Raw genomic sequence first — 72089 nt, forward strand, 5'->3', positions numbered from 1 at the left:
ACTGTGCAATCTTAGTTATCTACACAGACAGACTATTAAGAATAATCTAGTAATACCACAGGGAGTCATAGTAGAGGCAGGATAACAATTTAGATACAGTCTACAAGAAGATCAAAGACGATTTAGAAAAAATCTAATGAGGAACGCTAGGAAAAAATAGGTACTCTATATTAAAATTAAAACCTACCGGGGCCAGCAAAGGAGCCCTCGCCTGACCGATCCTGGCCTTGAACAGCAGCAGCAGCCGATAACCCCTCCTCCTCTGTCCTCTTGCCCCTGGGGGGAGCTGATGTATAACATGAAAGAAAGAAAGACCCGGAAACATGGATGATTGTTGTCAACCAAATCAAACATTTCAAAAGAACAATGACAAAATATTTTGGCGAAATAGCAAATAGACAACTATTCCACGGGATATATTGACCTATCTCATGTGGTCTACTACGATATTAGTATTGCTTGATTTGCGGACCGTCGACTTGGAAAGTTATGTAACTCACTAAACAAACTACTAAAAAGGTTCGCCTAGGACTGGCAGGCAGCAGTCCGCAGCACGCGAAGTGACAGACAAACTCCATCGTGATTGCAGATCAGCGACAACACTAAAAAGTTTCCTACTACATTAACCAGTCATTAAAATACTCAAACTATCAATCCACCACCACTATTTCTTCTTATTGCCAGGTGTACAAAGGAAGGACTGGACTTGAGTCTGTAGGGGCAGATTTACAAGCCCCTTGTGGCTCTTTTGCTCCATTGTTGCGTGACTTTTGTGACGCAGCGGCAGAACAAAAGAGGCACCATGGTGCGGCGTATATTAACAACGTGACGCATACGGGAGATGCATCATGTTGTAAAGCCCTGCGTCATCAGGGGGCCTTCCGGCGCAAAGGAGGGCGTTCCTGCGCAGGAACGCATCCTAAAAGTGGCTGAGGGAAATCTACAAGATTTCAATCAGTCACTTGTAGGACAATGATGCGTGACTCAAACCCTGCGCCTGCTTGAAGCAGACGTACGGCTTCACGCAGCATTGGGGAGATAGGGCACCCCAGAGCATTGCTGGAGCTGCGCCATCGTTGCGACGCAACTCCAGCAATGCGCCGCCTTTACGGCACAGATGCGTAACGCTTCGGTGACGTTTTGGGCCCATGGTGCGCCGCATTGTAAATACGGCGCACCATGGTGGTGGTGGCGTGGCGCACAATTACTGGCGCATCCCTGCTTCTTTGCAGGGATGCGCCGGTAATTGAAAATCTGACCCTTAGTGTCTAGCATTACGCAGTTCTTTACACTACACTCATACATAATTTCTCAGGCCAATGAAATGAACACAAAATAGAAAACAAATAAGCATAGTAGCAACGCTACTGAGAAGGAGAGCAGTGCACCTGAAATGCACAGTAGATTTTGAAATATAATTCACCTACAATGTAATCGGCAGCATTATTGCTCTTGGTAAAAAACAAAAATTTGCAATATAATAACACACTGAGCGGGAGAAAACAGAGTAGTGATGAAATAGCTAGAAATAGCTACTACTACTCACCAAGCCCGGGGATCTCGATGCCGAGCACGTCCAGCAAGTCGCGTTCCCGGTCCAGGAGATCCGTCCAACGGTGGGTGGCCTGGTTGTAGGTGCGCCGGACTCCAGAGTGTTGAAACATGGCCCGGCACACCTTCTCCCACCGCTTCCGGCGCTCCCGGAGCCCGGAGCCGCAAGCAATCTTGCCGCCTTCCATGATGGTCCTGGGGAGGCGGCGCTGGACATAAAAGACTAGTGCAGCCACCTCCTCCGCACTAAAAATCTCCCGAGCTATAACTTGCTCCCCCCTCAAATGCCCGCACGGGAGCCGGGCACGGGGTGCGGGACCCTTCCCCTTCTCGGGCTGCTTCCCGGCTCCCTTTACCATGGTCTGGGCAGAAAGGAAGGTAAGAAGAAATAGAATAGGGAAGAAGAAAAGAAAAGAGTTCAAAAAAGTAGTTTAAAATAACCAAAAGTAGCAAAAAACACAAAAATATAGAGCTAGAAAAATAGAGGGATAGATAATAAGTAAAATAGATCAAAAAAAACTTCAAGCAAGCAAAGGATGGCAGAGATTGACAGAGGATACAGAAAGCATGCCCAGAACCATAGCAATGAATGAAAAACAAGATGGCCGCGTCCGTTCACGACCGCGTGGGTAAGTTTGCGCGAGATTTCCCCCTCGATCACACGCGAACATGTACTAGCGAGCCGCACACTTTGCGAGATTACACATAGCGCCCGGAAACGGAATTACGTCACGCAAACAAGATGGCCGCGCCCATGTACAACCGCTAGGGTAACTTCGCAAACGTTGCGCTACAAGCGGCTTGCGAAAATGCAAAAAATCACGCAAACTAACACGCCGCAAAAAAAACAAATGTATTCGCACGAATTCGCGGCTTCCGAAATCGATCTCGCCCGAATTCGCGCCCCGCGAATCGCGCGAAATTGCAGAAAAACGATTTTTGTAAAACTGAAAGCACTCAGCAGGTGCAAAAGTTCAATCTTATCATTAGTAACCATTCCCTCTAGTGCTTCCTGAGGGGCCCCTCCAGAGTTCAGTTGCCTACTTGCAACTATTCTATGACCCTACTCTGACCCTCACAGCAGGCTCAGAGAATAGCTACAAGTATGCCACAAAGGTCCTGCTAAAAAAAATTACACTGCAACAGAAAGCAATTACAGATAAGGAAGCAGGTGCCAGACTGGAAGTTCAAATTCAGTGACACATTAATCAATCAGCCCCTAATTCATTCATGTCAGTTGAGGCAGGGCAAGTGTGCTTTTCCCCCCATAATCTACAGTGATGAAACAGAGGGTGGCATGGGTGAGCCAGAGGGTGGCAGTGGTGAAACAGAGGGTGGCAGTGGTGAAAAAGAGGGTGCTGTGATGAACCAGACGTAGAAACAACATAGTCGCGACCGTTGCTACTCGACAAGTAAGTTCGCGTTTGCGAACTGGTAAAAAACCCTCGCGAAACGGCAGAAACACTTGCGAATACAAAAAAAAAATCCGCGAGAGTTTGCGAATTTTGCGGATTGCGAATCCATAAATACACAATTTCGCGGATTGCGAATCCGCAAAATTCGCCCATACTTACTGCTTTGTTTTGTGTATTGTGCTGAAATTCCGTTATGAGAGAGCCTTCTTTCATTAGACTAGTTTCCTGCATAGGTGTGCTTGTTTTCTTTTCTGCCTTTTCGCAAGGTTGAGTTTCTGTGGCGTTACGTCCTAACTGTTGGCTTATCTTGTTTTTGTTACTCTTAAGTAATGTCTTTGCCTCCGGGCTTTCTGCTGTTCTGATGTCTTTGGTCAAAACGACTTTTGTAACCTCGCCATACGATTGAGTTTGCAGATTGACGACATTTCTCGTTTTAGGCTTTGTGGTGGTTGCCTAAGCCCTCAGTTAGATTTTCATTTAGAGGATTTGGATCCGGGGTTTCCGGGCTGATGTTTTTTGGAATAAAAATGGGATAGTACCTCAGATCCTTATTGGTGCTTATTGTACCCTTATCCCTAAAGACTCAGGTCAGTAGTGTGTTAGATGACCTACATCTGGCCGCACCACCAGAGTTTGAGGACAAGCACTACTTCCCTGACTTGTAGGTTTTTCTAGTTTCGATGATGATAACTTTGAAATGGCCTAAAGGTAATCAACAACACCAGTCCTACACATGTCTGTGTATTGGTGGCGGTGAGTGTGGTGTGATAGTGTTGCATTGAAACCTAATTAGGAACACGCTATGTTGCTGTGTGTGTGTGCGTGCTCAGTGCTGTCTGGCTCAAATTCAAAGTTAAGTGGAGGGTGGGTGGAAGGCCTGTTGTTGGGGACAACTTCCGGAAACAGACATTTATTCATGCTTCCTCAGAAAGTTTTCATGTTGCACTCCTTATGCAGTTTAAGTTTTCTACTTGATTTTTCAATATCTTTTTTGTTTTTTCATCTACATGCCCTTTACCTTGCGCCATACTGGAAAACAACTCACTCTAACCTTACTGAACTGCATCTGCCAGGAAGTCAAGATCAAAAGGCAGCCCTAGAGGAATGCAGAGATGTAATTCCCAATCTGGCAATACAGTATATTTTTTTCTCTTTAATCATTACAACTGTGTATGTTGTTTATGTTTGTTTACTTGATTCCTACAGATATTCTAATGTTATTTGCTATCTTCCCAAGCCCGTTACAACAGAACATAATGTAACTTGGGTCTCTATGGGGCAGACGAACAATTTGATTTACCTGTACTAGTCTAGTACTCATCATCAGGCATACATTTCCTCTTCCTCATATGACAGATGTATGATGGTCGGCTGCCAAGATGAATGTTTTGTTCTTGTGTAGTAGTGTTTGTCTTTGTCAAACCTTTCCCTCTAATCCCCCTTCCCATTCATTCATCAAATCCCTAACCCTTTCCCCCCAAGCTGTGTGATTTATTGAGGTGTGACTAAATTATATAATTTACACCATTGATTGAGCACACACTTGGTGGGTGGATGTGGTAAAGGCAACACCAACTCAAGCCAGGTCGAGGATCTCTGCTCTAAGTATAGCCCATACTGGCAATATTATATATATTAGATTGTCCATCCGTAGTATTCGATATTCAAATTTTTCAGAAGAACATTATCCATCATAATTGCTAGCCTCATCATCCTTCCTGCACTAAAGCTTACACTAGCCCACTCCTCTTCATAGCACAAGTCGAGTTCAGATTGTAAATTGTACTAGCCAATCCTTCTGATTGTTTTTTATTTTACTTTAGCATTGCCTATCATGTTTTCTCATTTGGCAGTCTTTTTCTTGTTTACTACTACTAGTCGTACTCTAGTCCCCCTCAGGTGACTGTCTCATTTTGTTTTTGCAAAGCTTGCTTATAAAATGACTTTGACTCAGTAATATTTCAATTTGATTAATCCTTGGTGATGCATATTCCTCATCCTACAGTTTGAGTTTGACTAGGAGAGAGTGGAACCGTGCTGCAGAATTTGGAGCTAGTTTTCTACTAGTCCGCTAGCATGCTGCTACGACTACCACCACCATGGCACCTGGGGATACCATCACCATGCAGCCATCACTTCTCCTAATCACAGGTAAGAGAAGAACTGTGGGGAATGCATTAAAGATGCAATAATCGATATACTAAGGAAATACATTTACATACCCACACCCCTTCTGAGTCCATAGTGGCTAATATATAGTTGCAGACTGCATGGACTGGGAGGAGAGACTGAGAGTAGTAGGACAAGTGATGGTACTGCATCTATCTGTTGGTGTGTTACACTGTCAGCAGATTTCAAATCTGGATGCGGCACTGCGGCAACGGAATCAGTGTTAAATGAAAGAGTAACCTCCCAAAAAAGATTTACATCATATGTAAAACTATACATGTATTCCCCATACAAATATAAACAAAAAGGAAACCCACAACACCTGACCCACCGCTCTCCCTAACCCCAACCAATGTCCAGTAGAGCAAGTCCAAAATTAAAATTATCCATATCAATCAAACATACATTAAAAAATAACATACCCCCAAGTTTTCTCCAACTCCCATATTCCCACCCTCTCCCAACAATTTCAACCCCCCAAGCAAACAGGTTCTAAAAGGGGCAAAAGAGGTCTAGTGGTGGGCAAGGAACTGGATCTTCCTCTCCAGCTGGTCAAAACGCTTTTCCATCCTGGCTTCCAAGCACACCATCCTAAGGAGCAGGCAATGCTGAAATGAATGTCTAAGTGAAATGGAGGGGGCAGGAGTGGTTTTATGTCGGTGGGTGGCTCCCAGACCACAGCACCACTGGGTGGGCCTGGCTCAGGCCTGAGGCATTGGAGGCCACAGCTGCTGCCTCCTTCTACTTCTCCAAGGCCACCAGCCACCTATATTCTGCCCTGATGGCCTCCAGCTTCTATTGCCGGGTCTTGTCTGCTACCTCCTGCCTGGTAGGTTGGAAAGGACTAGCTATAGCAAGAAAAAAAAAGACAATTGTAACCAATAATCTTCGCAAAACAGTAACACCTAAAATTATATAGTGGCACAGTAGCACTAGCAGTACATACCATTTGTGGTATCCTCAACTCCTCTGCCCCAAAGATTTGGATGTGATTAGAGTTTCAGGTCTTAGGCACTATGGAATAGACAACTATTCTTCTTTTCTCTCTTTTTTAGCCAAATTAATCTTGTAGAAATGCCAGCACAACTTGTGCCCTAGACAGACCTACTTGTGTTGCAGAAATGCGTTACCTTCCTACTGTCTGCAGGTTGTGCAGCTGTACTACACAATTATATTTTTCTATTATGGCCATGCTCTGTTAAATCATGGCAATTAATCAATTTCGCTTTCACCTTGACGACAACAAGGCAGATGATATGAAAAGTTACTAATATGAATGATGATATACAGCACAACATCACATGAGGTACTACTATTGTAACCTTTCAGCCGATAGGCCACCCATGGCTGACACTGTCGAAATGCCATGGGTATGGAGTGGGCCTTGGAGAGAGGGATTGATAATGGGTGGGCACATAATAAATATGTTGTGCTTGAAAACTACTGTGAGTCAAGGGAGTAGTCGGAAATAAAATCTTAACCCTTTGAATCAAAAACCTTGATAAAAAAAAATACTTGTTCATTCTTTTTCACACTGATTTTTTCATTTATCATTGCATTGTTCTTCTGGCACTATTTTTGTTCTTCACCCTTGGCTTTGCTACTCAGGCATGGTTTAAGTTTCTTTTACATTCTCGTCATCCAGTCTTCACCTATGATTGAATACCATCCATCCAAACATGAGTATCATTCTCAACAAACCTTTCACCAACCTACATTTGTCATTTAACCACACATGCTTCTTTGCTTGCCTTTGACCCATCAAACCCCACAGAGGATTCCTTTCACCCGTACACTTTCTCACACCCAGGCAAGCATCCTTTCAACCATCTTTCAACCACCTATGCATCCTATCAACCACCTATATATGCATCCCTTCACCCATGCATCCTTCACTGCCAGTCATATTACATTTCACCCATCCTTCCATCCTTCTTTTCCTTTTCTGTCAACCCATCAAGGTCTGACTCTTCTCCATAAAACTTTCTCTGCTGAGTTGAAGATAGAAGAGACCATTAGTTACTCAACTACCACTAAATATGCTAATGCTAATTAAAAGATGTCTTCAATTGTTCACAACTTGGTTTCAACAGTACAGTGCACAGTGTACGCCCTTGCAGCGAGTGTATAAATTGGTAATAAGCAAGCAATATGATTTACCACTTTCTGCCTTCAGCTGCCGCATCTGCTCCCTGCTGGCTGGCGTCGCCGGTCCCCTGGATCCTGCACTGTTGGTCGGTACGGCTAGAAAACATTGCACATTATTTAGATGCCATATAGCCTCACCCTATTTCTTTTTTTCCGTAGTAAGATTGAAAAAACATACACCACACTGTGGGCCCGATTCACAGAATAAACTTAAGACTAAATCCTAAACTTACTAATATTTGGTATTCACAGAATGCACTTACTACTTTCGGGATTCACAGAGTGAACTTACTACTTTCGGGATTCACAGAATAAACTTACTACTTTCGGTATTCACAGAATAGATTTAAGACTACTAACTCTAAGTCCGAAATCGGGGAGTAAATTCCGGCCCGGAGGCGGAGCTTACGGGCCGGAGGCGGAGCTTGCGGCCCAGAGTTGGAGATTTCAGCATGGCAAAAATCCCCACCTCCGAGCCGTAAGCTCCGCCTCCGGCCCGTAAGCTCCGCCTCCGGCCCAAAAGCTCCGCCTCCGGCCCGTAAGCTCCGCCTCCGGGCCGGAATTTACTCCCCGATTTCGGACTTGGAGTTAGTAGTCTTAAATCTATTCTGTGAATACCGAAAGTAGTAAGTTTATTCTGTGAATCCCGAAAGTAGTAAGTTCACTCTGTGAATCCCGAAAGTAGTAAGTGCATTCTGTGAATACTAAATAGTAGTAAGTTTAGGATTTAGTCTTAAGTTCATTCTGTGAATCGGGCCCACACTCTTGTTAATTTATGACTGAGATGCTTTTTGGGAATTAATAATTGTTTCATTATACCTCATGAACTGTATATAATGAAGCCCAACACTTTGTACACAGAGAGACTTTGAGCAGACACACACTGTCAAGGCTCTAACGGCCGCAGTGTTTAATTAAACCAACGTGTCCCTGTTTTGCCAAATGCCTCTTGTCTTTTCATTTCAGACAGTATGTTCTATCAAAAATAATAAAATATCTGGTTGGGCATTTTGTTGGTGTCAATTTTTGAAAAGCCCCTCGAGAAGACAACCTGTAAATGACTGAACTCACTGGCTAGAGCATTGGTGAATCTGAGTTTTCGAAAAGAAATAAGAGTGGCCAGCTTGGAAGACAATTGAACTAAACATAAGGTCTTCACTGTTGGAAAATGTATTGGTGCTGTCGTCCTCCTCCTCATACTTCCCTCCAGCTATGGCACACGGTAATCAGTTCACCATCATCTGCTGCCAATGATACTAGGGCTAGGTGAGAAGAATACACAACTTTGGGGTGTTCAACGTTACCTTCATTTACTGATTTAACATGAGAAAGTAAAAGAGAGCTAACTCATCTCAACAAACATGCATTGAATACCTTAATTGGGCTTGCAATCTGCAAGGCAGAGTAGAAGTATTAGTAGTACTAGTTCAATGTGTGTACCATTTCACAACTCTTTAAAAATAACTGCGTCAAACTAATTTTACTATATTTTGTATTTTTATACCAGTTCAAGGGTTCTGTTATTTGCGTTCACATGTCCAGCATTGGTTGTTACCAAAGTGGTTACATTTGAACAAAAACATTAGTGAATATTACATTTTTATAGATTGAGCACATTTAATGGTGGCTATTTCAAACGTGTGAACCTTTAAAGTTTTTTTTTCTTAATTGTTGGATATCTGTTTTTACATATCTTTGCCTCTCAGCAGCTCTGAAACAAAGCCTTGAAATGAAAAGATAGCTAGTCACTGAAAGAATCACTTGATCACTCTTCATACTAACTATCCACGCCAGATTGTGACAGGGTCACTGAGCTGGCACCCATCTACACTGTCATCACTCTAAATGAGAGTTAAAGAACCTCACAACAGATGATTTATATTATCCCGCTGCTTTTTAACATCTCTGTTTTACGCAGTTTGTTTTTACTTTTCCTATCTTTTGCCAATTTCTAGTTATAAGCTGTTGATTTCATTTGCTTTGCAAGAAATTATTTTATTTTTTAAGTTTATAAAATATGATTTATAGAAACCAATCTCTTTTCGCTCATACCTATTCTGCTTTGCTGGAATTTAGTATAGAGCTAGAAAAGTCAAGGTATCAAAAGAGCTGTCTAGTAAGTTCAAATTAATTAGATACAATATGCTGTGCAGCAGCACCAAATTGGAGCTATCATTGATTAATGAACATGTGCACAGAATGCTCAGTTACAGAGAAGCTGCTGTCATGACCCCTTCGGACATTTTGGCAGCCTTTAATTCTCTAGAGCAATCATGTGTCTTAATAGACAGCTTTAGATAAAGGATCGAGGGCACCACATTCAATTACTTCTGATCTTTCCTTCTAGACAGAAGACAGTAGGTGACTGCTGGGGACATTGTTCATCTTGCGCCAGTAACTTTATTGTCTGCCAGAATGATGTACTCAATCTCTTTTACAATGTGTGCCTTCCTGAGACAAGTTGTGAGGTCTTGCAAAAAATGATTGCTTGTTCTAGCAGCCTCAGGGAGTTGTCAAGCAATCTACTGAAAGGTATCTGATGTATTTTATGCAGGACAACTCTCTCAGCTCTTGCGCAAATACTGCGAGATATGAAGAAGACAAATAGGTATAAATAAAAGTCATATGCTAATTCTTGAAGCTAAAAATCATAATTTTGAAAATAAATGTTGTCCACATGTTTTCAACAATTGATGGAAATCTCTGAACAACATTCAATCCAATAGAAAACATCAGCTGCCATCCTAGTTGGCATACAGTCATAGATTCATAAGTCGATGTAGTTTGGGGAGGGGGTAATTTCCATCCATGCACATCAGTGCAGACCAGAGACCAAGAGACCGATCAGATGGCTGTGCCACCATTACAAATTTGCATGCCACTGCACTTTAAATAAAGTAGGTGAACTAATGTTAGGAGTGAATGGATATCCAACAATTATCAGATGCCATATGACTGTCCCATTCCAAATCTTGTTTTAAAACTACACACAGACACTTCTCAAGGAATTCTTTAGAGATTCCAATGTATAATTTAAAAATCTCATTCTATATTTATTCAAAATGTGTTTTATTGAGTTTTCCATGAAATATTGAAATAACATGAAAACGAAATTAAAAGGGTTCACATTGCAGTCAAAACAGGTGGAACAGAAAATCCAAAGTAAGGACAGCTGTGCAAAGAAATCTTTAGCATGGGAATCAACAACATTATACTGAAGCAGGAGTTAAGCTAAAAACATGTTGTGCATTGATGTAGACTGCCTGAGAGACTAAGAAGAGGAAGTTGAGATGTTGTCCTCTGGAGAGATTTCCCTACCCCCAAGCAAAGGGATGAGGGTGTTTGTGAGGCTGCCTCGGGCTTATGAGGAAAGCAAGTAAACCCAAGGGGAAGGGGGCCGGGAGGGAAGAGGAGAGGACAACAACCCTCTACTTCTGGGGGGTAGGAGTAGAAAGAGGGTGGGAAACACAATATTGAAATCAATAGGAGGTGCATAAGGTGGAGAGGGGAGATGGAGGAGCAAGTCATAGAATGAAAGTGTGGAGGAGGCAGCAATGTAAATGAGGAAAAGGGGGTATCAAAAATAGGGTTCCGGCCTAGAAGAGGAAGTGCCCCCCCCCACCACCTAAATCGATGGGTAAGGCTATAATATGCCCTCCTTCCGCTCATTCACCTAAACAAGTTAGTGGAAAGTACAAAGTTTGGGCAGGTAGAAATATAGATGTTCAAAACTAGAGATGTACTCAATAAGGGGCTACCAAAGGCATGTAAATTTCTTGTCAGAGTTAGCCAAATTTGGGAGTCAGTAATTCCAGTGCTACGGTGTGCTAAAGCTTAATGTACTAGGAGGCTATTGGAGGAGTGTTAGGGGACTTCCAGGCCAGCGCAATAAGTTGTTTGGTTGATTCCGTGATATGATGCGTCAGAGATTAAGCTGAGTGGGTCATAGCTTTAAGTGTTGGGGGCCGGAGCCATAAGATGAAGACACTATAGTTGACTGGGATTGGATAGCCCACAGTGTTTTTGATGCGACTAGGATTGCGAGAAAGCGCAAGGGGACCCACCATATGTGTTGAAAGTCTCCCTTGTGGCCAACACACTGCCAGCAGGTTGGCGAAGTGTTCGCGTATATAGCGTGTAGGCGAGTCGGGGTATAGTACCACTGGACCATAACCTTATAGGCCGTTTCTTGCTGGGGAATGCTCCTATAAATCTTTGTGATATCATACCATGAGGTTTCCCTCTGTTTACTCATAATGTTTTAGTTACTGTCTGGTTCCCACGTCCGTTGGTAAAAATGGCTGATTAAGAGGTAGAATTGTTGTAGTTCTGCATAGGTCTCAGATATAGGTCCACAGGTGTCCTCGAAATTGCAAACAATGGATTCAAAAGGAGTGAGGTGGAACGCAGCAGCTAAAGCATTGGAAGAGTTTAGGGCCCAGTGGCTCAACTGAAAGTATTGATGTCTGGCAGAATCAGGGAGTGGAGCCTCGGTCTTGCATTGCTCTAAAGATTTTATGGATTCGCCTTGGAAGAGATCTTGCAGTATTCTGCTTTCACCCTTAACCCATGCTGGAAAGGAATCTCGGGGGACTGGGAGTCTAAAATCTGGATTGTGAGCGACGGAGTATTTGGAGAGGGAAACAGGTGAGGTTCCTATGAAGTGCAAGTCTGGACCACACCTCCAAGACAATTCACATTGGGGTAGCAATGTATGCACTCTGAGGATGCAAGTGTTTTTAAAGGTAGGCCAAGTCCAAAAGTGGCCTACAAGCCACTGATCTGTCCATATGCACCCAATGCTTTTTGATCTCCCTAATTACTCATTCTAAAATAGAGCAGAGGTGGACAACCCAGTTATAGCCTTGAAGCTGCCCTGTGCCTGGGGAGTAATATGAAGGGCACTGGAGATGCAAGGTTGTTTCCCCTTCCAAATAAAGGCATGCAAGTTCCTTTGTAGTCTTTTAATATCGTCTGCAGGGACCGGAGACCAGCGATTCTGGCGGTGACCTTGTGACGTGATCCATCCGTCCCGCGAGTGCCCCTACAACATGCGACCCAGGACGGGAGACTGAAACGGCCACAGACGACTGCAGGGAGCGAGGTGAGAGCCGAGGATGAGCTCCGTAGTGCCTGCCTTCAAGATGGCCGCTCCCAGCCCCGAAGATCTATAGCACCCCTTTTAAGCATGCAGCCCGGATCTTGGGGGGCACGACCTTGGATTCCTCAGACCCTAAGTCTTGGCAATTTACTCTGGCTTTGAATTGTGCACAATTTACAAGACTCGCTCAGGAATCCCAAATGCCTGACCTTATGATGGCCTCCCCCTGGGACTGATCTTGGAAGGATGACCCATGGCGCCTTATCTCGAACTGTAGCGCTGATCCAAGGATGCCTACCCCTGACTCTGAGTACCCCAACGCGCCGAGGAATCTCTCTCCATCTCCCTGCACCAGAGTCTTATGGCCACACGCTGCTGCGCCGCAAAGTCGCATGGGGATTCGGGACAATGGTGAGGTTTCCCGGTTTAGCAGATTTCTTGATGGTTTGAATGAGAAGAATGTGGATAAGAGGGAAGGAAGTCTGCAGATATGCCAACTGCCTGAGAATTACAATGAGCATATAAATAAGTCTTCCCACCATTTTGGATTAACTAATATAGGACGAATCACTCAACCCACATAAGATGGCGCCCCCCAGATATCCGAATTGAGAAAAACAATACTAGAAACAAAAAGAAGACTGCTCCATATACCAATGCAAAGACACCCTAGAAAACGGGCAGACATCTTCAAATGGCACATTAATCATTACCAACCATTCTAATTCGGAAACTGACACCTGTAAACTTTGGGAACAAGCTAGTTAACAAGAAAAACTCCAAATTCCCCACAACTCTAAATTAGCACTAATCACAATTATTAGCAAAATTGTACTTGTTCCCCGACATTATTTGGATTTTACTTGTCCCCGGACATCGGATGGTCGGGAGCGTCTGACGCTGTGGCCGCCGTTCCTATCGGTCATAGCAACACATGATTTCTGGCGTATTTATCATCCGGCTTTTTAACCTCAAGATGGCGCCTGCGAAGAAATGGACCTGCTTTTTGAATGCCATGCAGCAGATCCATGGGAACTTTTACCGAACTACCTACCCCCTACCTTCCCTGCTCTACCCCTCTTATCTTTCCTGCTACTGACCTTTGCCCTCACCTGTCCTTGCGCTAGTCCCCACCCTGTTTACCTGTGATTTTCCCACATCATTTGAGAGCTAGCTATTTTGTCTGATGCCCGATGGAGCTACCTGGTTAACTATAGGGGAGACAGGTCGGGAATTCCCTCCTTGGATGTCACCTACCCAGTCTGTCTTTAGCCAGACTTCCTTTCGTCTCTCCTGTCGCCTCTTCCCGCATCCTCCCTCTTTTTATGTCTCTCCTTCTCTCCTCTCTCAATGTATTGAGACTGAACTATTTTGTCTGATTCCCGATTGGAGCTACCTGGTTTAGCTATAGGGGAGATGGGCAGTGGATTCCCTCCTTGGTCGTCACCTACCCAGTCGGCCTTTAGACAGATTTTATTTTGTCTCACCTTATTGTCTCTTCCCCTATCCTCCCTTTCTCACCTTCCCTGTTCCCCTCCCCTCTATGCTCCATTTATTTTGCCCTCCATGTTATTTAATTGTTTCCCATTGAGACCTAGCTATTTGGCCAAAGCCCGGTGGAGATACCTGATAGCTATAGAGTAGATGGGTTTTGGGACTTCCCCCTCAACCGTCACCTACCCAGCCGGACTTTGGGCAGACTTTCCTTCGTCTTCCTGCCGTATCTCCCTCCCACCCTGTTTTTCTGTGAACCTCTTCCCTCGACACTAGAAACCAAACTACTTTGTCTGATGCCCGATAGAGCTACCTGGTTTAGCTATAGGGGAGATGGGCCGTGGATTCCCTCCTTGGTAATCACCTACCCAGCCGGTCTTTAGACAGACTTCTTTTCGTCTCTCCGTATTGTCTCTTCCCTTATCCTCCCTTTCTCACCTCCCCTGCCCCCTCCACTACTTTTCTCTCACCTTTCTCTCCTCTCCTAATTGTACTGCCTATTTTTTGGGATTTATTGTGTAATTGTTGAACTTTTGCTGTTACATTTTTGATTCTCATGTAAAGCGCTCTGATACCTCCGGGTCTAGCCAGCGCTATATACAACTCTTTAAATAAATAAATAAGTAAATAAATAAATAAAAATAAAAATATTCATCTTAACCACATTAAGGCAACCTAACTTGGAAATATGGAGAGAGCACCACCATTGGATGTCTTTAAGGATTGCTCTGCTGCAGAAGGGCAAGTTGACCTTCATCCACCTGTTAAGGGTGCTAGTAAATATATGGCCTAGTATAGGATGGAGTGTGTGGCCCACTGGAATTGAGCGAGGGTCTAGGGCTGTGGGAGGTGGTCCCACATGACAGTGAGATAGAGCACCTAGGATTTAGACATGTTGATTTTATAACCCAATATTGATTCAAAGGCCTGTATTGTCCATTCCACTGCAAGAAGAGAAGACTCAGGCTTAGACAAAGCAATGAGTAAGTCATCTGCCAATAATAGGACTTTATGGTCTTGCTCACAGAACAGGATGCCTGCAATATTGCTGTTTTGTTGAAGACTGATGGCTAATGGCTCAATGGGCAAGGCAAAGTGAAAGCGGTACAGGGAACAATCCTGATGAGTGCCTCGGGCAACAGGGAAGGGCCGTGTCAACTAGCCCTTGAGCCTAATGGCCGCTGTTGATCCTGTATAAGAGGCCATTATCTTATTAACCATCTGTTTATGCAAGACCGCTCTTAGGAACTTCAAGCGCAACCTTTCTAAAGCCTTCTTAGTGTCTAGGGCAAACATGAACCAGGAAAATCGTGCCTGTGTGCCTTCTCGACCAAGATTGCTAGCAGGTGAATACTGTGCTGGCCCTGCCTATGTTTGATGAAGCCAACCCAGTCTGGGTCTAACAGTGTCAGAGAGCAACAATGCGGAGCTTACCTTATAGCCTGCTCTGTCTGATTCCGCAGGGACAATATGAGCCCAACTCCGCGCACCCCACCTTACTACCTGTGTGTAGGTATCCACAAAGGAGCTTGATAAGGGCCAAATACTTTAGGTAATTTAGGTAATTGACGATCTTTAAGACAAGAACAAAGGGGGGTTCAATGTGAATGACCTATTCAAACCGTTCATTCTCTAGCTACATGATGCATTGGGTCGTCTTGTGCTCTTTCCACCCCACCTACCTACAAGTCAATTACTGGGCTTGGGACATCCTAGGGATGATGTGGTTTTTGTCTTGTGGCATGTCCTTTTGTCTAGATACTGCCCTGGTGGTTGTGGAGAAATGACGTTGGTGACACTTGCGATCTAATGACAATACCAACACATAACATGCCAGCCACTGCACCCACAATCAACTCCTCCTCTACGTACCACCCTTATGTGTTTTCAATGGGCTGGCAGTCAATGTACATCAATTTCCAAAGATGCCGTAATCTATGGCCCTTGTAGGAAGCACGACATTCACAACATGACACTCTGATGGCCTGTTTTAGCAGCACAGAATCCCAATCCTCACAACTTGAAGATACGCTAATTGCTGCCAGGGAAGAAGGAAGAAGAATAAACACAAGTGTTAAGCATAGTTGAAACCGAATTTAGAGCCTGATTACAATGGCAGAAGGACCGCCACTGACAGACTGTCCATGGCGGGTCCTCTGCCATCATACAGTGCTTTTCCGCCTGCCATATTATGATGGCAGGGGAAGCATTGGGGAAGTGTGGCAGTCATAAAGACCGACCGCCACAGTTCAGACAGGCGGCCCTTTTCCCACCGATTGTCAGAACACTCACATTGCCCAGCATTGCTGCACCACGATTATGATATCCCTTTCCGCTGGTCGTTTTACAGTTTTCAACCTGTCACAAAAAGGCAGGTGGAAATGGATTTGGCGGCCAGGAGGGCACCCATTAATCCCTGGGCCTGGGATAGGGGTATTCGAGGCACCTAAGGTACTCAATTACATATACCCTGCACCATATGGCAGGTACTGCATGGTGCCTGTCACATAGTGCAGGGATAAATGCCTTTTTTATGCATTGAGTTGGGGCTGCTGACTGCATCCCCGCCACAATGCAAAGTATTGATGATGCAACCACCGTGGTGGCGGTAGCATCATCATTTGGACTGTGGGGAAGCCGTCTCATAGGCAACTGGTCCCAAATCTGAACCAATGGCGGACAAACTTCGTAATGAGCCCCTTAGTTTTGGCATACACCAAGACTTTGGACCGGAGTTAGTGCCAGGAATATTGCCAAGCATTAGTGCCAGGAAGTAGTGCCGAAGTATCGGGAAACAGGATAGAAAATGTCATGCACATTAAGTTATTTAGTGCAGCCAACAACGTTCTTGCAACCAGAAAAGTCACTAGTACCACTAGACTCTCATGGTAGTCCTTGCTTGCGTTGGGTACCTTTTTGTCTGTGCACCGTGCTGACCTCTGAATTGGATGTTACTTACAGTTGTGCTTTATCTTCCCAAATCTTCAGGAGGCTGAGCGGAAGCGCAAGGAGTCCTGCAGAGGCTCCATATCCATTCAGGGACCCAGAGGCGGAGCTATAGAGATGGGGACAAACACACAGATCAATGCCTTGATCTAATCTGAAGGCAAAGCAACTTCTGGAAGGTGGGCTCAGCTTAAATACAAAGACCGCGACAATCATGGCTGTCAAGGTTTGTGAAGCTTGAGTGAGAGCCAGTGCCCTGAGACCCTCACAAGTGACTAACCGTGCTTAACAAACTCCAGATTAATTGACTGATTGATTTAGTCCAGGGAGTTCCTGCAAAAGGTTGACAATGAGGACGTCATTGTCCTTGCTGCACAGGTTGTAAACAGATCATTTAAGTGATCACTCTGTTATGCCAGCAGTGAGAACATAATGCTGGATCAGTGAAAACATTTTAGATGACACAGAACAAAACAAAACACAGCAAGCATTTAACACCACCAGTGGTGGTGGTGCACAGGTGAGCGGCTGGGCTTTTAAGTAGTCAACAGTCTCTGGGCAAGTTGTGGGTTTGGCGGGACTATGACAATAAGGCTGGGTAGGAGTGCCTTGAGGTAGTTGGTTAGCATTTTTGTGTCGATTTGTGCATCTGTGTTGAGGAGGGCTAGTGGATGAAAGGAGGAACAACGAGTATGGTCTCTACCAGGTTTTGGGATGAGAACAATCTCGGTGGCAGGCATTGTAACCGGTGGTTTGGGAGAAAGAGTTGTAGAGCTTGAGAAGATGGTCTGGCAGCTGAAGGAAAAACATTGTGTAAAAAGCAATTTTTTTGAGAGTTCTCTGGAGTTTGCCAAATGAGAAGGGTTCCTTCAAGTCACAAATGACCTCGGGGACAAAAGGGGCCACGGTAATCTGCAAATTATGATTAAATGGCAGTTTGATCCCCTATCTCCGTATACAGGTTTTGGTAGAATGTTCATAGGTTCCCCAGTTTATCAAGTTCCTTCACAGCCCAGTTTTCCACTTGAATCCTAGAGATGTGAGATCAGGCCTGTTGTTGATGCAATTTGTGTGCTAAAAGAGTGCCCACCTTATCGCCCCTTTGTAAAATCTTTGTTCAAGTACAAGAAGCAACCTTTCTGTTGGTGGGTAGGATCTAGAGTTGACCCCAGAGGGTGGATAGTTGCCGCTAGTGCATTAAGTGGGGAGTTGCTTGTCGGTATGTTTGAGAGAGTTGATCTCCTACATGAGTTTGGCCACTATTAAGTAAGCCTCAGCGGAGCTGCCAGAGCAGCATTACGCCGAGGTCCACGGAGTTGAGGACCAAATCTGTGGAATTTCTGCTCCACTTCGCCACCTGCCTCCACCCCACCCCCAGGAAGAATTACAATAATTATACTTTAAGGGTAAAAGAAATCAACACTTAACTTAACTGCGGTGTCCCCGGGCTGCCGTCCTCCTCTTCCTTGGTTTCACGATGATCTGCGCACGCACCCCTGCATGCACATTTCTTGCCAGGAATGCAACAGTTAAGATAAGTGTTTCTTTTTTTAACCTTTAGAGTATATTTAATGTAATTCTCCTGGGGGGTGGAGGCGGGCTCTGGGTACCTCTGCTCCGCTGGTGAGTGTGCTGAGTTGTGCCTACTCCGCGATCTCTGTGGAACGCGAAGTAGGCACAACTCTGCCCACGGTTACTATTGAGTAGGCTTCACTGGCTCTGGCTATGGAGGATATGACTCCGCGAATTATGGCTTTGAAGACATCCCATAGTGTGTGAAGGGGAATTTCAGGGAGTGTATTGAGTGTAAAATATTCATAATTGGCCTCCTTAAAAGGATCCCGAAGAAGATGGGGAGGGAGGCACCAATGTATAGGAGTACGAGGGTTGTCAGAGCATCATGCTCAAGTAAGTCCAACATGCGCATGGTCTGATATTGAAATGTCAGCTATTCGGGTGGATTCCAAGCCTTTTAGGAGGAAGAGGGAAATGAAGATATAATCTATGCAAGAATAAGAGAGGTGTGCATGGGAGTAAAAGGAATAATCTCTCAACTATGGGTGGAGGTATCGCCAATCGTCAACAATCCCACTTCATATAATTCCCCTTTGAGAAATCATAACATGGCTTCTGCGCTTTGAAAATATGCTGTGTTACTATCAAGGTTAGAATCTCACACCAGATTAAAGACGCTGCCCACCTCAAGACTCCGTCCCGCATAATCCAACTGACTCTTGGGTACTTGTCGGAGGAAGGTATCTTGTGCCTGGTTAAGGGCATATCTATTGAGGAATGTCAAGGTGTCTCCGTTCCTCTCAGCCTTTGATGCTAGGTATCACCCCCCTAGGTCCCTGGAGCGTATTACTACCCTGTAGTAGAAGACCCATTTAAAGAGGATAGCAACTCTCAATATTTTTGTGGTTGTGTAAGCCCAGTGTTGACAGGGGGATTTAAGGTGAAGCATGCAGCGGCAGTCTTCCCTGAGGAGATGAGTCTCCTGCAAAGAGATTACGTCAGGATCCTGCTGCATCAGGTATCTCAATTCATAGCGACACTTATTAGGTGGAGGGGTGGGTGCAAACTCTGCACCACCAGCAGAGTTTTTGGAGCTATACCACTCTGTGCTCTGTTCTCTGCTTGGAGTGTGGAGTTCAGCAAAAACTCAGCCATCCACAGCATAGCAGAGTTTCCTTACACAGCCATCCAACCCCTAGCTCCCCGCGTCCAGCCTGAAATTGCAGTAGTTTTGCCATTATGGCTAGAATGCCAGGGTCGTCCCTTCTGGGGTTACAGGGCAGCCCTTCTGACTCTATTGAGTAGCATCAGACAGTCATTGGGACATTGCTTTTCCGGGGGCGTGGCCACGGATTGTGCGCAATCCCTATGATTCCATTAAAGAACTAACCTTACTGTAATGCTGATGGATGACATAAGTGATGATCGCTGGGCCTGCACTCCAGACAGCCACTGCCAGAATGTGAGGAGGAAGGGCGACATGAGCGACCACCGCCAACCACTGAGCCCATGTGTGCATCGAAACCGCACTGTCAAAATTCCATCATTCACTACTGCCTTTCCTCTTGTTGTATTCACACTCCTACACCAATTGGTAAGGAGCCTGGGGTGCTCTTGGCAGAGGACGGGGGAGTGAGAGTGGTGTAGGTGCAAGCTCTTGTTGTTTGAATAGGGGAGGCTAATTAAAGTGACGTGAGCGGGAGTGGAGGTAGTACTTTTGAGAGACCGCAAGGAGACCCACAAGGAGGTTTGGTCAGACAGACTCAGACCCAGTTTGCCACAGTGAGTGAGTTATGGCGGCAGCAGCAAGAGCAAGAGTTTTTATGCAACTCTAAGAAATTCCACATGGTGTAACTCCACGAGCCCCACCCACCCTTAATTAGGAGAGTTAAGCCCACATACATTTAGAGATAGAGGTTAAACTGCCACAATTGTACCCATAAATGTGTGTGGGTGTAGAGCGATGCTGTGTCAGGGTGAACACCCCCCTGAGTTCTGGTTCTGTAGCCGGTGAATCTAAGTCCCACTTTGGGTTGTCTCCTAGGGCACAGAAGATTGTTAGGAGACTTGCTAGGGAGGTGTTGGTTGTCGTAAGCGTGCAGCTGTGAGAGACTTACTGATTTATTATTAGCAGAGACTTATTAATAACGAGACCATCAATCTACCATGGAAGAACAGGGCCCCTCCTTTTCAAAAGAAGAGGTGGTTGCTTTGCTTGGTGACAACATGCCTTATTTCTCGACCCTTTTCTAGCGCATACCATATCCCAGACAGGTGACTGGGTGGATCAAGGTGAACCAAGAATATAACCGCACTAGAGCCATTTCATATGGCATCATGATCTAAGCATATTTTAATAATAATACAGTACTAAAGGGGCCATTAGTTATCAATGCCCCAGAAGATTCTATGACAATGCATTATTTCGGAAGGTATGGGCGCAGACAAATTGGCTGCCTACCATATAGTATCAAGGCGTAGCCTCCCACTCAGGACTGGCTCGTTTTAATCGACGCACGTCTTTGCCTTAATCGTTATCGTTATGAATATTAATCACATTTTTTGGAGAGAACTACTGTTCCTCAAAATTAACATCTTATTCCCCTCAACTTATTGGTTCACCAACGAGGCGGAACGGGGATTCGAACCGCATTACCTGTAGGGTGACCAAAGGGGCTTTGTCCCTTTAAGGCTTCTCCGCCTCGCCCTTTGTGACGCCCCGTGTCACGCCCCCCTTTTCATGTCCGGGCACGCCAGTCACGTGGCCGGAACAACTATGTTATTTAAAAGAGCTCACATGGGTTTCTCTACTACCTCCGGGCAGACGGCAGTCCTGTAGCATAGGTTTTGGACGGGGAGTCGCGAGTGGAAAAGTAAGTTTTTAAACTGCTTGTCTACCGTGCAGCTGCTTTCTGCCTCAAAGACTGTCGAACTACGGAGGGTTTGGTAACATCTTGTTTTCCTCCTTACACGCTAGATTTTACACCGCGTGAACAATTCCCGTGCTGTCTTGACCCATGAAGAGAATTTCCCTCCTTCTAGCTGTAAGTGCTTTGAGCTCCTTGCTGACACGCTATTGAACCTTGCAGATTAATGCATGTTGTCGCTCTGGTTTCCACATTGTGAGGCCCCCCCTTTTGCCGTTTTATGAGTCTCCAAAATAACATATTTTGTCTGCTTTAATTATTTATTATATACCCGGCTTAAGTATAAACTATGGAGGGGTAAGAAATCCTTAGCCTTTCTAAAACTTTAGCCCAAAATACGCTGATTTAAATAAATCTACTGCGTTTCAGGAACCTCCCTCTTTGGTTCCACTATTCTAATATGAATAATTTTTGTTTAGAAGTCTGTAACTAGACATCCCTCTATATCGAATTCATGATCATGAGGGTACTTTATCCTACCACTCTAATAGGGTGTTAAGGAAACAGAGGTGATGTGATAATTCTCACGTTACCTTGCTACATGTTGTAAAAATGGATAACATGTTGATTTGTGTGTCTATGTGTTAGTGTGTCCCTCTCCTCTCTCTACAGGTAACTCGGGCTGCTGTGAATCACAGTGTGCCGACACGGGCAATATCCGTGAGTAATTACATCATACTCTTTCAATTTTTTACATCAAGTGCCTCACGGGAGGGTGTACCTTAGTGTGTACATACCACCGGAGTGCTATTGGTCTATGGTCCTGACGAATGCTGTGCGATCCTGCATTTTTACAGCAGAAACATGTTGACCTTATATCTCACTCAAGGACACAGGTCTCCAAATTCAGAACCTATTTTGTCCGCCTTTTTAATCTGGATACAGGTTGGCCCACATTGAAGATTTTGTTTGGGTTTCAACCTAGTAATTTTTAAATTCTGCACTCACTTATTTTGCAACAATTTCTTTTGAGTTAAACCACTGTCACACTCAACACCAACCCGCTCCGCTGTAAATCAGGCGTTGTAGCACGCTGGGGGGGCATTCGGCCACCCCAGCGGGGACCCTATGATGAAGCATGTCACCAACTAGTGGTGAGTGAGGGTCCTTTTAACAAAGAGGTTTACTTGTCCTTTCCAGTTATGTGTAGTTATACTACTTTTCTGGGTTGCGACCTCCTGATTGTTAGGATTGGATTTTTCCAACCTTACAGTTACGCCAACCGGGTAGGGACCATTGCATAATCTAACACACCTTGTTTTGTCTTATTTTGTTTTCATTAAGTCACTCCTTCGTTGTTTAAAATTTAAAAAAAGTAAAAACAAAAGAGCCAACAGGGCCCAACAATGGGAACCTCTCCATTGAGAAATGGGTAGAAAGAGCCATCCCAATTTCGCTCGAGGTGTAACCCTGAACAAAGAAAAATCCAGCAGGGAAGCAGTCTGGTCGCTCGACGAATAAAACATGAGTTAGAAGGTTCCTGTTTCATATTGTGGAGATGGGCAAGTATTTTTTCTTTGGTGGAGTGGGAAGCTGCAGCTGTAGTGCCACGGTTCAGGGATTTCCCTTGGATAGTCTTTCAAGTGGACCGCCAATTGCCAGAATCAGTGAATTGACAGGGAGGAAGGTCCTCATCAGGAGCATCTTCCGGTTCGTTGTGCTCTCCCCCAAGCAACTGCACTTTTAAGGCTCTGCCCTTAGCAATGCTTGAGCTTCTTGCCAGGTAGGTGTGTGAGGCAGTCCTCCAGCCACAGGCTCCTACCTGCCCCTCATCCATGGTGGTCTAGTGGAAGAGTAACCTGCTCTACTGCTATTTTGCTCTGTTCTATGCCTTTTCCATAATTTTTTCCATCTTTTGTCTCTGTTTATTTTCTATTTTTTCTCTCTATTTGCCTCTTGTTTCTATTTCCCTTTATTGCATCTTTCTCCCCTGCGTCTCTTTCCCTCTCTGCTCCCTTTTCCTGTGCTCCCTGCCACTTCTGCCTCTGTGGCCCCTCCCCCCAGCATGTTGCTCCTGCCTCCTGCCTCCCAGCTGATAGCCCTCCTCTGGACCCCTGCTTAATGGCAGACTTGCCAACGGCACACCAAAGGCAAGGCCATCTGCGCCCGTTCGTCACTCGCCCACGACCAGCACCAGGGACCCAAGTTCCCCAACCACCTCCCTTTACAACCCCAGCACTCTCTTCACACTCAACCCCGAACACAAGAATAACTGCCAGCTCTTGACGCTGAGCAACACCCAAGGCCAGATCTCCTGCCGATACTGCTGCCGCGCCTTTACCAACCTCCGGACACCAGCAGGAACCCTCAACCCACCAGCCGTAACCCCACACAAACCACTGAGCTGCATCCTCCTCAATGTATGCTCCCTGCACAGACACCGTAGAAATCTGGGAACTCTTCAGCACTCACAAGCCTGACTTTGCCTTCCTGGCAGAGACCTGGACCAACACCAGACATCGCAACCACCATCCCGACCGATTCAAAATCCTGAGAAAAGACAACCCCAACTGCCCAGGAGGATGCCTCACCCCCCCATGGAACACGTTCACTCCTAGAACCAGCCCATCCGTGGAACACTCCCCTACAGACCTCCTGGACCCCGCACCCCCTTCACCAATGTCACTGCCAGCCGTGCACATCACACCCCACACCATCTCCACTACAGACTACATACTACTCAGAGACCTGTACTTCCACCTGGACAACCACAGCGACCCCACCACCACCACCTTCCTGGAAAACCTCTCCAACATAGGACTGAAGCAACTCTCCACCCTCACTCACACAGCAGGAAACACACTCAAACCCATCTTTGCCAGAGGTTACAACATTCACAACCACACAATGGAACTGCTATGTACCGACCACCACTGCATTCATTTTTCATTTATTAAACCCACCGCAAACAAGCACACACACCGCCTTCCACACAGAAGCTGAAACAAAGTCTCCAAAGAACACCTCATGTCCACCCTCATCTGCACTCCACCCCTAATTATGACAGACGATAACACAGCAGCAATCAACCTCCACCAATGGATCGCAAACTGAGCCAACACTCTAGCTCCCCTCCAGAACAGCACGAGATGACACAACAAGTTAGCCAACTGGTTCACCACGTATATCAGAGAATCCAAGCAGTCCTACTAATGACTGGAGAAGATGTGGAGAAACAGCAAAAGCCCGGAAGCATGCTCCGTTTACAAAACAGCCATAACGGTACACCACTAACTAATCAGATCAATAAAGGAAATCTTTATCCAAGACAGAATCCTCTTCAACTTCCACAACTCCAAGAAACTCTTCGTGATCAAATAGAATTTCGCCAAACAAACAACTGAAGTATCTCCCTCCCAGGACCTCTGCAACAAACTCAGTGCCTTCTTTCACCGCAAGGTCAAGATGCTCTACGACAGCTTCAGCTACCAAAGTCACTGCACCACCTCAACTCCCAACTGCAAACGTGCCACCCAACAGACCCTTCTCACCTGGAGCCCTCGCATAAAAGAAGATACCTTAAAGACAATGAAGAGCATCAACTCCGGAGCACCTTCTGACCCTGCCTGCCGCAAATTTTCCAAAGAGCCGCCATTGCAACCAAGCTAAGCAGAACCATCAACTGCTCCCTCAAGACAGCCACATTCCCTGACAACTGGAAGCATGCTGTAGTAAACCCATTCCTAAAGAAGCCCTCAGCAGACCCGACGGACCTCAATAACTTCAGGCCCATCTCACTGCTTCCTTTTGTGGCCAAAGTCCTCAAAAAAACCATCAACACAGAGCTAACACACTTCATAGAAACCAACAACATCCTAGACACCTCTCAATCTGGATTCCAGAGCACCCACAGCACAGAAACAGCCCTAATCGCTGCCACCAAAGACATCCAAACCCTCCTCGATCAAAGACGTATGGCATCCTTCATCCTTCTGGACCTATCAGCAGCCTTTGACAACGTCTCCCACCACACATAAGCCACCTTGCTCCACGATGCCGGCAACCAAGGAAAGGCCTTAGACTGCATACGATCTTTTATCTCAGATAGAATACAGAGAATAAGACTCCCACCCTTCCTCTCAGACCTGACAGAAATCAGATGTGGAGTACCACAAGTATCCTCCCTCAGCCTCACACTGTTCAACATCTACATGACACCCCTCGCAACCATTGTCAGAAACCATGGGCTCAACATTGTCTCCTATGCTAATGACACCAAGCTCATCCTCTCCCTCACCAAGGAACCCAACATCACCAGGCAGAACTTCCAAGAAGGGATGAAAGCCATTGCAACCTGGATGAGGAACAGTTGCCTGAAGCTTAACTCGGAGAAAACAGAAGTCCTCTTCCTCCAATAACGTCCTCCAATAACTCACTGGGGCTAGTGATCTTCCATGGGGGGCGCTATGCCCAAGTCTGCTGCTGCTCCCAAGGCTGCCAACACTGCAGGAGAGGCCCTTGCCTGGGTCAGCCAATAAGCAATTTCACATCAAAGGAACAAAATGGCACCTCCTCTCTGGAGTGGGCGGGCACAGAGAATCAGGTGAGCTTCTTTCAGTGTTGGTGGCATCACTGGGTTCGTCTTGGGATCTGCAGAAGTGGCCTTTAAAGGCGGTCAGGACCCACATGAACCCAGAGCTCAGACAAGTTGGTCTCACTTCATTACCGGTCAGCATGCATGCTGTATTTAGAAGTGATATCTCAAGGAATTAGAACAAAAAAACTGAATTAATTATTCCTTCCACAAAGATATGGAAATAATGAATACTACTGATGTAATTATTTTCCCACATAGATCTGTTACATTATAAAAGGGAAAACTGAAATGCTTTTTCAGTCCTAGGACATCAATGATCCTCTATGTTCATTCTTGGAAAATATTCACTTGTGGGATCTTTGTAAAACAATTATGAAAATTGGGGCATTCGCATAGTGTCTGCATTCACAGGTTTATATTTAGGATTCTCCAATCGTCAATTCTCATCCACTCAAAATCAAGACCTAAATGACAATACTGCATGTTAAAAAGGTTTTTATTGTTTTGGAAGTGATTCTTTTAGAATGGAAACTGTTTCCAATGTCTCAGGTATGTCAACCAAAGAGTTATGCCAAGTCATTTTCAAGTCAATTTTAAATCAGTATCATGAACATGGATATATCCCGATTTACTTGGTGTACTTAACTCAGGGTTCTAGGTAACGTATGAAATCTGATACCGACTAGGGATGTGCAAAGATGGTAAAACTTACTTTCACACAATTTTGAAAGTCCTATTTTTAAACTTCACTAACATTGGGAGCTTGATGAGGTGGCAGAGTTCTTCATGGTGGCAATGATAGCACTAATTACTCTGGCATCAGCCAACCAGTTAACTACTAGAAAGACCCAGTATGAGTGAAATAACAATGTTAATTTTTCAAGCTATAGTTTGACATAAGGTTTGTATCCTAAACATTGTTTACAAATATATATCCAATGGAGTGATTTTTATAAAAATTATATTTCTGACACAATCATCTGATACCACTTTGAGAAAGGCTACAATCATTGTGATGCCTTCTTTAGAGGCAAGGGATTTTCTTGTCATAGCAGTCTATAATTAGAATTTCTCTCTAGAGGAACAGTACAAGATTCTCACAACACACATTTTTCACTTGTTGGCCATGCATGGTGTTCTTAGTTTGATAATGTAGTGTCTTTCAGAAATTTGAATTTTTGCCCTTCATAGTTGTGGCAAATAGTCAGCTGGCAAGTGCCACAGCATCTTGGAAGCATAAAATCAATGCCCACAACTCAGCAGACTAGCCAGCTTTAGCAACATCTAGTTTAGATATCTGTACACCCTGGGATCTGTTTACAAGTAGCTTATGCCAATACTGCATCACTGTTTGTGATGCAGAGGCAGCACACTTTGTAGTGTAGTTCCTATATTCCCAATAGGCTCTGCGCATTGGAATAATATATCCTATAGACTTGACGTAGGACTTATGTCTACTAGGTCTCTATCGAATATATTAGACTTAATTGTGAGTGGCAGCTTGCTCAGAGGTCACAAGAAACTTTCTCGAATAAACAAGAAGGGATTCGTTTCTGACAACCGAATAAACATGACAACTTTGTTTCCCCAAGAAAAAAACTGATCTTCAGAGTCGTGGAAACAATAGATAGATATTTTACTCAGTCAATCGTGCATGCTTTGTTTCATCAGAGGTGCAGAGAAATAGAGAGACGGTGTTTTCAATAAAAACAGTCTTCTTTCTCAAGCAAGTAAAGTGAACTGTTACAATCGTAATACTGGTTGCAAAGTATAATGAGTACAGTAAAAGAAGAGTATTATAAAATAATACTGTAACAGCATTGTATGGTTCCTAGACCATAGATAAATACATACATAAATAACAAAGGCTAAAAAGTACTCAACTGGTGCTTCTATAATATGCCTACCCCGATGTACCTAACCTAAGTCTAGTACGAGGGAAAGAAGTAAGTGAGGTGTAGCAAAGGTTTAATTTTCTTTGCCAAGAATCTAACCAAGATTTCATTTAGAGTCTAATCAGCTCTGTACCTTGGTTTTAGAATGAAGGAGGTCTGGTATCTCTGTCTCCAGACTCGATTTCCTAACACCCCGCGAGGGAAGCTTGAAAACACTGGAGCTGGATTTTCAGCAAGAGAAAGGAAATCTTCTCTGTCACTGCGTCAGCTGGAGGGTCGGCTTCCTTCGGCACTCGCTGTAGCGAGCAGCGTCGGGCAAGTAGATAGTCGAGCTGCTCCTAACCACCGTGTGTTTGCCAGGGCAAGTTTAGGCATATTTATACCTTGAAGGTGCCTAGTTTGACGTGAGGTTGGACATAATAACATCACCAAAGAACCCCAAGGAAATGGTAGCTCTTTGAAAACGCCATGATTCCTAGGACAAATCAATATTCAAGTAAGGAGATGTCCCTGACGGCTGAACCTGAGTTTTCCAAGAATCGTTGTGGCTTTTTGGAACTAGTGGGAGCAGCCATGCCTGTATTTGGACTGGATGGGTTATGTCTAAATATGGGCAGGATTTCTATTGCCTATATAAGGGCAATGTGAATTGTACCATTATAAGGGCATGAATCGGTAAAGTACGCTTGGATCCTAAAATGTTGCACAACACCCACTCCACTTTATTATGTTCTATATTACTAAATGTTAAGCATGTAAAACATATCTAAAGCATGATGTGGTATAAATCCCTCCCAAAATACATAAAATGCATTTGAAATGGCTGTACACCAAAGATGAGCATTTGTGCCGTACGCATTTTTAAAAAAGCAATATTTTCATTCAAAGTATGTAGTGTGTCATGGAAAATGCTTATCAGAATGAATCACGAAATTGCATTCATGAAATGGCTCTTAAATACAGAAGACAAAAAGTTGAGACCATTCCATGCCAGAATATACTGTTTAGGTTGTGGACGAGGTTAAATATTGTCTCAAAGAATTCTTGTTCTCTAAGAATAGTTCTACTTTAAGCAGATTACTTTGTGCCAAAAAAGTTCACTTTTGGAAAAAGTCAAATCGTAGAAAAAAATAGAGTTCTTAAAGTGGGAAGTTTTGTTTGGAAAAGTGAAGGTCGAATACAGAGTCCCATAGAACGCTGTGTGCTAACTTCAAAAGTCATTCTCGTTATTAGGAGAAAACATTAAGAGCCAGATGTAGGTAATCTCAATTTACCTATTCTTAAATACCGAATTTTACTGATTTGGTATTTAAGAATAGGTAAATGGGATGCAGATAATTTTTCTGTAAAAATTACCGAATTGGTAAGATTCTGTAATTAAGAATCGGTATTGTAAATACCGAATCAGTAATAGGGGAACCCTTTCAAGGGTAGCAGGGTGTCACATTGACACCCTGTTGCACCCCTGAATAGTACATGGGTGTGCATGTGGCAAACATACATGTATACAGGGCATTTATGTCTGCCACATGGCACTAAAAAAAAAAAAAATTGCTTTTTAAAAGGAATTCGTTATTTACCACCAACTAATAGTTGGTGGTAAAAACCGAATCCTTAAATGTAAGAAGCACTCACTTGAGTGCTCCCTACATTACGGATTCAGTAATTTACAGAATCGGTATTTTAAGAATTCAGTAATTTACCGATTTCTTAAATTACCGATTCGGTAAATTACCAAATCCTGAAATGTGGCCTTCTACATCTGAAAAGCCTAATACCGGTCGGTAACGGCCAAAATTCGGTAATTTTGGCCGTTACTGAACGGTATTAGGCTTCCTACATCTGGCCCAAAATCTTCTAAGCTGGCAAAAATCGTCTACCACAGTAGGTGAAAGTTGGACCACTTCATTAAGTAAACCGATAGCACAGAAATGTGAAGCATCGCCATCAGCGTTAGTCGCATTAGCAATGCTTGTCGGAGATGGAGATGAAGGTGGTACCTGTGTGCCTGTTGATCCATGTATCTCATGTCTTTTGAGATGTCATCAGTGATGTCATGAGTGATGTCACTGACCATGTCATGAGTGATGTAATATGTGACATCATCAGCAGTGCATTGCGGGCGCGCGAGTTATAGTTAGCTGAACTAACTATAACGGGGGAATTTCAAAGGTTTTGTATGAGTGAAATGTCCAGCTAACTATAACATGTGTGAAACCTATGGTTTTTTCAATGAATTTGCAAGGTTTTTTAAATGCTAATTCCTAACTATAACGTGTGTGAAACCTATGTTTTTTTTCAGTGAATTTCAAAGGTTTTATAAATGATAATTATTAAATGCATTAATTATTATATTTCTTTCTTTTTATACTAATTTCTTAGATGTTTAATATAAATATTTATATTTATTTTATTATTTAAATTATATTTCATATTCCTAAAGTAAAATAATAACACAACTAAATTGAAAAATATTTTTTTTATTAATTATTTTTTTTTCAATATATTAAAATTGAATTCTATATAATTCCTTTATCATTATTTTTTTTTTATAATTGTACCGTACGCATACGCTAATGTAATTACACCAAATTTGGCAGAGAGGTAGAGTTTGGTTCGCAGATTGTGCTTTTTGTTAAATGGAGTAAATCCGTTCTGTAGTTCATGAGAAAACCCAAATAGACTATGCATGTAGTCTTCTATGCACCGGCAAACTTGTCTTCATTTCCCCAACCTGTATCCTTACACTTCCAGTAAACACTATCACACTTCTGTTTCAGTATTGTAGTGACATACAGCACTATGTGCTTATCTGTACAGTATTCTAAAAGATTCCATTCACTACATTAAAACACTAATCAGCAGATGTACAATAAGTGGTACATTCCCATAGATATGACAGTTATTGTGTACTGTGATTTCACCTCTTTCTGGCGCAGGGCTTTGTAATGTGATGCACCTTCCACACACCATGGCACATATTTTGCACTACCACTGCATCACAAAAGTGACGTAACGGCTGTGTTAAAGAGGCACAAGGGGGTTGTAAATCCACCCCTAAAACATACAAATTCACCCAGGCAGTTTCACCAGCAGTGCAAATTGAAGCTACACTTGTAACATATTTATGTACATATTATACATTCAAGTGCTTCGGACATACTACAGTATACTATAGATAAACACTTTATAGATTAATGCTGTAGCCCTTCCTTATAGTTCTGCAGTTTCACATTCACCATACACTAGTAATGTATTAATTCATTCATTTATGAACTACACATTCATTCTGAGAAACTTTTATACACTAACATAGAAATATGGTTCTTTCTTTGACCAGTGAAGGTAGTTCTAAAAAGAACTGGGTTTTTTTGTGTTTTTAGTTTTCTATTTTTTTGTGTTTTGTTAACAAGTTTTTTTTAAAACCAAAAACTGGAACTCAAAAAGTGTACAACAGGAACAAAAGAATGAAAAAAAAAACTAATGTTGAGGACAGAGATGCTCCTGCATCCTGCATTTTATCAGGTCAATAGACTGTTACCTATAACACAAAAGTGTATCACAATAAATGCATACAATTTTAACGTCAGCAAAATCAGGATCAATTTGTGGGTGTGAACTGCTTGCTGAAAATTCTGATGCAGTAGTTGATGTGCTTGGTGCAATAGTAGGTAGGTTGTCCTGCAACCTCCGTGTTGCTACTCGAGCAAAGTAGTTGGGGTGCAGGTTCTTCACGTGTCGCACCATATTTGCTGCGCCAAAGGAGTATTTTTTAGATGGATCATCCCTTGAAATAGTTGTTTGGCAATTTTACAGGTTACTTTTGGAGCATTAACCTTTTTTTGCCCTTCTGGAAAAGTAAAAAACTGTCAAATTAGAGCTTCTTTCCTCTTGTTTGGAGGTTCTTCAGGAATGAAATATTACACTGAAGAATGGCTGGAAGATGAGTCCATTGCTGTTATTATGGTAAACTTCCTTCTATTTGACAGGATTCTCAGAAGAGATGCTTCTTCTTAGAAAGTCAAAGTAGAATGATTAGAATGGGACAGAACTTTCAACAATTGGAATATGAACTATTATGAACCAATCAAATCCCTTCTTTTAAAGTCAAATGGCTTTGCGTACGCTTACGGTGAGCTTACGGTGCTCTTACGATGTGAGTACACATAACGTTCCACCGCGATTTGTGTAATTGCTTTTAAAAGTAATATACGAATGTTTAAAGTTAAAAAAAACTTTTTTCATAACTATTCTACATAATGTATTCTGTTAGTATGTTCCTTAAAAACATAAATATATGTTTTTACAATTAAAAACATTTGCGCCTTTCGCGTACGGGACGCCATACATGACGTCACACGGAAGCTTTAATGCGACGCATAATGTCGAAGTGTATTCGTAGCGCATGCGCGAGTATGTGCTAAGAAAGATTAGCAATGCAAACTATGGTGCAATCACTCTCACACTGTCAAATCAGAGGACAGGGCGCGCTACAAGAATAGTTACAAGTGGTCACTCATTGGAGATCGGATTCTGGGTCTGCCTCTGCGCACATGAAAACCCCGCCCAGTCTCTCTCTGTTGTTAATTATTGGTGCACACACTCACACTTGCGAAGTGCATGCCCGCCCACACTATCCCTCATATCACCACGTACCTTTTTTGCTATTAATAAGCCTGGAACCCAATACATTAGCCAATGGGAGGTCCCCGGGGTCCGTCATTCTTCTAGACTGCGAAAACGCTACCAATGACGACCCTGGACTTAGGAGCCCATTAGGATCGCGGACGGACTTGAGTCTGTCCGCGACCCTTGAGGAGGAGGGAACGTCCACATGGGCTGCGGCGTTCCCTCCTCTGCAATTAGGATGTGACTACCACCCTGGCGGTCACATCCTCTATTTTTAACATTGCGGCGGGTGCGGCTTCAAGCTGCGCCCGCCGCAATGGTAAAAAAGCACGCATTGCATTTACATGCAGACAGCTGCAGGCACCGCGTGGTGCCTTCCGCTGTCTGCATGTAAATGCAGGGGGGTATCATAGGTACCTCCCATGTGCACCCCCCACCCCTTCACACTGGGGGCCCGCAACGGGCCCCCGAAGTGCACATCTGTATGCTTTTCCACGGCGGAGAACCCACCGCGGAAAAGCATATCAGATACGCAATCCTAATATGGCTGGCGGTGTCTGAGAGACACCGCCACCATATAAGAGCTTTTCCGCCGCGGTTGTAAGCCAACCGCGGCGGAAAAGCGGCGGACATAAACCAAGACCCACCAGCCATCCTAATTTGGCGGTGGGTCTTTGGAGGCTCCGCGGTGGTTTTCCCGCATCCTCCAGGCCGGCGGTGGCTTCCGCCGGCCTGGAGGATGCGGGAAAACCGCGATCCTAATGAGCCCCTACGTTTGGTCAGCCCCCGCGGTACCCATATAAAATGGATAGTGACCTAACTACGCTCTATTTTGCCTCCGCTGCGGTGATAGACAGACTCTCATCGTCGTCGATTGTACTACGAACTCTTTGCTCGTGACACTCGTCGTGGTGTCACTGCTGCTGCCTTTTAGCCAGGCCATCATAGCCGCAGTGCCGGCGTCACCCACGCCCACCCACCCAGGCCCAGCCAAAGCCCCAGCCATTGAAGACAAGACAAGAGACGACAAAAGCAAAGGTAGGAGAAGCCTCTATAAATTGTACCTGCATGATAGTATTTTTTTTTTTTTAAAAATGTTATTGTCAAGTGGCCCTCGAAGCTCTGGTTTGCTTTATCTTTGTGCGACACATACTTTGCACTTCATTTTATTTGCTCCCTCCTAATCCTCCCGTGACTTTTAATATTTATTGCTACCTCACGCGGCCTTCCCAGGCCTCTATTCGTATTGATCGTATAGGGTTGATCGTAATATTACCTTCTGCGTCACGGGGCCCTACTATGCCTTTTCTAAATGAATTGCACATGCATGAATTTCAGTGTCGTATTTTTGAACTGTCCCCCGTTCTTTAGCCTGTATTGTTACAATTTTTGTATTAGTATTATGTTTTTTACTGCGTCACGTGGCTCTCCCAGCTCTGTTTTGCTTTTTTTTCTCCCATGAATTTTGATATTCATTACTGCCTCACATGGCCTTCCCAAGCCTGTTTTCTTACATATTGTGCTTTCATAAATATGTATGTTGCATTTTTGTGCTACGCCACATGCTTTGTGTTTTAACATACGTACTCTCTCTTAAACATCATATTTGCTTCCTTTTAAGCCTCCCCAGACTTAAAATTTCTTGCTTCCTCACGTGACCTATAGTTGTTTTTTTCTGTGCTCTAGTTGGCCTGCGAAAGATTTATTTCATAGTAATTGTTGGACTTATAACTTTGACACAACAGTGTTGTACTAGCCCTTTATTTGGCTTAGGTTACCAAACCATTTTTCCCTCTACCGTACATCTTTTTATGACGCTTTCACCAAAATACATGTTTTTGACACTTCACCACTTCATGATCAGTCTTTAAGTGCAATTGCTCCCTTTATTGAAAGGGTAATGGTAATTGTTTCTCTATGATAAAAATGTTAATGTTGATAGTTACGTATACCAAGGCTGCTCATCTAAATGCTACTACTAGGCCTACAGCAGTAATTGTGCCACCCACACAAGAAACTCTAAATATAAAAATCACGCCTATCACTGCAGGGCCTGATCGCCCTTTGTTAAACTGTTATGTTTTCAAACTGCATCCATTTCACAGCCCTTACCTCTGTTTTTGTGTAGACTGTATTCTATATCCCTCGCTTAAAGTTTCTGCACACAACATATTTTTCAAACTACATTAATATAAGAAAGTTATTTTGCACAACGTGATCCATCTTCACAAGGTGATCAATCTTCACAACCTGTACCAGGTACACCACGTTCTGTTACATGTAAATTGTGTATTCTATAGCTAATAGCGTATGATGTACATATTGGTTCCTCTTTAGAAGCTTGTGTGCTTTCATATATTTTTACAAATAATCAATGCCTTCCTAAATATATGTCTCTCAACACTAAATATATGTATATTTTCATTTCTATTACAGTTACTTATCTTTAAGTAATAATTTCCCATAAAAGTGTGTGCTGAAATTCTCTACTCTGAAACCTATGATTGGTTTAACATTCAGGTTCGACTTTTGCTCAACATATACATTTGTTATTATGTTTTCAGTTTGCAGAATGCTACCCAACTCAGCAACCAGTAGCCCAGATTTTTACTAATGTAATATTTCTGAAGAATTATGGACTGAAAATTGCAATGAACCTAATGGAGTCATCACGTTTGACTTTAAACAATAATATGACACAGGTCTATATATCCAGTGTATAATCCTATTGGTTGGAGGTGCTCAAAAGATGGTGTTTACGTATCCACCAACCAGGGTAACGATAATATTCAAGACCAAAGAAGGCCCAGAACACAACATTATTACAGCTACACCAAAGCACACTCTATCATTATGTCTGTAATCCTAAACACAACCCAGGTCAGTCCAGAGAACAGAGATCACTGTGGGGCAGTCTCCCACCAGAAGTATACTGGTGAGAGATTGCCCCACAGTGATCTCTGTTCTGTGGACTGACCTTGGTTGTGTTTAGGATTACAGATATAATGATAGTGTCCTCTGGTCTAGCTGTAATAAATATGTTTTGACTTTAACATTTCAATGATAAATAAGGTCTCACACTCTAGTGTTGTCCTGAACATTGGATTCTTCTTTATTTTGTTTTTTCATCCACAATCTTTTCATAGATAAAGACATATCATTGCTTTTTAACAAAGTATTTATAGTTGTGAATTTTCAATATTGTTTGTAGTAAAGCCATTTCAATATATTAGTTGTAACTGTCTCTAATCCTGGATCTAAAAACATCTAGACTCATGCATAATATATTGCAAACTAAGTTTTTAATTGTTAGCATTGCTGTTACGATGTCCTAATGTACATCTTTTTTTACATTTAGAATAATTGTTGTCTGCAACCAAGATACTTCAACAACATACGTGCAAAAGTTAATGGTATTTACCCTCAATAAGAGTAAATACACAATATCATAATTAAGTGATATAATTCCTTGGAGTCTTTAGAACACATTAACTCTCCAGTTCACATTTGTCTAACTCTCACTCAGATAACTGAGGCATTTGCAAGGGTCTTTTTAGAGTTACGTCCACCATGTTGGAAAGCTGCCTATGCACCCTTCCAAATTATGGAGTCATTACCACGTTTCCACTAAGTGATGAGAGATAACTATGTTTACCATGTAAATACATATAAAGTTTTCATTATAAACAGCTATTGACCTTTAAACAATGCAATGTTAATAACAAATTACTTTTCACTCTTTTCCCAACAGCCCAATGTTTCGAATGCAGCAGATGACTCCACCTTAACTTTCTAAAATCAAATGTAAATCTTACTTACCTTTTACTGCTTAGATATGTAAAAAAAATTATCTTTTTAAGGAACATATGATCACCTGCAACACGTCTAACTGCATATTTGCACACTCCTGCAATCTACTGTTGTGTCTGAATTATCATAAAAACTAATGTTGAGACAAACTTCTTTCAGCTGTCACGATTTGCACAATCCTTTTAGAGTTGGACCATACTTCCTCTAACATTCTGACTTAATTGTCTTTTTAAAATTCAGCAATTATTTTGTTTAGGTGTTGAAATATAAATTTAAATCTTCCTCCTCTTTGAAGGTCAAGAAGCAATACGTCTCCTCTACACTTGATTGTTCAATGGTAGTCTAAAAAGTAGTGGTCATTCCACTATTACTATGGTAGATATCTGACAATAGAATCTATGATATAGTTACAACACTGTTCCATGGTCATAATCAAAAAGGTGTGTTTACAAAAAAAAACAATCGTGCACTTTTTATGCTGAACAGTATTACTTCTAAACACCATTTCACTGCTTTCTTCCATGCCTTCAAAAAAGATTTCATGGATTTACATGCATAGTCTTTTAAGTCTGTATATCTCTAATGTAAAACAAACATACTTGTTTTTCTTTTCTTTTCTCACTGACATGTATAAACTCATCAGTCACTCCTATGGCAAGCTTTTACAATCCTGAATACTGAGTGCTACGTTTTGTGTGAGAGGGTGCCCATGTATAACCATGCTAAGTTTTCTTTAGCTGCATGGGCACATGTAGTGTAACCTGTCAAACACTTTAAAATGATACCCTCCCACTAGTCCTAAAGGCGGATGTAGAATTCAACTGTTCATCATAAAATAGAATGGATGTCAGTAAGTACAACGTATTTCTGTATTATGTAAGCCCTAATGTGTCCCTTAAAGATTCCAGCGAAGTCCAGACACATACTAACTGAAACACACCAACCATTAGTAATCTGTAAAATTTGCCAAACAACTGTTTCAAGGTGTCATCAATCCAAAAAATACTTCTTTGGCACAGCAAATATAGTGCAACACGTAAACAATGTGCACCCCAACAACTTTGCTTGAGCTGCAACACAGATATTGCACAACAACACACTTGCTGCTGCACCAAGCACATCAACTGATGCAACAGCATCTTCAGCAAACAGTCCATACTGACATATTGATCTTGAATTTGGTAAACTTACATTTCTACGCATTTATCGTGATCAACTTTTGTGTTACGTGAAACAGTTTATCAACCTCATCAAAAACAAGAAACGGGAGCATCGCTGTCCTCAACATTAGTCATTAGACATTTATCCAGCTTTTTTGTTGTAACTACCCCGGCCAAAGGCAGTAGGAAATTTTCACACTTGCTACCTTTCTTGCGTCCTTTCTATCACACAGTGTGTGTACTTTGTCTACTTGCATTGGTAACTTAGCTGTGCTACCCATTTCTCAGGTTCCCACTGTGGATTCCGACGCACAGTCTGTGTAATGGACTGGAAATCCAAACATCCAATTCCCTCACAAGGCAGTGGGTTATTTGCGCATCTGTAGCCTTTCCTATTGTTCACCTTTTTTATCTTCCACTCAATCAACACCTCATCTACACATACACACACCTACTTGCTCCCTTTCTTGGCTGGGGTTATCAATTATTCTTAAATTTCATACTCTAATTCAAAGTCATGGCCCTTTATCGAGCCTTTTTGTTGTAACTACTTCCCCGCTAAAGGCAGTGGTTAATTTGCTCACTTGCAGCCTTACTTATTTTTGATATTATTCATCTTCCACTCAATCAACACATCATCTACACATACACACACCTACTTGCTGCCTTTCTTGGCTATGGTTATCAACTATTCTTCTATTTCATATTTGTATTCAGAGTGCAGGCCCTTTATCAAGCCTTTTTCTTGTAGCTACTAACTTGTCCGAAGGCAGTGGGAAATTTGCACACTTGCTGCCTTCCTTGGCTGGGGTTATCAATTATTCTTGAATTTCATATTCTGATTAAAAGCTTAGGAACAATATTTTCATTTAGAAACAAATTTCAAAGTAATCATCTCTGTAAAACTTATTTGCCATGATCAGTAATTTCTCCAATTCTTATATCTTGTAGAATACTTTCATAATTAGCAACATTTGCTTGTCGCATATTTGTAATAAATTCCTTATATTCAAAATATGACCAAATGTTAACATATCCAATCCTACATTACATCGTTTACTTATACTACCTGTGGAGCATCACAACAAATTGCAATACCACAAACTATCTGGAGTAGCTTGTTGTGAACACTCTTGAAGAAAATTAAACTTCTCATTATTGATGACCTAACCATGGTATCAAACTTAGGGGCCTATTAGGATGGCGGACGGAAACGGGTTCCGTCCGCCATGGTCGCGGCAAAATCACTCCCGACCGCACCGCGGAGAATCCGTGGTTTCGATTGGGATATTTATGTCAAGAAACTACGACCGCGGCGGACGGATCACATCAAACACCGTCCGCGGCGGACAGAGCACACCAAAGACCGCCGTAAGCGTACGGTACCGAAGAAACACCCTCCGCAGCGGACGAACATGACCGCGGAAACAGGCCCAACCGCCGCTATACGGAGGGTCCGGCCACGCGATTAGGATAACGCCACTATTCCAATGAAACTCACCACTGTCCTCGACCGCCGCGGAAACAATGCATCGCCAAACGGTCCATGACTGCAGAAGTACCACACAAACACCATCCCTGCCGTCAAACCGATTACACAATGGCAGACGGAAGTAAATAGAAAACACACTAAACAGGATACCCAACCACCTGAAACACCCACCCCCAGCAACTACACGCCCCAATGACACCCCCCCAAGCACCGAAAAATGCACCAAAATCACCACACCCACAGAACACCTGATTGCCAACAACCACTGGGACACCACCACCACACAGAGTATAAAATGAATCCCTCCCACTACCACAGTCCTTTGCATCACAGCATAGCTGCAAGCAAGAGCCACAATACCACTAACAGCAGACACACACAAACACACATACAACCTGCACACAAACACACCCGCCACACAAACCCCCACAACACCATCCCTACACACCACACACCTGCACACCCTACCCCACCACACCAACACCTTGCACATCACACACCATGGCACCAAAGAAAAATCCAACGTTCACAAACAGTGAGTTGAAGGTCATGGTGGATGAAATCATCCGTGTCAAACCACATCTTTTCGGGGCCCTAGTCCAGCAGACCACCTTGGCAACCAAAAACAACATGTGGGACAGGATAGTGACCAGAGTGAATGCGTCAGGGACCGTGCCACGCACCAAACACGAGATCCAGAGGCAGTGGCACGACCTCAAGGCAAGGGTGAAAGGCATCAGGGCGAAGAACCACCTGCGGGCACAACACACTGGCGGCGGCACTCCCCCGGAGCCCATACCATTTGCAGAATGGGAGGAGAAGGTGCTAGGCATACTGCACCCTGAGAGCCTGGAGGGAATCGAGGAGGGATTAGAGGCTGGTAAGTACAAACCAATGACCACTATCACACTGCCATGGTCTGCCTTGCACAACTGCCAACACACATCTCCCTGGCTCCAATCCATGCATGTGTGCCACATAGTCCCCCAAATGTGAAGTCCTGGGCTCAAATGCACCCACCATGACCAAACACAAATGTTGCCTCCTACGTTCCCAGCCTTGCATGTTGTCAAAGCAGCTAGCACCACAACTCCCAAGAGGCCCCCATGTCTACAGGGAGGGTGGTGGTGGGTGTGGGGTGTGAGAGAGGTGGTTGGGGTGTGTGAGAGAGGTGGGTGGGGGGTGAGAGACCAGCACTACAACTCCCAACAGGCCCCCATGTCTACAGGGAAGGTGGTGGGGGTGTGGGGTGTGAGAGAGGTGGGTGAGGTGTGTGAGAGAGGTGGGTGGGAGGGTGTGAGAGACCAGCACTACAACTCCCAACAGGCCCCCATGTCTACAGGGAGGGTGGTGGGGGGTGTGGGGGGTGAGAGAGGTGGGTGCGGTCTGTGAGAGAGGTGGGTGGGGGTGTGAGAGACCAGCACTACAACTCCCAACAGGCCCCCATGTCTACAGGGAGGGTGGTGGGGGGTGGGGTGTGTGAGAGACCAGCACTACAACTCCCAACTGGCCCCCATGTCTACAGGGAGGGTAGTGGTGGGTGGGGTGTGTGAGAGACCAGCACTACAACTCCCAACAGGCCCCCATGTCTACAGGGAGGGTGGTGGTGGGTGGGGTGTGTGAGAGACCAGCACTACAACTCCCAACAGGCCCTCATGTCTACAGGGAGGGTGGTGGGTGTGTGGGGTGTGAGAGAGGTGGGTGGGGTGTGTGAGAGAGGTGGGTAGGGGGTATGAGAGACCAGCACAACAACTCCCAACAGGCCCCCATGTCTACAGGGAGGGTGGTGGGGGTGTGGGGTGTGAGAGAGGTGGGTGGGGTGTGTCAGAGAGGTGGGTGGGGTGTGTGAGAGACCAGCACTACAACTCCCAACAGGCCCCCATGTCTACAGGGAGGGTGGTGGGGGTGTGGGGTGTGAGAGAGGTGGGTGGGGTGTGTGGGAGAGGTGGGTGGGGGGTGTGAGAGACCAGCACTACAACTCCCAACAGGCCCCCATGTCTACAGGGAGGGTGGTGGGGGGTGGGGTGTGTGAGAGACCAGCACTACAACTCCCAACAGGCCCCCATGTCTACAGGGAGGCTGGTGGTGGGTGGGGTGTGTGAGAGACCAGCACTACAACTCCCAATAGGCCCCCATGTCTACAGGGAAGGTGGTGGGGGGTGGGGTGTGTGAGAGACCAGCACTACAACTCCCAACAGGCCCCCATGTCTACAGGGAGGGTGGTGGGGGGTAGGGTGTGTGAGAGTCCAGCACTACAACTGCCAACAGGCCCCCATGACTACAGGGAGGGTGGTGGGGGTTTGGGGTGTGAGAGAGGTGGGTGGGGTGTGTGAGAGAGGTGGGTGGGGTGTGAGAGACCAGCACTATAACTCCCAACAGGCCCCCATGTCTACAGGGAGGGTGGTGGGGGGTGTGGGGTGTAAGAGAGGTGGGTGGGGTGTGTGAGAGAGGTGGGTGGGGGTGTGAGAGACCAGCACTACAACTCCCAACAGGCCCCCATGTCAAAAGGGAGGGTGGTGGTGGGTGGGGTGTGTGAGAGACCAGCACCCATGTCTCACCCCAGAGCAAGTTTGAGTCCGCCAACCATTTGGTGACCAGTGCATCTCCTCCTGCAAACTGACAGATAGATAGAAATCTTCTCAGGGTGAACATCCAATAGCAGGATAGGACCACACATATCCAAGTATTGCCTTCCCACCTCCAAGCCACCATATTGCCCTGTACTGTCAACCACAACAACATGATGACAACAACAACCATGTCCTGATTCCATAGTGATTTGTAATGTTGCTACCAAAAACATGTCATGTCCACAGCATTAATTGTGAAAATCTTGTTCCTCAGGTGATCGCAACTTGACCGGCGAAAGCAGCAACCGCCAGCACCAGTCGACCCCCTCACAGCCAGGACTCTCTGGGGACGATCCCATTGACAGCTCGGGTGCAGAGGACGATGTTGGCCCAAGCAGACTCCCAGGGCCATCAGGCTCCCAGAACATTCCGACCTCCACCACCTTGGCCTGTGTCACTACATCAACACCTGCCATTGTGAGCTGTGCAGCTACCACCACCACCACCACCACCACTCCTGCCTGTGCCAACCTGCCTGACCCATCACCCGATGATGGGCCATCGACAACCCAGGCTAGCAGGGAGAGTGGGCGGGAGAGGCCACAGGTGAGGCCACAGCTCACAACCAGGAGTGTAGTTGCTAGGTGAGGTCGGGAAGGAGACCCACCCCATCCTGTGGCCGAGACCCTGGAAGTCATCGCCAGAGTCAATGCCTCCTATGAGCGGTCGCAGGCCCAGTCTGATCGGGCCCACCAAGACTCGCAGGAGAGCAGCCAGCTGTTGCGGTCCACCGACACTCGCATTGGCCAAATTGTAGACCTCATGGGCCAGCAAACTGCTCTGTGGAGGGATGGTTGTTCCGCGCCACCCCACCACCCCTCACCCAAGTGCTCAGCGGGACAGGTCACCAACACCACCGCCACCATCACCTGAGGCCACGGACAGGGAGGTGGACCCTGACCAACCTGCCCCCACAGCTGTCTCCGCTCCGGTTCCAAGACGGAGGGGCCGTCCGAGGCTGGATGCAGCTGAGAGCAGTGGAAGTGCACCATCTACCCGCTCGAAGAGGGGCCGCCACTGGCTTCACCCTTCCTTGAGCCTGCCATTCACCCTGTCAACTATCCTGCCCCACAATGCCAAGCATTGGCACACGTCTGTTGGACTAGGTGGACATCACACAATGTGGTGTCCCCTAGGTGTTTTCATCTGCCATGACCTTCAAATCTCACTTCCCCCAACACCTACTTATAAATATGCACCAACATCAATCCACAACCTGTAAATAAACACCACGTTAACACTCTATGCTGTGTGACCCCCATGTTTTAATCACATGTTTGTCTAATAAATTGTCATTACTAGGTGCAGGGATCAATGTTCTAGAGAATCATGCCTCTGTGGGAGTGACCTAGGGATAATGAGAGAACAAGCACAGGTCAGGAAAGTGATTCAGACCCATCACAACACACTGTACTGCAACATCCCACAAACCACACTCATCACCAATTAAGTGGATCACAGGACACACATCAGGGAGCATTGCATGTACAACATCTCACACACACATTTGCAAACAGAACATACCAGAACAGGCAGCATAGACACACCACACCCACACATCACCAGCAAACATCCATCACGCATTCTCTAGCTGCACAAGAGGTAGCTACTCACATTCACGGAAAATAGCGATCAATGAGCTGACGCCTCTGGTCCACACCTTCTTCCTCCCCACTATCCTCATCAGTGGACATGGGTGGGATGGGAGGCGGGGCAACCTGTTGGTCTTCAGGGTCCATGATCAGTTCAATGTTATTGCGCAAGGCCAGGTTGTGGAGCATGCAGCAGGCAATCACGATTTGGCATGCTTTGCCTGGTGAGTATGGCAGGGCCCCTCCGGTTTTATCAATGCAGCGAAACCTAGACTTCAGCAGTCCAAAAGTACGTTCTATCACTCGACGTGTCCTCCCATGGGCATCATTATAACGCATTTCACCAGGGGTAGTAGGATTCCGTATGGGGCTCAGCAGCCACGGCCGGTTTGAATACGCAGAGTCGCCTAGGTGGGGGGATGACAGACACAAATATCATTACCAGGATTGGTGGGAACACCATGCCACACATACAACACAATTGTCCTCACAGCACACTCACCTACAAGCCACGCACGTTCTGGACGCAGATTAGCCATCAGTTGGGGGACAATGCTGCTCCGCAGGATGTGTGAGTCATGGGCGGAGCCGGGAAATCTGGCACACACGTGAGATGATGTTGTCAGCCAGGCACACCACTTGCACGTTGATAGAATGGTAGTGCTTCCAATTCAGATATACAGGTTCACGTGCCTGGGGTGGAATGAGACCAATATGTGTGCCATCAATGGAACCCACTACGTGTGGTATCTGAGCCAGGGCATAGAAGTCCCCTTTGACTGCGGCCCACTCTGCCGGACGTGGGAAATGGATGTAATCATCCATGTAATGCATCATGGCATTCAGAACATCCCGTAGTACCATGCTGAATATGGATTGGGACTTCCCCCCGGCATGACCAACTGTGTACTGGAAAGTGCCAGTTGCAAAGAAGTGAAGTGCCGCCATCACCTTTGCTGTGGGTGTAATAGCTTCTGGATATGTCCTGCGTGGCTGCAGATGAGGTGCCAATTGTGCTACAAGCTCCTGCAATCTACGCCGATCAAGCCGGAATTTGCGGATCACCTCCTTGTTAACCATGTCCTCCAGCACAGTGTATGGTCGATGCATATTTGGAGCCCTCCTGTGTGGGAGTAGATGGTAGCAGATGTCAATTGACCAACAACGCATAGCTGTGCCACACTATCACATCTTGACCAACACAATGCAAATAATACATGTTGCAGACAGTGATTATATGTGTGACATGACCAATATATAAGGCAATACAGCTAACTACACACACAATGTTCAACCACAAACAACATCCTGTGTGCAAACATGTCCAATGTAACGTGCACACATGTTGAAATATCTGGCAACAGCACATGACTGAGGGCCCAAATGTGGACAAGTGTCCCCACAGACACACATGTACGTGCACACATAACACGAACATGGAACACACCCTCCTTGTCTTCATGCACCCATGACCCCACCTACAATGCTGGGCATCCTCACATGAAATGCATGGGCACACAACAACAGACACACATACACAGAATGCATGTACACCCCCATCATTGTTACTTGCACACACAAACCACACACTCACAGCAGCTTCTAAATATGGGTACACACCCTTGATGTACTGTGTAGATGTGTACAAATGGAAACGTGTGTCAGCAAAACCAAGACGTCAACACATCGCGGTGCACATCACTAGCCTTTGTTAACCACTGGCAAGGTCAACAGTATGAGCACACATGCAACAAATGAACATCAATGTCACACGTGGACACGGGCCATTGACTTGACATCATTATTCTTGCAGCATTCCGGACATGGTGACCTCAATGCACAGGCCGCTCACCCACCACCAGCACCCGGTGGTGGGTGACCGGCCTGGACCGGCGGTGGGTGACCGGCCAGGACTGGCGGTGGGTGACCGGCCAGGGCCACCCATGCCATGGTGACCTCAATGCACAGGCCGCTCACCCACCGCCGATTCAGAAAAGGGGGTGGTGATGAACAGAGTGCCTGAATTAAGCAGACCACTCTTACCCAGTCCAAAGATCAGGGCTTGATCCATCACCGTTTTTTAGCTCACTGCACCATCCCAGCTCAGAACTTGGCTATATGCAAATTAGTCTGTTCCTGTCCCAGTGCATGATGGGAACAGGGCAAACCAAACTACCAAGCCAATTCTTGTACTGGGAAGGAAACAAGCTTCCGGGGACCGGTTTCTGCCATTTCAGGCGTCTTCGGCCCGGCTTGCTTGAATCCTGATGGTGCAATGAGCAAGGGACTCACATCTGAGTATACCCTTCCACGCTTATGGTGGACAAAATGATTCAGAAAAGGGGGTGGTGATGAACAGAGTGCCTGAATTAAGCAGACCACTCTTACCCAGTCCAAAGATCAGGGCTTGATCCATCACCGTTTTTTAGCTCACTGCACCATCCCAGCTCAGAACTTGGCTATATGCAAATTAGTCTGTTCCTGTCCCAGTGCATGATGGGAACAGGGCAAACCAAACTACCAAGCCAATTCTTGTACTGGGAAGGAAACAAGCTTCCGGGGACCGGTTTCTGCCATTTCAGGCGTCTTCGGCCCGGCTTGCTTGAATCCTGATGGTGCAATGAGCAAGGGACTCACATCTGAGTATACCCTTCCACGCTTATGGTGGACAAAATGATTCAGAAAAGGGGGTGGTGATGAACAGAGTGCCTGAATTAAGCAGACCACTCTTACCCAGTCCAAAGATCAGGGCTTGATCCATCACCGTTTTTTAGCTCACTGCACCATCCCAGCTCAGAACTTGGCTATATGCAAATTAGTCTGTTCCTGTCCCAGTGCATGATGGGAACAGGGCAAACCAAACTACCAAGCCAATTCTTGTACTGGGAAGGAAACAAGCTTCCGGGGACCGGTTTCTGCCATTTCAGGCGTCTTCGGCCCGGCTTGCTTGAATCCTGATGGTGCAATGAGCAAGGGACTCACATCTGAGTATACCCTTCCACGCTTATGGTGGACAAAATGATTCAGAAAAGGGGGTGGTGATGAACAGAGTGCCTGAATTAAGCAGACCACTCTTACCCAGTCCAAAGATCAGGGCTTGATCCATCACCGTTTTTTAGCTCACTGCACCATCCCAGCTCAGAACTTGGCTATATGCAAATTAGTCTGTTCCTGTCCCAGTGCATGATGGGAACAGGGCAAACCAAACTACCAAGCCAATTCTTGTACTGGGAAGGAAACAAGCTTCCGGGGACCGGTTTCTGCCATTTCAGGCGTCTTCGGCCCGGCTTGCTTGAATCCTGATGGTGCAATGAGCAAGGGACTCACATCTGAGTATACCCTTCCACGCTTATGGTGGACAAAATGATTCAGAAAAGGGGGTGGTGATGAACAGAGTGCCTGAATTAAGCAGACCACTCTTACCCAGTCCAAAGATCAGGGCTTGATCCATCACCGTTTTTTAGCTCACTGCACCATCCCAGCTCAGAACTTGGCTATATGCAAATTAGTCTGTTCCTGTCCCAGTGCATGATGGGAACAGGGCAAACCAAACTACCAAGCCAATTCTTGTACTGGGAAGGAAACAAGCTTCCGGGGACCGGTTTCTGCCATTTCAGGCGTCTTCGGCCCGGCTTGCTTGAATCCTGATGGTGCAATGAGCAAGGGACTCACATCTGAGTATACCCTTCCACGCTTATGGTGGACAAAATGATTCAGAAAAGGGGGTGGTGATGAACAGAGTGCCTGAATTAAGCAGACCACTCTTACCCAGTCCAAAGATCAGGGCTTGATCCATCACCGTTTTTTAGCTCACTGCACCATCCCAGCTCAGAACTTGGCTATATGCAAATTAGTCTGTTCCTGTCCCAGTGCATGATGGGAACAGGGCAAACCAAACTACCAAGCCAATTCTTGTACTGGGAAGGAAACAAGCTTCCGGGGACCGGTTTCTGCCATTTCAGGCGTCTTCGGCCCGGCTTGCTTGAATCCTGATGGTGCAATGAGCAAGGGACTCACATCTGAGTATACCCTTCCACGCTTATGGTGGACAAAATGATTCAGAAAAGGGGGTGGTGATGAACAGAGTGCCTGAATTAAGCAGACCACTCTTACCCAGTCCAAAGATCAGGGCTTGATCCATCACCGTTTTTTAGCTCACTGCACCATCCCAGCTCAGAACTTGGCTATATGCAAATTAGTCTGTTCCTGTCCCAGTGCATGATGGGAACAGGGCAAACCAAACTACCAAGCCAATTCTTGTACTGGGAAGGAAACAAGCTTCCGGGGACCGGTTTCTGCCATTTCAGGCGTCTTCGGCCCGGCTTGCTTGAATCCTGATGGTGCAATGAGCAAGGGACTCACATCTGAGTATACCCTTCCACGCTTATGGTGGACAAAATGATTCAGAAAAGGGGGTGGTGATGAACAGAGTGCCTGAATTAAGCAGACCACTCTTACCCAGTCCAAAGATCAGGGCTTGATCCATCACCGTTTTTTAGCTCACTGCACCATCCCAGCTCAGAACTTGGCTATATGCAAATTAGTCTGTTCCTGTCCCAGTGCATGATGGGAACAGGGCAAACCAAACTACCAAGCCAATTCTTGTACTGGGAAGGAAACAAGCTTCCGGGGACCGGTTTCTGCCATTTCAGGCGTCTTCGGCCCGGCTTGCTTGAATCCTGATGGTGCAATGAGCAAGGGACTCACATCTGAGTATACCCTTCCACGCTTATGGTGGACAAAATGATTCAGAAAAGGGGGTGGTGATGAACAGAGTGCCTGAATTAAGCAGACCACTCTTACCCAGTCCAAAGATCAGGGCTTGATCCATCACCGTTTTTTAGCTCACCGCACCATCCCAGCTCAGAACTTGGCTATATGCAAATTAGTCTGTTCCTGTCCCAGTGCATGATGGGAACAGGGCAAACCAAACTACCAAGCCAATTCTTGTACTGGGAAGGAAACAAGCTTCCGGGGACCGGTTTCTGCCATTTCAGGCGTCTTCGGCCCGGCTTGCTTGAATCCTGATGGTGCAATGAGCAAGGGACTCACATCTGAGTATACCCTTCCACGCTGATGGTGGACAAAATGATTCAGAAAAGGGGGTGGTGATGAACAGAGTGCCTGAATTAAGCAGACCACTCTTACCCAGTCCAAAGATCAGGGCTTGATCCATCACCGTTTTTTAGCTCACTGCACCATCCCAGCTCAGAACTTGGCTATATGCAAATTAGTCTGTTCCTGTCCCAGTGCATGATGGGAACAGGGCAAACCAAACTACCAAGCCAATTCTTGTACTGGGAAGGAAACAAGCTTCCGGGGACCGGTTTCTGCCATTTCAGGCGTCTTCGGCCCGGCTTGCTTGAATCCTGATGGTGCAATGAGCAAGGGACTCACATCTGAGTATACCCTTCCACGCTTATGGTGGACAAAATGATTCAGAAAAGGGGGTGGTGATGAACAGAGTGCCTGAATTAAGCAGACCACTCTTACCCAGTCCAAAGATCAGGGCTTGATCCATCACCGTTTTTTAGCTCACTGCACCATCCCAGCTCAGAACTTGGCTATATGCAAATTAGTCTGTTCCTGTCCCAGTGCATGATGGGAACAGGGCAAACCAAACTACCAAGCCAATTCTTGTACTGGGAAGGAAACAAGCTTCCGGGGACCGGTTTCTGCCATTTCAGGCGTCTTCGGCCCGGCTTGCTTGAATCCTGATGGTGCAATGAGCAAGGGACTCACATCTGAGTATACCCTTCCACGCTTATGGTGGGTGACCGGCCAGGACCGGCGGTGGGTGACCGGCAAGGACCGGCGGTGGGTGACCGGCCAGGGCCACCCATGCCATGGTGACCTCAATGCACAGGCTGCTCACCCACCACCAGCACCCGGTGGTGGGTGACCGGCCAGGACTGGCAGTGGGTGACTGGCCAGGACCGGCGGTGGGTGACCGGCCAGGGCTACCCATACCATGGTGACCTCAATGCACAGGGCGCTCACCCACCACCAGCACCCAGCGGTGGGTGACCGGCCTGGACCGGCGGTGGGTTACCGGCCAGAACTGGCGGTGGGTGACCGGCCAGGGCCACCCATGCCATGGTGACTTCAATGCACAGGCCGCTCACCCACCGCCAGCACCCGGCGGTGGGTGACCGGCCAGGACCGGCGGTGGGTGACCGGCCAGGACTGGCGGTGGGTGACCGGCCAGGGCCACCCATGCCATGGTGACCTCAATGCACAGGCCGCTCACCCACCGCCAGCACCTGGCGGTGGGTGACCGGCCAGGACCAGCGGTGGGTGACCGGAAAGGACCGGCAGTGGGTGACTGGCCAGGGCCACCCATGCCATGGTGACCTCAATGCACAGGCCGCTCACCCACCGCCAGCACCCGGCGGTGGGTGACCGGCCAGGACTAGCAGTGGGTGACTGGCCAGGACCGGCGGTGGGTGACCAGCTAGGACCGGCAGTGGGTGACCGGCCAGGGCCACCCATGCCATGGTGACCTCAATGCACAGGCCGCTCATCCACCGCCAGCACCCGGCGGTGGGTGACCGGCCAGGACCGGCGGTGGGTGACACAATTTGACTGTAAGGGGGGTTTTAACTGCCATTTCAAATTGCATACTCAAATGTATGTGTTAGCCTGCACCACTCCCGCGGAATGCGTGCACTGCCATAGCGACGCCAGTGTGTGATTATTTTCAAATGATGTACCGTCGCGGTAGCGCGCACATGCGGTTGCCGGTGTGTGACCGTGACGGTCCGTGCACATGTAGCCAATGGAAACAGGTTACGCGGGGCGCGTAAGCGCATTCAAGAATAGCGGAAGCCGTGCACCGCCACACCAGGGCGAGTCATTGGCTCTTTTTGAATGATGCATCCAGGGAAAACCAATTGCTGCAGACGTGTGCCACAGATATGAGCTCAGGGCCCTATATATGTGTGAAATTCTTCTGCACACATTCACTGCTTCCAGCCACTGCTGCCTGCTACCGTCACCTCGACCTGCTGCTCCTGAGCTATCCAACAACTGCTGCCTGCGACCGTCACCTCGACCTGCTGCTCCTGAGCTATCCAACAACTGCTGCCTGCGACCGTCACCTCGACCTGCTGCTCCTGAGCTATCCAACAACTGCTGCCTGCGACCGTCACCTCGACCTGCTGCTCCTGAGCTATCCAACAACTGCTGCCTATGACCGTCACCTCAACATGCTGCTGCTGAGCTATCCGAACAACTGCTGCTGTTGTGCCACAGTCCTGGACCTTGCCATGCAGAGAGGGCGAGAGATCCGGTCTCGTCCCTTCACCGCAGCGGAGCTGGATGTCCTTGTGGACGGTGTGCTCAGACACTATGAACGGCTCTACGGTGCCCCCGGACAGGTGGTAAGTGCAGTGTGTAACATGTTGGTGGGAATGAGGTGGTCACTGACTCCTGGATTGTGCAAGCTTGGCGGTGTGCTGTGGGACCTTCACATGTGTTGTACTGAGCATGGCTGCATGAAGATACGTGTTTCTATGATGTTTGTGAATGTCAAACTGTCCACTGACGTTCCCCTCTTATCTCCCATCATGGTAGGTCAAGCTGCACCTTCGCAAGGCCGTGTGGAGGACCATAGCACGTGATGTACGGGCAGTGGGGGTGTGCAATAGATGACACACACACTGCCACAAGCGCTGGGACGACTTATCCAGGCTCAGCAAGAATGTTGCGGAGATGACACTGGGGCTTATTCCAAGATCAAGCCGCCTTGCCCGACGCACCATGACTCCTCTAATGCACCGTATAATTGCTGTGACGCATCCTGACCTGTCCGCCCGGCTGAGAGGGGATCAACAGCAAACTAGCGGTAAGCAGACTGTATGTGTCTGTAACTTGTGAGTGCATGCATGTATTGGTGCTCAGACACAGTAGTGACATCCGTGGTGCGTATGTTTTGCAGCAATTGCATGTTGGTGCCATTAGCGGAGTGAGCGTTAGCACCCATGTCCGCGAGGTGGACATACCAGTTGATTTGTAGTTGAGGGTTCCAGGACATGCTGTTGAGGTCTGTGGTCCCATGGCATGACATGTGTGGTGGTCTGCATGCACTTGCACTGTTTGTATGATGTACATGTTTCACAGGCACCCCCGGTTCTTTGATATGAGGATGTCTGGTAGGGGTGGTTCGTGTGCAGGACGGGTGCTACATGTCACTGTAAGGAAAGGTGTGAATTTGTAACCTTCAGTACGTGAGTCTGGCACTTAGGTTAACATCTCTTCCCTCTCTTCCAGCTTTGGCCGAGGGCACTGACACACAGACGACGGAGATGAGTGGTGGCAATGCATCCGGATCCGAGATGACACACACGGAGACTGACACTGAAGGGGGCAGCCCCGGAGAGGGGGACAGAACCGTCCCTGAGGACTCACATGTGGAGACACCATCATCTTCATCCTCAGACAGTGGTGGTGAGTCAGCACTGTTGTCACAGACAGGGAGTGGGCAATCAACACCTTCAGTCGCTACACAGCACACAGGTCCCACAGTGCCACCAACTGCAACAAGTACTGCTTGTGCTCGCCAGAGTAGGAGGAGCAGAGTTGCCTTCGGCGCAGGCACCGCTGCCCCTGCCCCTGTGCCACAAAGTGCACTTTGTGCTGAGGCTGTTGATCTGCTGCGACAGCTGTGTGTAGGGCAGACCAACATGATCAATGCATTCCAAGACCACGATAGGAAGTTGGGGCAGGTGGTAGCATTCATGGAGGGGATGCATGGCGATGTTGCTGGTCTCCACAGAACAGTTCAGTCATTAGCAAACACTGTGTCTTCAGCCATTCTCCAGTCGCATGGACAGGGTGCTGCTTCTGTTTCCCCATCCACACCACTAGATGTCTCAGGGGAGAGTGAAATTTCAGGCCAGGCGTCATTTTCGGAGTATTGCACTAGAAGCAGCCACAGGCAGCAAGGCAGGGCACAGAGGGCACAAACACCATTCCCTAGGACAGGGAAATCTTTCACCCATCACGACATGAGCTACACTGGAGTTGACACACAGGATCCTCAAGGGGTGTTGGGGGAAAGGGATTCACATGTAACAGACGCATCCCCCTCAAAAGGTACTCCCAAGGCAAGGTCACCTCCCACGTCCAGGGACACTCCCAAGGACAAGGACACTACAAAGGAAAGGGCACCTCCCAAGGCCAGGGACACTCCCAAGGACAAGGACTCTACACAGGAAAGGGTACCTCCCAAGAGCAGGGACACTTACAAGGACAAGGACACTACACAGGAAAGGGCACATCCCAGGAGCAGGGACACTCCCAAGGACAAGGACGCTTCAAAGGAAAGGGCAACTCCCAAGAGCAGGGACACTCCCAAGGACAAGGGCACTACAAAGGAAAGGGTACCTCCCAAGAGAAGGGACACTCCCAAGGACAAGGATGCTTGAAAGGAAAGGGCACCTCCCAAGAGCAGGTTCACTCCCAAGGACAAGGACGCTTCAAAGGAAAGGGCACCTCCCAAGAGCAGGGACACTCCCAAGGACAAGGACACTACAAAGGAAAGGGCACCTCTCAAGAGCAGGGACACTACCAAGGACAAGGACGCTTCAAAGGAAAGGGCACCTCCCAAGAGCAGGGACACTCCCAAGGACAAGGACACTACAAAGGAAAGGGCACCTTCCAAGAGCAGGGACACTTCAAAGGACAGGTACACTACAATGGACAAGTCTGCTCCCAGGGACAGGGCACCGCCCAGGGATCAGGGACAGGACACCTCCTTCGTCCAAGGCACATCCCAGGGCCAAGGGTTCTCCCATGGACACGAGCTCCATCAAGGACAGGCATACATCACCCCTGGCTGCCCTGAGGCTGATGTTGTTGAAGGAACGTAAAACACATGTGTCAGCGGTTGAGTCCCCACATACCCCAACTCCCATCCACACCCCGCAGATGCAGAATAAGGAGTACACTGTTGTTGCATCCCCCATTACACATGATGCAGAGGGCAGGGCCACAGCAAATGTCAAGCAGGGTCCAGCACGTCCCCAGAGAGCAGACCACCACAAGCACATGATCCTTCTTTGATGTCTGATGAGGCCACAACACTTACCAGTCCAGTCATGTCCAGGGTGCCCCTACATTTCACAAAGAAACGGAGACACACACCAGTGAGACCTGACCACCCCAATGTCGCTCCAGTACAGCTGTACCCAGCTCCAAGAGCCACCCTGCCTCCTGGCCCATACAGCCCTGTGGCTCATCATTTCAGTGGTCCTAGTGGGTCAGCTACCATTCACTCTCATGTGTCAGATAGTGGCGCTGTGTCTGTTGTTCGCTGTCATGCATCATGTAGTAGCACTGTGTCAGTTGTGCCCTCTCCTGTTTCAGGTACTGGCACTGTGTGTGTCAGCCACTCTCATGTGTCAGTTGCTGGCATGGTATTTGTTGGTCACTGTACAGGGACATGTCCTGGCAGTGTGTCTGGGTCTATGGCTCATGTATCAGTCACTAGAGCTGTGGCTGTGTCTCACACTCCTGTTTCTGGTGCTGGCAGTGTGTCTGGGTCTATGGCTCATGTGTCAGTCACTACATCTGTGGCTGTGTCTCACACTCCTGTTTCTGGTGCTGGCAGTGTGCCTGGGTCTATGGCTCATGTGTCAGTCACTCGAGCTGTGGCTGTGTCTCACACTCCTGTTTCTGGTGCTTGCAGTGTGTCTGGGTCTATGGCTCATGTGTCAGTCACTCGAGCTGTGGCTGTGTCTCACACTCCTGTTTCTGGTGCTGGCAGTGTGTCTGGGTCTATGGCTAATGTGTCAGTCACTAGAGCTGTGGCTGTGTCTCACACTCCTGTTTCTGGTGCTGGCAGTGTGTCTGGGTCTATGGCTCATGTGTCAGTCACTAGAGCTGTGGCTGTGTCTCACACTCCTGTTCCTGGTGCTGGCAGTGTGTCTGGGTCTATGACTCATGTGTCAGTCACTCAAGCTGTGGCTGTGTCTCACACCCCTGTATCTGGTGCTGGCAGTGTGTCCAAGGCGACTAGTTCACGCAGTCCACCAGATTCTGTGCTGTGAGGTGTAGCTCCCATCACTCACATGTAATTTGACTTTGTGTCTCGATTGTCCATTGTAACCAGCCTTGCATTGTTACTGTCCTTGGGACGGGGCGCTTGACCCACGTACTTGTGTTGCGTCCGATGTACCTGTGCCTTGCCATGGACTGTTGATGCACTTAGCCCCTCTCATGTGTTGCCTCTGATGTACCTGCTCTGTTGTAAACACTGCCCTGTTGCTGTGATGATACTGCATTGTGCCCTCATGTGCTGCCTCTGATGTACATGCTCTGTTCTCTGCCATGGACTGTTGATGCACTTAGCCCCTCTCACGTGCTGCCTCTGATGTACCTGCTCTGTTCTAAACACTGCCCTGTTGCTGTTCGGATACTGCATTGTGCCCTCTCATGTGCTGCCTCTGATGTACCTGCTCTGTTGTAAACACTGCCCTGTTGCTGTTATGATACTGCATTGTGCCCTCATGTGCTGCCTCTAATGTACCTGCTCTGTTGTAAACACTACCCTGTTGCTGTTCTGATACTGCATTGTGCCCTCTCACGTGCTTCCTCTGATGTACCTGCTCTGTTGTAAACACTGCCCTGTTGCTGTTATGATACTGCATTGTGCCCTCATGTGCTGCTTCAGATGTACCTGCTCTGTTATACCCAGTGCCCATGCTCTTGGGTAGTGTACGATTATACCCCTATTATGTTTAATAAAGCAAGTCAATCATGTGTCGTGGTTTGTCGTTGTCATTCCTGGTTGTGTACTTGAATTGTTGATATATTGGTGCGATCGTAAATACAGTTTCTCAAACATGACACTCCCCCTCCCTACGTCACAGCCCTGGCAGGTATTCCCCTTCCAACAGCAATTGTTGTTTTGGCGTACCTGCGTCGTCGTCCGAGAAGGGCCATGACTTTCTGGTGGTGGAGCACGAAGAGTATCGGGAATGCGTGTAGCGCTGGGTCCATGACGGCGATCTGCTTGTGGTGGGTATCTCTGCAATGTGTTGTATCTCCGCTGTGGTGATTCCGCCGTGTTCAGGCAGGTTGTTTTTCCGCAGCCAATTGATGTGTGTTTTCCGCCATCGTGATTTGGAGGACGGTCGGAGACGTCATTCCGTACGGCGATGTCTCTGGATTGGTTCCGTCCGCCGCGGGGTCGGGTGTATTTCCGCGGCGGTGCGTGCTTTTCCGCCGCGTATGGACATTTGACAGTGTTTCCCATCCTAATATGGCGGACGGAGTGCCCGCGGCAGGCGGACTGAAAAAAGGCATTTTCCGCCTACTCCAGGCCAGCGGTCGTCCTTCCGTCCGCCATCGTAATCAACCCCTTAATGCTTGCCTTTGTGCATTTAAGAATGCAGCAAATTCTTAAAACAGAGTATGACATATTACCTTTCCTCCCCCCCGATCATGTATCATCACAGGGTATGTTCAACGTCAGCGCCAAAGGTATTACTAACTCAGTGCACCAAAAATCATCACCACATGACCTTATTGATTACCATGACTTATTTAGAAGAAAAAAAATCCTACTTTTTGGAGATATAGTTCAACTTCTGTGAATGGACAACCAATAGTTATTAAAAAACTTGATTTTAAAGCCTTTGCTACCAATGCGTCCTGCTTGGACCGCGCATAATCGCAGACTCCACAGAACTTTGTTCCGTCAGGTGGCACTAACTCATTCCACCACTTATCATCGCTGCATTCACACACACTACATTACCAATATTGTGCAGCTGTAATCAATGCCACGTAGTCATGAAGTCTTGGTAACTTCTACCTCCTACCATCACCACATGTCCATATTCAGCCAGAATTTAACTGATTCTTCATTCATTATACATATAGTACAGTACCAAATAAACTAATCTCCCTCAAACCTACACAAAATCACCAATTGACCATACTAAGCTAGAATTCACAAGACCAAAAAAATGACTATCAGTACGTCCTGCCCGGACCACACATCTTCACAAGCTCCACAAACCTTGTTGTTTCACGTACCACTAACTCAGTGGAAACTAAACTAGGTATAACAGCTTTTTTATATCCTGATTCAAACTCAAGACCATTTATCAAGCCTTTTTGTTGTAGCTACTACACCGGCCGAAGGCAATGGGAAATTTGCACACTTCCAGTCTTTCTTTGCTGTGGTTATCAATTACTCTTGAATTTCAAATTCAAACTCATGTCCCTTTTTCAAGCCTTTTTCATGTAGATACTGCACTGGCAGAAGGCAGTGGGAAATTTGCGCACTTGCTACGTTTCTTCACAGGGGTTTTGAATTATTGTAGAATTTCATATTCATATTCAAAATGCAGGCCCTTTATCAAGCCCTTTTTGTTCTATCAAGGGGAAATACTTTATTGTACAGTTAATAAAAACCATTACAAAACCAGCAACGATAAAAACAATTATAAATATCTATAGCAGCATGGGGAATAATACTTGTGGTAAGTTATTAAAAATACTTTGATTAGACAATACTAAAAATGAGAGTTTAAGAAGTAGTTAGGAAGGAATGTTCATCCGCCGCTAAGGCACTTCTGTGTTCCTCATGGGGGGTTTCTTATGGTTGGCCTGACCTACTTTCCCATTCTGAGTGCGTTGCAGTCCACATTCCATATAGGAGACAAAATGTTCTTTTCCCCGTTGGCTCATAATTTATGTTATTTTATAAATGTTTTATATCGCGCTTTGCTACTACAGAGTATCCTGGCGCGAAGAGTGAGGTTATCCAGAAGAAAAAAAAAATGCGCATAGGAAAAATGATTATATGGTAATGTTAAACAAATGTGTTTTGAGCCCCTTCTTAAACATAGAGATTGTCGGAGACGCTCTTAGATGCAGCGGGAGAGCATTCCAGGCCCTGGCAGTCTGGACAGAAATGGATTGACCGCCCAGTCTTGAATACTTAAATTTGGGCATGGTCATTTGGTACAAATTTGCAGAGCGAAGAGCGCGACGGGGAACATACATGACAAACCTTTTTTGCAGATACATCGGACCTAATTTGTGGGTGGCCCGAAACGCGAGAACCAAAGATTTAAACAGGATTCGATGGGCGACTGGGAGCCAGTGAAGACTGCGAAGGTGAGATCGCACACTGGCTCTCCTAGGAAGTTGGAATAAAAGCCGCACAGCAGCCTTTTGGATGACCTGAAGCCGCTGAATAATATAGGCAGGTAGGCCACTGAACAGTGCGTTGGCATAATCGAGCCTAGACAGAATGAGGGCGCGCAAAACCGTTTCTTTAGCCTCTCTCGGGAGGAGTGGGAAGAACCTTTTTAACGCCTTAAGAGTGGCAAAGCAGATACCAGTCAGTTTTTTTAGATGGTCTTCAAACTTAAGATCCTGCCCGAACCAAACCCCTAGATTTTTTGCCGGGCCTCCTATTGATTTAGGGCAGGGCAGATCGACTGGCCAGATGAGGTCCCTGAAATTGTCCGGGAAAGGTACCATAAAGAAGAACCTCTGACTTTTCCTCATTACACTTAAGCTGTGCCAGGGCAAGCCAGCGGAAGACAGAGGCGAGACACGAGCGCACCACCGAGGTATCCAGATTGTCCTTTGGCCAGGTGACCAACAACTGGGTGTCGTCGGCGTAGGCCATTATTTTTGCCCCCAGCTGCTCTGCCAGATGAATTAGGGGGGTCATGTAAATGTTAAACAGCAGGGGGCTCAATGTGGACCCCTGGGGCACACCTGTAGTAAGATTCTTTGGCCGTGAGTGATCTGTCCTTGTTTGTTCCTATGAGCCAGCTGTGCCTCTGTATAATCTGAGTGTTTTAGCTCTGGGGATATGGACAATGCGCTGTCTTTAACCGTTTATTCTTTCTTTTTGTTGATTCGGGCTTCTGCGGCTTCGATATATTTTACCAGTTGACAAGCCATTTGGACTTCGTCACCTGAGAAGCAAGCCAGGACCGCTTGCCTGCAGGACCTGATCCCTTTTTTGTTAAATAGTGGTCTCAAAAGGTTCCTGCGGTCTTGCTGCAGCTCCTTGCAGATGGTGATGAGGTGTAAGATGTTTTCCTCATCATTCCCGCACAGGTAGCATTTTGCTGGTTTTGGAGGATGCAGTCAGGGGGCCATATGGTCTGCTGAGGGCAATACTCCTAGTCGATATTTTAGGAATGACTCTTTTGGTTTTTTGGTAAAGTTGGTAAGGTTGTTCTATCAACTACCACGGCCGAAGGCAGTGGGAAATTAGCAAACTTGCAGCCTTGTTTAGCTGGGGTTATCAATTATTCTTCAAGTAATTCAACTTCAAAGTCCAGGCCCTTTATTGAAACTTCTTGGTAACTACTACCCATTGAATGGCAGTGGATAATTTGCACAATTGCATCCTTTCTACCACACAGTGTGTGTACTTTGTGCACTTGCTTAACTCCTTAGATGAGATACCCATTTCTCAGGCTCCCACTGCGGAATCCAATTCAGTCTGTAATGGACTGCAAAACCAAACACCCACTTCCCTTACAAGGCAGTGGGTACTTTGCACGTCTGCAGCCTTTCTTATTTTTCACCTTTTTTATCTTCCACTCAATCAACACATCATCTACACATACACACACCTACTTGCTGCTTTTTTTGCCTGGGGTTATCAATTATTCTTCAATTTCATAATCTGATTCAAAGTCAAGGCCCTTTAACTAGCCTTTTTGTTGTAGCTACTACCCCGGCCGAAGGCAGTGGAAAATGTGCTCACTTGCTGCATTTCTTGGCTGGGGTTACCAATTATGCGCTCAGAGTTGACAACTAGATACCAACAGCGCCAGCACTACAGAAAACATTCAATACAATCTTGATTTATTTAAAACAGAGACAATTTCACAATGTCCTCAGATTTTCCTAAAGTTTGAACAGTAGGAAATTCAGCCTTCATTTTTTTTAATTTAGAGATGTTTCTACTGTATGTCTTCAGATTTTCTTTAAATAAGTGACAACAAACATTCCTCCATATCTGTGTCAACTACTGCCTTCGATTCACACTATGGACAGCAGGGTTCACAACTTGAATTCAGCTTTCCATCTACACTATGCACAGCATTCAAATTAGCCTTCATTTATGTAAGGCAGATACAATTTTATTAATGTGTTAATGGATGCTACAAGAAACATTCCTCAATGTCTGTACTAAGGGGCAGATTATGATAGAGGATTTTCCGCCTCCTCCGGGCCGGCGGAAGCCACCGCCGGCCCGGAGGAGGCGGAAAATCCTCTGCGGAGTCACCAAAGACCCACCGCCGCATTACGATGGCTGGTGGGTCTTGGATTCTGTCCGCTGCTTTTCCGCCGCGGTCGGATTACAACCGCGGTGGAAAAGCTCTCCTTTGGCTGGCAGTGTCTATCAGACACCGCCAGCCAAATTAGGAAGCATTAGTAAACATGCTTTTCCGCGGCGGTTTTTCCGCCGTGGAAAAGCATGTGTACTTTTGCTTTTGGGGGCCCGTTGTGGGCCCCCAGGGCGTAGGCGGGTGGGGGGTGCACATGGGGGGTACCTATGGTACCCCCGAGCATTTACATGCACAAAGCGGCAGGCACCGCACGGTGCCTGCCGCTTTGTGCATGTAAATGTTACACATGCACTTTTAACATTGCGGCGGGTGCTGCTTGAAGCAGCACCCGCCGCAATGTTAAATATCCAGGATGTGACCGCCAGGGTGGCGGTCACATCCTGATTTGCATGGAGGGACCTCCGCAGTCCATGCGGACGGTCCCTCCACCTCTGGGATGGCGGACGGACGCAAGTCCGTCCGCCATCCTAATCGGCCCCATAGTACTAAGGGGCAGATTTATGTTAACTGGCGCATCCCCAGGGATGCGCCAGTTAACATGCGCCACAGTGCGCCACTGCTCCGCCACCCATGGTGCGCCGCATTTATGATGGGCGCACCATGGTGCAAGGCAGTGAAGATGCGTGACGCATCTCTCGGCGCACGGGCGGCGCATTGCAGGAGTCATGTCGCAAGTGCGACATGACTCCTGCAATGCACAGGGCCCACCTGTTCAATGTATGGTGCGTCACCCTTACGCCTGCTTCAAGCAGGAGTAGGGAATTGACGTAGAAAGTGACTGAGTTAAATCTCATAGATTTCACTCAGCCACTTTTAGGAGGCGTTCCTGGGCAGGAACGCCCCCCCTGCGCAGGAACGCCTCCTTATGGCGCAGGGGTTTCCAACGTGACGCATCTCCTAGATGCGTCACGTTGTAAATAGGGCGCATTGTTTGCGCCGCCGTTGCGTCACATTACGTGACGCAACTGCGGCGCAAGGAGGCGCAAGAGCCTCATAAATCTGCCCCTAAATACTACCTTCAAATGTACACTACGAACAACAGTTTTCCTCTTCATACCACGAGCACATCAGTACTACAGTAAACATTGAATCCAGCCTTCCTTTATTTAAGGTAGAGACAAATGGATTCTATGGGCCTGATTCACAGAACTAACTTAAGACAAAATCCTAAACTTATCACCATTTTGGTATTCACAGAAGGCACTTACTCATTTTGGTATTCACAGAAGGCACTTACACATTTCGGTATTCACAGTATTTAGGAGTCCTATCTTTAGGACTCCTAAATGCCTTCTGTGAATACTGAAAGTCTTAAAGTTAGGATTTTCTCAGTTTAGGAGTAGTAAAGTTAGGACTCCTAACTTTAGGACACCTAAATGCCCTCTGTGAATATCGAAAGTCTTAAAGTTAGGATTTTTCTCAGTTTAGGAGTAGCAAAGTTAGGACTCCAAATTGAGAAAAATCCTAACTTTAAGACTTTCGGCATTCACAGAAGGCATTTACAAGTCCTAAAGTTAGGACTCCTAACTTCTCTGAATACCGAAATGAGTAAGTGCCTTCTGTGAATACCAAAATGAGTAAGTGCCTTCTGTGAATATCAAAATGGTAGTAAGTTTAAGATTTTGTCTTAAGTTAGTTCTGTGAAAAAGATTTTGTAAAAGAATGTGACAAATAGCATTCATCTATAACTGTACTCACTAAACCCTTCAATCTACACTGCGGAGAGCAGGTTTCACAACTTGAATTCACCTTTACAGCTACACTAAGGACAACATTGAATCCAGCCTTGCTTTATTTAAGACATACAAGTGTACTGTATCCTCAGATTCTGTTAACTGTGACAAAATAGCATTCATCGATCTTTGTGTCAACAACTGCGTTCAATCTACACTGCGGACAGCAGGGTTCACAACTTGAATTCAGCTTTGGAACTAAATTTGTCTTCTATATCTGTGCTGACAACTGCCTTCAATCTATTATGCGGTCAGTAGAGTTCAAAACTTGATAGCAGGAGCTTCACTACTAAGCATGGGCGGCAAATCCGTTACGTCCGCTGATTTTTCGGATTTTTGGTGAATACGCAATCCGTGTATTTTACGTATTTTCCAAAAAATCCGAAAAAATCCGCGGATGTAACGGGTTCAAAAGTTTAACCCCCACCCACTCATGTAATGGCGCCAGCAAGCTGCCAGCGCTGTTTTAAAATAGTTACAAAGTTAGCTTGCACAGGAACCACTAGATAAAACGAAGCAGGTGCTGCTTTATTTTATCTAAGTGCTTCCTGTGCAAGCTTACTTTGTAACTATTTTACAACGGCGCTGGCAGCTTGCTCGTGCCATTGTAAACACACACATGGTCGCTGGAACTAGTTGAAGCTCAAATGCAGTGACTCATTCATCAGCCCAGAAACAATCGAGAGCGTCGTCGAGGCTGGGTAATGTGCCTTCTTTACCGTCGAAAGTCAGCTGTGATGCTGGATAGAGGCCTTTGCATCCTTGACTTTCATGAGCACAATCCCTGTGCTGTTCCTGTGACCTGGAGTCTCTGTATCTTCATCTGCTGCTCTGATTGGCCTCTGACCTTTTATACACACAAGAGGCATGTGCAGCACAATCCCTGTGCTGTTCCTGTGACCAGGAGTCTCTGTATCTTCATCTGCTGCTCTGATCGGCCTCTGACCTTTTATACACACAAGAGTCATGTGCACTCGCATGGAAGCCCCGTCCGTTTGGCCATGAGTAGGCACATTGTGTTCGCACGGGTTTCTGCACGTTCGCGAGCGTTTTGTACAATAAAACCCTTGCGAACTTGCAGAAACCCGTGCGAACACGCCAAAAAAAAATACGCTAGGATCTGCGGATTTTGCGTATTGTCGCAATCCGCAAATCCGCAAATCCGCAGATCCGCGGATTGCCAATACGCAAAATCCGCTCATGCTTATTCACTACTACAGAAAACATTCAATACAGCCTTGCTTTATTTAAGGTAGCGACTAATGGATTCTATCTCTTCCGATTTTGTAAAACAATGTCACAAATAGCATTCATCTATAACTGTGCTCACTAGAGCCTTCAATCTACACTGCGGACAGCAGGTTTCACAATTTAAATTCAGCTTTCCTTCTACATTAAGGACAGCATTACATTCAACATTGCTTTCCTTATCGCAGGTACAATTCTACTCTGCCATCAGATTCTGTTAACTGTAAAAAATTCCATTAATCAATGTTTCTGTCGATTACCACCTTCGATCTACATTACAGACAGCAGGGTTCACAACTTCAATTCAGTTTTCCATGTAAATTTCTCTTCACTATGTGTGCTGAGAAGTGCCTTCAATAAATTATGCGCTCAGTAAATTTCACAACTAGATACCAAGAGCGCCAGCACTACAGAAAACATTGATGTCAGCCTTGCTTTATTTAAGGTACAGACTAATGGATTTTAAGTCTTCCGATTTTGTAAAAAAATTTCACAAATAGCATTCATCTATAACTGTGCTCACTAGAGCCTTTAATCTGCACTGCGGACAGCTGCGTTCACAACTTGAATTCAGGTTTCCTTCTACATTAAGGACAGCATTGTATTCAGCCTTGCTTTCCTTAAGGCAGAGACAATTATACTGTGTCCTCAGATTCTGTTAACTGTGACAAAATAGCATTCATCGATCTTTGTGTCAACAACTGCCTTCAATCTACACTGCGGACAGCTGCATTCACAACTTGAATTCAGCTTTCCTTCTACATTAAGGACAACATTGAATCTAGCCTTGCTTTATTTAAGACAGGCATTTGTACTGTGTCTTCAGATACTGTTAACTGTGACAAAATAGCATTCATCGATCTTTGTGTCAACAACTGCCTTCAATCTACACTGCAGACAGAAGGGTTCACAACTTGAATTCAGCTTTAGAACTAAATTTGTCTTCAATATCTGTGCTGACAACTGCCTTCAATATATTCTGCGGTCAGTAAATATCAAAACTTCATAGCAAGAGCTCCACTACTACAGAAAAAATTGAATTCAGCATTGCTTTATTTAAGGTAGAGACAAATGGATTTTACGTCTTCCGATTTTGTAAAAGAAAGTCACAAATAGCATTCTTCTATAACTGTCCTCACTAGAGCCTTCAATCTACACTGCGGACAGCTGTGTTCACAACTTGAATTCAGCTTGCCTTCTACAATAAGGACAGCATTGTATTCAGCCTTGCTTTATTTAAGACAGACAATTGTACTGTGTCCTCAGATTCTGTTAATTGTGACAAAATAGCATTCATCGATCTTTGTGTCAACAACTGCCTTCAATCTACACTACAGACAGCTGCATTCACAACTTGAATTCAGACTTCCTTCTACATTAAGGACAACATTGAATCTAGCCTTGCTTTATTTAAGACAGACAATTGTACTGTGTCCTCAGATTCTGTTAACTGTGACAAAATAGCATTCATCGATCTTTGTGTCAATAACTGCCTTCAATTTACACTGCGGACAGAAGGGTTCACAACGTGAATTCAGCTTTGGAACTAAATTTGTCTTCAATATCTGTGCTGACAACTGCCTTCAATATATTCTGCGGTCAGTAAAAATCAAAACTTCATAGCAATAGCTCCACTACTACAGAAATCATTGAATTCAGCCTTGCTTTATTTAAGGTAGAGACTAATGGATGTTATGTCTTTCGATTTTGTAAAAGAATGTCACAAATAGCATTCATCTATAACTGTGCTCACTAGAGCCTTCAATCTACACTGCGGACAGCTGCGTTCACAACTTGAATTCAGCGTTCCTTCTACATTAAGGACAGCATTGTATTCAGCTTTGCTTTCCTTAAGGCAGAGACAATTATACTGTGCCCTCAGATTCTGTTAACTGTGACAAAATTGCATTCATCGATCTTTGTGTCAACAACTGCCTTCAATCTACACTGCGGACAGCTGTGTTCACAACTTGAATTCAGCTTTCTTTCTACATTAAGGACAGCATTGTATTCAGCCTTGCTTTCCTTAAGGCAGAGACAATTATACTGTATCCTCAGATACTGTTAACTGTGACAAAATAGCATTCATCGATCTTTGTGTCAACAACTGCCTTCAATCTACAATGCGGACAGCTCGGTTCACAGCTTGAATTCAGCTTTCCTTCTACATTAAGGACAGCATTGTATTCAGCCTTGCTTTCCTTAAGGCAGAGACAATTATTCTGTGTCCTCACATTCTGTTAACTGTACAAAATAGCATTAATCGATGTTTGTGTTAATTAGTACCTTCGATGTACATTACGGACAGCAGGGTTCACAACTTCAATTCAGTTTTGCATGTAAATTTCTCTTCATTATGTGTGCTGAGAAGAGCCTTCAATCAATTCTGCGCTCAGTAGAGTTCACAACTAGATACCAAGACTGCCAGCACTACAGAAAAAATTCAATACAATCTTGATTTACTTAAAACAGAGACAATTGCACAACGTCCTCAGACTTTCTTAAACTTTGAACACTAGAAACTTCAGCCTTCATTTATTTAATGCAGACACAATTCTACTATGTGTTCACATTTTGTTTAAATAATTGTCAAAAACCATTCGTCTATGTCTGTTAACAACTGCCTTCAATCTACACTGCACAGGAAACGTATAAGCTCAATACCAAAGATACTACTTACTCAATACAAAATAATTCATCACAAAGAAGAGTGAACAGTTTTATGTCACAGTGAGACAAACTGTCTTTTTAAATAGAATTGAAGGAGAATTCTATCAACAAAAGACATTACTTCAATTACTGTACCTCCCCCCGACCACACATCATCACAGGGTACATTCAAGCTCAGCGCCAAAGGTATTACTAACTCAGTGCACCACAAATCATCACCACGTGACCATTTTCAATGAGATGACTTATTTAGAAAAAAATATATATTACTTTTTGAAGATATACTTCAACTTCTCTGAATGGACAACCAATATTTATTAGAAAATTTGATTCTAAAGACTTTGCTACCAGTGCATCCTGCTTGGACCACGCATCATCACACACTCCACAGAACTCTGTGGCTTTAGATGCACACTTGCTGCCTTTCTTGGCTGGGATTATCAATTATTCCTCAATTTCATATTCTTATTGAACATCAAGGCCCTTTATTGAACCTTTTTGTCATAGCTACTACCCCAGCCGAAGGTTAATACACCAAAAGTAATCTGTAAAATTTGACAGACAACTCTTTCAAAGGGTGATCCATACAAAAAATACTTCTTCCCCAGGTAAAGATAGTGATTAATTTGCACACTTGCAGCCTTTCTTATTTTTGACATAATTCATCTTCCATTCAATCAACACATCATCTACATGTACACACCTACTTGCTACCTTTCTTGGCTACGGTTATCAAATATTCTTATATTTCATATCCGTATTCAAAGTACAGGCCCTTTATCAAGCTTTTTTTTTTAACAATTCCCCCAGCCGAACGCAGTAAGAAATGTGTACACTTGCTACCTCTCTTGGCTAGGGTTATCAATTATTCTTGTATTTTATTATACAGTTGTGCCAAATTTAATTAAGAAAGTGAAGATTTTTTTATGCGTTTTATAAGAAAACTATAGAAAATCTACTTCAGAAGGCTTTCAAATTAATTTTTTTTATTTGTTAAAGTAATCAATACAATTCGATCACTAGATAAACCAATCCCTTTAATGAAGGGCAAAAGTAAGTGGAAAAGAGTAACTAACAGAAGTAATTTTTCAGAGGTTTTATTGGGTGAATGGAACCACAATTCAAGTTCTTAGCCTTTTTTTAAGGATGAGAGTTATCTTCAGAGTAATAATTTGTTGCATGCACTTCACACTAGTGGTCGTGCCTATAAGGTTAGAAATGGTTGTGCTATTGTGAAAGAGAAAATGTTCCTAGATATGCAAAAGAGGGGTTAGCTGAGGAAGTTTTAGGGAGACGTCCTAAAACTCCAGTGAACACTTGCAACTGTAGTAGTATTTATACTGTAACTCAAGAATCTATAAAAAATGTTATGCAATTTCTTACATAACTATATTACCCAAAGTGTTAAACAAAAGATTAAGATGTGGCAAGGACTAGACTCTTGTAAAGTGAGAGAAAATATGGGTTTGCAAGGTCATTCTCTGGCTTGTCTTTCTAAAAAAGTATGGCGAAGTGTTTTTCAACAATTCAGAATGTTACCAGTTCATCATACTCAAATGAGGAAATTAGTCAGAACATTGTATTACGCAAAAATTCCAGTACTAATGTTAAAAAAAGTTGAACAGTACTCTTTTCCGTGAATCTGTATCAGATGTAACAAATGTCTCTGATAAAATTCAGCTTAGATACTTTGGTCCTCAGGAAGACAGTGCAGAAATTGAGATATTAATAGAAGAAAATGTGGAACAGAATGTACAATGTTGTACTGTAGAAAATGTTGAGCAAGATATTACAAAGTTTAAGGTGATTTCACTTTAAACATAACATTATTCTTCTACTTGTTTTCAAAGAACTCATTATAAAAATCAAACCAGGACTATTTATCTGTATTTAAAAAAGGAAAAAGGAAAATAATAATGAAAGGAAGCATTTTGCAACTTATTTGTTAGTGGAGAATTCTTTTGATTTGGGTTCTCATCAGCGTATTTGTAAATATTGTTATAACAAATTAGATGAGAACAAAATGCCTGCTAGAACTGTGCATAATTATTTTGAAGTGGTAAATATTCCTCCTGAACTGATGGATTTAAATACCTATGAGTCTATTCTTATTCAAAGTGTGCATCCATTTCAGACTATTGTTCGTATAGAGCCTAAGACAGGAAAATTGCCTCCTTCAGATTTACAGAGAGGATTAAAGTACAGCAGAAAGATGTTTTGGAATCTCACCTAATTAATCTCATGGCATGTCAACGTGGTACTAATGAGTACTGGTACCGTCGTCATAGAGAACTTAAATGTATGCTAACGAACTTAGGAACTCCTACATGGTGCTTTACTCTAAGCTGTGCTGAATATGCTGGGATGATTTACCTCAATTTATTCGAGAAGCAAATCCAAATATACTAAATATTGAATACAAGATACTTGGAGAATTGTGCTCTTTGGATTCAGTTAATGTATGCAGGTATTTCAATCTTAGATTTGAAGCTATGATGTCTTTTATCACAAATAAAAAAAATCCTTCTCTTGGAGAGGTTTTGGATTTCTTTTGGAGAAAGGAGTATCAAGCGAAACGTGCTCCTCCCATACATATGCTAATATAGATCAAATATGCTCCCAAATTTGGAACTGAGTCAGATGATACTGTACTGTCTTTCATTGAAGAATATGCTACATGTGATATTCCCAAAAGTACACAAGATAAGGACTTAACACAACAAGTCTTAAGATTCTAAAGGCATCATTGTGGGAAATACTGTTGTCGAAAACACAAATCTAAGGACAAGTTCTACACCAAATGTCGTTTTGGATTTCCACGTCCTGTAATATCGAAAGGAAGAGCGAACAGTTGTATGTCATCTTTGCGACATCCCATCGCAAGAAAGTCTCCAAAAAATGCCTACAACTTAAAAAGAAATGAAGAGTCAAAATACATAAATGACTACAACCCACTCATTTTATCCATGTGGAATGCTAACATGGACATTCAATATGTTGCAGACATTTCCAATGTTGTTGCTCGATATGTGACATCCTACATAACAAAATCAGAAAAGACAGAATTGAAGTAGATGTGGAAAGAGATTTCCCACGAGAAGAGTCTAAGTAAAAAATTATATAGTTATAGTTTAAAGATGTTATCTCATAGAGAAATTGGAGCTTATGAATGTTCAGATCGCTTATCATCTGCAAGTCTTTACTCCAAATATAGAAGAATCATTTGGGTGAGTCTAAGTCTTCATGCAACACGAAATCGAGTACTTAAATCTGTACTAGAAATTGAATATTTAACTGAAAAAAAGCCAGAAAGTATATGTATTATAGTGTATTAGTTCATAACACGCCCTATTCCAACTGTTCAAAGATCCCTCCCTTTTTATTCATTCTACTTTGAGTTCCTAAAAAGGACCATCTCTTCTGAGAATCCTGTCAAATAGAAAGAAGATCACCATAATAACAGCAATGTACTCATCTTCCAGCTTTTCTTCAAAAAGAGATTTCATTCCTGAAGACCCTCCATAGAAGAAGAAAAAAGCTCTAATTTGGAACTTATGCACTAACCCTGAAGAGCAAAAAAAGGTTAATGCTCCGTTAGTAACCTGTACAATTTGTCAAACAACTCTTTAAACGACTGAAACATCCCAAAAATACTCCTTTGGCACACCAAGTATGATGCAACATATCAAGAACTTGCACCCCAATAACTTTGCTCGAGTTCCAACACGGACGTTACAGGAAAACCCACCTGCTCCTGTACCAAGCACATCGATTGCTGCATCAGCATATTCAGCAAGCCATCCACACCCACAAATTGATCCTGATTTCGGTGAAATTAACATTCTATGCATTTATTGTGATGAACTTTTGTCTTACGGGAAACAGTCTATCGACCTAATAAAATTCAGAGAGCAGGACCATCACTATGCTCAACATTACTTTTTTTGACCTTATCTTGTAATTGGTATCAACTACCTCAGCCGAAAGCAGTGCTTAATTTGCACACTTTCTTCCTTTCTTGACTGGGAATATCAAGTATTCTTCAATTTCAGATTCTGATTGAACGTCAAGGCCCTTTATTGAACCTTTTTGTCATAGCTACTACTCCAGCTGAAGATTAATGCTCCAAAAGTAATCTGTAAACTTTACCAAACAACTCTTTCAAAGGGTAATCCATCCAAAACAGACTTCTTTGACACAGCAAATATAGTGCGACATGTGAAGAACTTGCACCACAACAGAGTTGCTTGAGCTGCAACACTTAAATTGCAGGGCAACCAACCAGCTGCTGCACCAAGCACATAAACTGCTGCAACAGCATCTTCGACAAGTAGTCCATACTCACATATTAATCTTCATTTTTAGTAAACTTAAATTTCTATACATTTATTGAAATGAACTTTTCTGTTACATGAAACAGCCTATCAACATCATAAAAACAGGAACATATCTGTCGTCATTAGACATTTATCAACCTTTTCTTGTTGTAACTACTCCAACCGATGGAAATTCGAAATATGCACACTTACTGCCTTTCTTAAGTGGGGTTATAAATTACTCTTCTTCTAATACAAATTCAAAGTGCACACCCTTGATTCAGCCTTCTTCTTTTGAACTACTTCCCGTAAATTGCAGTGCGTAATTCCACACTTCCATCCTTTCTTCCAACGCACAGTCTATGTAATGAGCTCGGTATCCAAATATCTACTTCCATGATAAGGCAATGGTTACTTTGCGCATCTTCAACATTTCTAACTTTTTACCTTATTCATCCTCCATTCAATGAACACATCATCCACATGTAAACACACTTACGTGCTGCCTTTCTTGGCTGCGGTCATCAATTACTCTTCAATTTCATATTCTGATTCAAACTCAAGGCCCTTTATCGAACCTTTTTAATGAAGATACTACCCCGGCCAAAAGCAGTGAGAAATGTGTGCACTTGCTGCCTTTCTTGGCTAGGGTTATCAATTATTCTTGAATTTCATATTCTGATTCAAAGTCATGGCCCTTTCTCGAGCCTTTTTGATGTAGCTACTACCCCGGCCGGAAGCAGTGGGAAATTTGCACTCTTGCTCCCTTTCTTGGCTAGGGTTATCAATTATTCTACAAGTAATTCAAATTCAAAATGCAGGCTCTTTATTCAGCCTTTTTGGTAACTACTTCCCGTGAATGGCAGAGGATAATTTCCACACTTGCATCCTTTCTTGTGACGCAGAGTCTGTGTAATGAGCTGCGTATCCAAAGATCTACTTCCCTGATAAGGCAGTGGTTACTTTGCGCGTCTGCAGCCTTTCTTACGTTTTACCTTATTCATCTTCCACTCAATCAACACACCATCTACACGTACACACACCTACTTGCTGCCTTTCTTGGCTATGGTTCTCAACTATTCTATTTCATATTCGTATTCAAAGTGCAGGCCCTTTATCGAGCCTTTTTATTGTAACAACTACCCCAGCCAAAGGCAGTAAGAAATTTGCACACGTGCTGCCTTTCTAGAAGTGTGTTAGTGTTTTCTGGAAGTTTAAGGATACAGACTGGGCAATTAAAGGTATAAAACACACATTTTCCGGTGCATGGAAGGGTGCATACTTAGTCTATACGGGTTTGAAGCAGTCCATGCCCTAAGGCCCACTTTGCAACATGAGTACTACCTGCATGATTAAATTTCTGAAAGAAGAATGTCTCAAACCATTTTAATAAATGTATTCTTATAACATCTCATAACTTAATAGAGCTTCTAAAATAATTTAATCATGTATTTCATATTCCTGATTATCAATTTCAAAAGCCACATGATCATACTCGATGTTATCTAATGCTTCCAGAAAATCAACATCTAAGGTTTAGTCTAGGAAATCACAGCTAATATCTGCAGCATTTATATCTTCCTCTTCATTCTCGCTACTTGTAAAAAGTATGTTCAGCTCTTCTATGACACTGTTACTAATTTCGAAACTGTCTTCCAAATTGTTTTGTTGATTTTCCATACTGAATTTGTTATGTTGTAGGTCCTTGTACAACAACATAAACACTACATTTTATCTTTACTGTAATTTCAGCATATGTGGTAATTCATATGAATTATATTAAATATTTATCTTGCAAATAAAGCAACAATATTTTGTTCATCAGTGCAACTGTCTTCCAAATTGTTTTGTTGATTTTCCATACTAAATTTCTTATGTTGTAGGTCCTTGTACAAAAACATAAACACTTCATTTTATCTTTACTGTAATATCAGCATATGTGGTGATTCATGTGAATTATATTAAATATTTTTTTTTAAATAAAACATAAATATGTTGTATATGAGTGTATTTTATTCTAAAAACATTGGGAAATTAAATAGTGTCACTCTGCATTGTGTCAAGTGCTTTATTTATTTATTTATCCTACCTACTGTGTTGCAAATAAAACAGTGACAACAGCAGGGCCTTAGTTTGACTCACCCCATTACGTTGTCAATTAGGGTGTAGGGAGGCAAAGAAAAGGTGTAAAGTGCATGTCTACAGATGTACTGCTATATTCAGAACACTGGATGAAGCACTGAATAAACAAAGTCAGATTCAAAAAAACATACACAAAAGAAGTCTGCACAAAAGATACACAAAGGAAAGCTACACAAATAGGACACCAACTCTTGAAAACAAACTGGTAAGTAGGCAAAAGAACAAAAAAGCTAACAACACTGCAATGGACGCTATGCTGTGGAACTCATTCTGAAGAGAGGTAGGATGACAAAGTCACTGGAGTAATACTCTGTTCCCCAACACAAAAATGGATTTTGCAAAAATTATATGTACGAATGTTTAAGGAACTGCAAAGGAACCCATTCCCCGGGACTCAAAAAATATAATTAGGGACCGTGTGGGGAACATCAATGCCCCCATGGTTCCAGCCGCCTCGCCGCGTCCTTCGAGAGCCGGCATTGCTTTGTCAGAGAGAGCAGTTTATATGCTGCTCTCTCTAACGAAAAGCAATCTGCTTTCCTACTGGAAAGACACAGCAGCTTAACTTGCTCTCTCTTTCAAATAGGAAACCGGTTTGCTGTGCTAAAGTGGGAGCATCCATCCTTTTA

Source organism: Lissotriton helveticus, chromosome 6 (genome assembly GCF_964261635.1).
Source record: "Lissotriton helveticus chromosome 6, aLisHel1.1, whole genome shotgun sequence".
Lineage (NCBI taxonomy): Eukaryota > Metazoa > Chordata > Amphibia > Caudata > Salamandridae > Lissotriton > Lissotriton helveticus.